Below are 72089 nucleotides of genomic sequence, written 5' to 3' on the forward strand. Positions count from 1 at the left end.
GACAATTCAAATCCATAGATGTTTATGCCAAAGAGAAACATACAGGTTTCAAAGTGGTGTGCCTGAGAACAGGTGCTGGCAATTAGGGAAAGTCATAAGGCTAGGTGGAAGATGTATTTAAAAAGAATAAGATTGGAGTCAGTATACTGCTATATCAGTTCATGTTATCGGTGTGGGCTTGAAATATACCAGTGTAAGTGAAAAAAAAGGCTGATTTGAAAATTTGTATGTTAAATACAGAGAACTGATTAACTGATTAGTATGAGGGGAGTACACCAAGGAGGTGTGTCTCACCATTTTTGAACTTGTATCATGTTTCTGGTGATGGTACCAACAGATGGAATATAAAGGAACTCTTAGCAAAGTAGGAATAAAGGGGCATTTCCTCAACTTGTAAAAGAATATCTACAAAAACCTACAGCTAAGATTGAATTTAATGGTGATGAAATAGAAGCTTTCCACTAAGATAGGAATCAGGCAAGGATGTCCCCCTTCACCATATCTCTTCAGCATTTGTTTGGAAGTCTTAAGTGATGCAATAGACAAAAAAGGAAATAAAAGTATTATGGGCTGAATTATGTCTTCCCAGCTCATATGTTGAAGCCCTAACCCCTAGTATCTCGGTATGTGACTATAGTTGGAGATAGAGCCTTCAAAACAAGGCTGCTACAGTGGATTTTAATGCAGTCTGGCCAGTGTCTTTATAAGAAGAGATTGGGACACAGAAAGACACTGGAGGTGCATGTGCTCTGAGGGACGACCATGTGAAGAGGAAACCAGAGGCAGACATCTGTAAGCCAAGGAGAGAATCCTCACACCTTGATCATGGACCTCTAGTCTCTGGAACTGGGAGAAAAAAATTGGTGGTTAATGAACCCAGTCTGTGGTATTTTGCTGTGGCAGCTGTAGCCAATTACTATAAAAGATTATACAGAATGAAAAGGAAGAATAACTTTACCTTTGTTCACAGGTGAAATCGTTGTCTTTGTAGAAAATCTGAAAGAATTGGCAAAAACACCTTCCTGAAACTAATAGGAAATATAGGAGGATTACAGGAGACGTGGTTAATATACAAAAGTTAATTGGTTTCCATATATCATGAATGAGCAAGTAGAATTTAAAATTAAAACACAATACCATTTATATTATCACTTCCCCCAATAAAACACTTAGGAATGAATTTCACAAAAATGTACAAGATCCCTAGGAGGAAAAGTATAAAATTCTAATGGAAGAAATCAAAGAAGACCTAAATAAATATAGAACCATTGAAGGTTCATGGAGAGGAAGACTAATATTGTCAAGATGTCATTTCTTCCCAACTTGAGATATACATCCAATGCAATCTTGATTCCAGCCAGTTATTTTTTTGGTTATTGATAAACTTCAGATATTAAAGTGAAGTTTATATGAAAAGGCAAAAGACCAGAAATGCCAACAGTATATGGAAGGAAAAGAACAGAACTGGAGGACTGACACTACAGAACTTCAACTATACACAACCGTACCGCTACGTTAATCAAGACAATTGATATTGTGAAAAAATAAACTAATAGAATAATGGAACAGAATTTAGAAGGTAGAAATAGAGTCACATCGATAGAATCAACTGATCTTTGACAAAGGAGCAAAGATAATACAGTGGAGAAAAAGTAGGCTGTTCAATAAAGAGTGCTGGAATAATTGGACATCCACATGCAAAAATGAGAGCATAGACATAAACTACACCATTCACAAAAAATTAACTCAAACGGTAAAACACAAAATTATAAAATTCCTAGGATATAACATAGAAGAAATCCAGATGATTTTGGGTTTAGCAATGCCTTTTTAGATGCAACACCAGGGCATGATCAATGAAAAGTATAACTGATAAGTTGAACTTCACTAAAACTAAGAACTTCTGCTCTGTGTAAGATATCATCAGTGATTGAGAAGGAAAGACAGCAGCTATGGGAAAGTATATAGAAAATATATCTGATGAAGTATATCCAAAATATGCAAAGAATACTTAGTACTCAACTATAAGAAAACAAACAACCCTATTAAAAAAATGGAACAAAGCCCTTAATAAATACCTTACTAAACATGAAATACAGATGGCAAATAAACACATGAAAAGGTGCTTCACATCATATATAATCAGGGAATATAATATAAAACAATGAGGGGCTATCACTATGCACCTACCAGAATAACCCAAATGCAGAATACTGACATTAAATAATTGCATGTGGAGCAACAGGAACTTTTATGTATTGCTAGTGGGTGTTACAAAATTGTACAGCTATGTTGGAAGACAATTTGGCAGTTCCCTTAGAAAACGAAATAACTCTTACTGATTTATCATGTAGGAGTTATGCTGCTTGGTATTTACCCAAAGGAGCTGAAAACTTATGTCCATACCAAAACCAGCACATGGAATTTTATGGCAGCTTTATTCATAATTGCCAAAATTTGGAAGCAACCAGGTTTCTTTCAGTAAGTGAATGGATAAATAAACCATGATATATCCAGGGAATACAATACTATTTCATGCTAAAAATTAAACTATCTAGCTGTGAAAAGACAAGGAGGAATCTTAATTACATACTACTGAGTGAAAGAAGCCAATCTGAAAAGAGTACCTATTGTATGATTACAACTTTTTTTTATTATGTTATGTTAGTCACTATACAGTACTTCATTAGTTTTTGATGTAGTGTTCCATGATTCATTGTTTGCATATAACAACTTTATGACATTCCGTAAAATGCAAAACTATAGTGTGAGGAAAAAGATCAGTGGTTGATAGGGGCTGTGGGTGGAGGAAGAGATGAACAGCAAAGGAGAAAAGATTTTTAGGACATTGAAAACACTTTCTATGATATTATCATTATGGATACATCATTTATATTTGTTCAAATTCTAAAATATACAATAACAAAGGTGAACTCTTGAGTAAACTGTGGATTTCAATGGGTGTCACTGTAGGTTCATCAATTGTAATAAACATACCAATCTGGTGGGGGATGTTGACATTGGACAAAGGTATGTGTGTGGGGGGGCAAGGGTATATGGTAAATCTCTATGCCTTAAACTTCTATAAAAATTAACGTTTCAATTAAAAAACAAACAAAAAACAGTGTACTACTATACACCTATTAGAATGGCCAAAATCAAAACCACTGACTACACCAAATGCTGTCAAGGATGTGGAGGGACAACAATCCTCACTCATTGCTGTTGTGAATGCAAAGTGGTACAGCCATTTTGGAAGACAGTTTTTCAGTTTCATATAAAACTAAACATAAACATATATAATCCAGCAATTGTGCTCCTTGATATTTACCCAAACAAGTTGAAAACTCATGTCCACACAAGAACCTGCACATGAATGGTGAGTGAATAATAAACTGTGGTACATCCAGACAGTGGAATAATATTCAGCACTAAAAAGAAATGAGCAAAATCTTTCAAGCTGTGAAAGGACATGAGGGAACTGTAAATGCACATTACAAAGTGAAAGAAGCCAACCTGAAAAAGGTACATACTGCATGATTCCCACTATATAACATTTTTCAGTTATTGTATCTTTAAACTCCAGAATACTTTTTAAAAAAATTTTTTTATTGTTACATTAATCCCCATACATTACATCATTAGTTTTAGACGTAGTGTTCCATGATTCATTGTTTGTGCATAACACCCAGTGCTCCATGCAGAACGTGCCCTCTTTAATACCCATCACCAGGCTAACCCATCCTCCCACCCCCCTCCCCTCTAGAACCCTCAGTTTGTTTTTCAGAGTCCATCGTCTCTCATGGTTCGTCTACCCCTCCGATTTCCCCCCCTTCATTCTTCCCCTCCTGCTATCTTCTTCTTCTTTTTTTTTCTTAACATATATTGCATTATTTGTTTCAGAGGTACAGATCTGAGATTCAACAGTCTTGCACAATTCCTCAGAGGCATAACCTTAGGCTTGTGCATACTCTTGGATGTCAGCGGTTTTATTGGGCTAGCTTTGGCCATGTCCTCGCTTGATCATTTTGTTGAGTGATGTGTCTCTGTATGTTTTCCACCAGTAGAGAGATTCCACTAATTCTTCTTGTTCCATTGTTTTGAAAACATTGCGGGACATATATTTCTTTGCTATCTGATCCAATTGTTTTGGTCCCCTCTGCAAGGATAGTCTTTAAGTTCAGTCTTTGAGGTTTGCTCCAACCCTAGGAGGGCCTTCTTTGCTGTCTCCTTCCCTGGTTCTCTCTGGTAGACTTCTAGTTGGTTCTCAGTTAGCTTTTTGCTCTCATGGAGCTACCAACCTCTTCTTAATTGCTTATTACCAAATGTGTATTATGTTTGAGAGTCACTTATGCTTAAACTTTTCCATACTTTGTTCCAAATAAAGTCAGTTCACTTGAGGAGAGCCTTGGAGCCCTCTGTTATTATGGCCTGCTTCTCATTCTAGGTAAAACCTGTGTTCAACTGTTCTGGAACTGGAACAGGAGCAGTGACCCAGTTCTCTCAGAGTGACACTCTGGCTTTATGAGCAGGTTTCTGGGTGGGATCAGTAGCCTATGGTCTTCTAAGCTTAATCTCTCTTGGCAAAAAATCTCTATCCTTTGAACTGGAACAATGGGAATTGGAGGCCTATAATTCTTGGTCTATTATCCCTGGGGTAGAGCTTCTATTCTGTGAATGGGCCCTGGGTAAAGGAAGAGACTTCTAGACATTTTAGCTACTCTTGCCTTGAATAGAGCTTCTGCAATATGGAGCTGGAAGAAATAAGAAATGTTTTCAGCCTGCTACTCTCAAAGTGATATGGTAGCCCATGAGTGGGCTCTAGGGTAGGAGGAGCCCCTGTGTTCTTGTGTATACTTGCCTATGTACCACAGTTTATTATTCACATACCATACCAGAAAGGTATACTTTCTATCACACTAGGCTGAAAAGGGGAGGAAGGGGGTGGGAGTGGGCTCTGGCTCCAATACAGATGTTTGCATGTTCCTATTGGCTTTATTTACAATATCTAAAAAGTGAAAACACCTCAACTGCCCATCAATTTAAGTATGCATAAACAAAATTTGGTGTATGTGTACAATGGGAAATGGAATACTAATGAGCAATAAGAAGAATGAATTACTTACACACATGAAAAAGTGAATAAATTTCAAATGCATTTTACTCAGTTAAAGATAAGCCTGCCAGAAAAGAGTGCATATCATATGCAGGTTCAATAGATAGGTAGATAGATGATAGATGGATATGCAAAAAAAAAAAAAAAAAAATCAGATCACTGGTTATTTGGGAATGGGGTTCGAAGGAGACATGATCTAAATAGGGGCATGATAAATCTTTTAGAGGTGATGGAAAAGTTCTATATCGTGGGGCACCTGGCTGCCTCAGTCAGAAGAGGGGGCAACTCTAGATTTCAGGGTCATGAGGTCAAGCACCATGCTGTGTGTAGAGATTACTTAAATGAATAAAAAAAAGTAACTAAAAAAGTCTGTATCTTATTGTGGTGAGGGTTTCATTGATGTATAAAACTACCAAAACTCAGATTTGTATCCTCTGAATGAATATAGTTTATTTTACACCAGCTATTTCTCAATAGAGTGGTTGAGACAAGAATTGGGCAGATCTTGTCTTTTAGATCCAAGGTCTTGCATTTAAAAGCAATCACTCAGAAATGTCGTTTTTTGGGGGAGGGGAGGATTCAAGATTTAATTTTGGCCTAAAAACAGGAAACTACTGAAGGCATAGAAGATATTTATCACATAAAAAAATCTCAATTATAAAAGTAGGCTATAACTTTTAAGTATAATTGTTGTTAGTGTAGCGGTAGTTGAGTGAGGATTCACCACCATTAACACGATCATTTATTTTTTTGTTTTTTTAACACTATCATTTAAATTAAGAAAACTTTACTAGTTATCAACACAAAATTCAGCTATAGTTATAAATTCAATGGAAAGTCATTAGATGAGCTTGAAGAAGTTTCTTATGTGCATGATGTTTTAGACAAGGGTGGTTTTAAATCGCATAATTACAAAATCAAAATATTAACTATATATTATTAATATGATTTTGTACATGACTTGTACTACAACTTTGATTAGTTTATAAGCAGTCTTATAATGCATATATCAAATTCAGAGAATTATATATACATATATGTATTTATACATTTCTGTATGTATTTTGATTAATTTATATTAACATGCTAGATATCCTTCTTCAATATATCCCTGTTTTCAGAACTTACACTGTACAACACATGCATCCACCTTGAATCAAAAGTAAAATGAGAAGAGTAATTTCCTAACATGAGTGAGAACCGAATATACCTGAATGCAATTCCTGTAGCAATACAGAAATTTCTTGACACCGGGAAAAGAAAGAAAAAAGTCAGCATTGAAAAATTACTGTGCTAGAGGGGAGGGGGGTGGGGGGATGGGTTAGCCTGGTGATGGGTATTAAACAGGGCACGTTCTGCATGGAGCACTGGGTGTTATACGCAAACAATGAATCATGGAACACTACATCAATAACTAATGATGTAATGTATGGTGATTAATATAACATAATAAAATTTTAAAAAATGAAAATAAATAAATAAAGGTGGCGTATCCACTAAAAAAAAAAAAAAATTACTGCGCTTATCTTCTCATGGTAAGGTCTGTTAGCTTCTAGCTTAGCCTGAGGATTCTTTTCTGAGTCAGTTGGATGACACCGGACATACATTGTTCTAGGGAATGCTATATCCAGTGATCTTTCTTAGTGTTCCTCTCAAATATATCCTGGTGTGTGTGTGTGTGTGAGAGAGAGAGAGGGAGAGGAGTGTGCTAATGTTTGATTTTATGTGTATGTGTGTGTCCGATGGTGGTTGCGGGGACTACAGCACATGGTGCATATGGAGGAACATTGTTCTTCCTTGACAGTCAACACTACTGTTAGGGTCTTTTTACTCAGTTTGATAAAGGATTACTAATATACAGTGGACAAAGATTTAAAGAGTTAGGAGCCTCTACCATTTCAGGATTATTCCATTATAGGACTCAGGTGCTGCCTGAGGGCATCTGCATTTTATTCCCAGGGGAGGGTTGGTAAAATATGCCTCTTTCAACCTACATGTGTTTCTGCTTCATCTCAGGAAAGAAATAAGGCACAACCTTAGCAAAGTGAGCACTTATTTGAAAATCTTCATGAAGTTTTTCTACTTAGTGAGTCCCGTTTTCCCCAGTGATCTGTATTTTTAAAAATGTGAATGAAAGAGATGACATTTGTTAAGTGTAAGAGAGGATTCTTAGAGAAAGATGTAGGTAGAGAGATGAATAGTTATCATATCTGATGATAAGATACTATTTTGTATTTAATTGGAGGCTCTGTTACCTTTCTGGCCATTTTGCAATTTTTTCCATTAGTTGTCGCCAGAGAGAAAGGTAAATATTGAAATGACAAAGTAGTAGGCAGTTTCTCAAGCTCTGTCTATGGAAATGAAAACAGATACATTTGGAGACTTGGGGATGCTTCATGGCAGAGAGGGAAGGGAAAGGGGCAGAGAAAGTTACTGTCTTCCCCTCTCAGACTTAACAACAATAGCGTAGAAAGCAGGAGGAATGGACAAATCTGACAGCTGTTAAATATGTGAATTTAACAAATTTATATGAAATTTATGTAATTTAATCCAAGTAACTCCAAGATGTAGATACTGTTATGCAACCCATTTTACAGGAGAAAATAACAATGCAGAGATAGTATGTAACCAAAGTTACATTGGCAAACACAGAATTTGAAAGCTCAGTCTGGCACCTGAGCCTATTTTCTTAACTCTTAAGCTAACCATGAACTATTATTATCCTTATATTTTCTTCCTCATTTATGAGGTAGCATTGAGTCAGAGATGCTCAAACATTAGAAGTAATTATTTTTCTACCTCATTAACTTTTTATCAGCCATGGGTCAATATTCAGCATACTTTACCTGCCATTCTAAAGAGTGTCTCTTCTTCACTGTCTCTAATAAGACTGCCTTTGGTAAAGTCATCATAACCTCTTACTTGGACGATCACACACTTTCTGGGATTACCATCTTCTCCTTGTGAACACTTACCTTCCACAAAGCTACCAGTATGATTTTTGTAAAATGCCAATTTGAACACAATACTATCTTCCTAAAAATCCCCAATGCCTACCCCCTGTCTACAGAATAAAGATCAGTTTCCTTGGCTTGACATAGAGGTCTGCATGATTTCCATAAATTTCCTTTTAAGGCTCATCCCTCACTCTTTGTCTTGTGCATTACAAATCATTTATAAACTTCATGAAGTTTGCCATATAGTTATTTTCTCCCTTTGCATAGAAACCTATTTATTTCATGTTGCTTACTGCTATTTATTTATTTTTTTTTTTAAGATTTCATTCATTTATTTGACAGAGAGAGAGATAGCGAGAGCAGGAACACAAGCAGGGGGAGCGGGAGAGGGAGAAGCAGGCTTCCTGCCGAGCAGGGAGCCCGATGTGGGACCCGATCCCAGGACCCTGGGATCATGACCTGAGCTGAAGGCAGATGCTTAACGACTGAGCCACCCAGGCGCCCTGCTATTTATTTTTAAAATGTGCTTAGGAAGTGTTCCCTGACCATTAGGACCACTCCCTTTAAGAGGTTGCACTCTTTTTGTGTTTTCTATAAATGTCTTTATCACTGGGTTTCCATATGGCATTTTGGTTCTCTGGTCAGTTATTTCCCCCTGATTTCATGGTGAGCTAAGTACCAAAATTTTTACGTAGAGAATTTCATAGGGCAAAAAGTGCATCAGAATTTCAATAATTAATTAATTCTCACTAAGCTATATATAACAAAAAATGAATTATCTTTATTTTTGGTTCATTTTCATTACAGTTTTCTTGTGAAGAGGGAGGATTTGCAAGAATAATTGATCTAAGGGCTCCTGGGTGGCTCAGTTGGTTAAGCGACTGCCTTTGGCTCAAGTCATGATCCTGGAGTTCCGGAATCAAGTCCTGCATTGGGCTCTCTGCTCAGCAGGGAGTCTGCTTCTCCCTCTGACCCTCCCGCCCCCATGCTCTCTCGCTCTCATTCTCTCTCTCAAATAAATAAATAAAATCCTTAAAAAAAGAATAATTGATCTAATCCAGAGAAACCATTAAATAAGTGTGTCAATCTTTCAGCCTCTGGATAACTGAGCAACTCACAGGTCACCCTTAAGACTCTGTATGCTCTAGAGTGTCTGTTTCTCTCATCCAAAACTCAAAAAGATTTCTTCAGTAAACCTGATATTTTGTTCTGTCTTATTATATCAGATTTTGTTACATCTACCAATTATATACATTATATAACATTTGTTACTGACTTAAGATAAACAATACATCCCAACATCATCCTTAGAGAGCCAGTAACAAACTTGGAATATATTTTTCCTAAAATCAAATTACATGGCAAACACGATATTTATCCAAATGAAGATGAAGTACAGAGAAAGCCATTCCACTACAAAATCAACAGTCAGAAAAAAATATCGTCTATACGTATTCGTCAACTGTAAGTACATGGGATTCAAATAAATAAACTTTCTAAAATTAAATATTTCAAAATCATTGGCTGCATTCTTTACATTGATGCCTTCCCAAATTGTCATAATATTCAGGCCTTTCAGTTATATCACTGTTAATATAGAATTAAATAAAAATATTTTCTTCCCCAGGATCTTTCTCAGAGCTTCTTTGACATCTTTGTTTCTCAGGGAGTAAATCAAAGGATTCAACATGGGAGTGACTAAGGCGTAACATAAAGAAGCCACTTTACTTGGCTCAGGAAATCTGTCAGGGATGAAATACATAAAAGTGATGGCACCATACAGTACACTCACGACTCCTAGGTGAGAGCTGCAAGTGGAGAAGGCTTTCTTACGTCCCTCAGTGGATCTTATCTTTAGAACCGTGGATACAATATACATATAGGACACAATAATGACAATTATGGTAGGCAAAATAATAATGCTGCATAAGAAAAAGGAAACCATCTTATGAAAGTAGAGATCAGAGCAAGAAATCCTTTGAAGTGGACGGTAATCACAGTAAAAGAGGTCGATGGCTCGGGAAGCACAAAAGGACAAAGTAAATGTCACGCTGGTCAAAACAATCAAGCTGACACAGCCACAAAAATAGGAACCAGCCACCAACTGAATGCAGAGACGAGCTGACATCTGGACAGAGTAGAGGAGTGGGTTGCAGATGGCAATGAAGCGGTCGTAAGCCATGGCTGCCAGGAGAAATCCCTCAGCCACAATGAACAAGGCAAAGAGAAAGAGCTGGGTCATACAGCCTGCAAAGGAGATGGACTTGCTCTCAGACCAGAAGTTGATCATAGCCTTGGGTGCAATAACAGAAGAATAGAAAAGGTCAATGAAGGAGAGGTTGCCTAGGAAGAAATACATTGGCGTGTTCAGCCGCAGATCAGTCATAATAATGGTCATCATCCCAACATTCCCTAGAAGGATCATGGCATACACAAGCAGAAAGAGCAGGAAGAGGAGAATGTGGAGTTCTGGGCGGACCCTGAAGCCTACAAGAATGAAGTCAGTCACTTCTGAGTGATTGTTTGTCCCCCTCTCACCCATGGCAGAAACCTGCTGAGAGACACAAAGAAAAATAAACAAATGAACTCTGGGCCTTGATCCTAGCTCCAAATAATCTTACAGTGTTAGGATTTATAAAGTTATTCTATAGTCATTAGTCATTAACCTTATAAATTATTGTGACTTAAATTTAAGCCAATTGCAACTGATGATGACTCGAAGATTAATTTTATGGCTGTGTTCCTACAAGCAGTGGAATTAGATCTTTTTCTTCTGAGTCTAATGCAATGCAGTTTCACTCAAATCCTTTCACATTTGCAAATGTCTCTTCTGTGTCTGTTTCTGACTCATGATTTATGCAATAAATTCAATGCCAGGAAAACAGTGTTTTCAAGAGAGCAGAAATAATTTAATAAATGACTTTTGGGAAGTAATTCTGGAGTCTGGGTTTGGAGATATTAGGGATCGCCTACTTTAGGAAAACTTAACTTTGAAGCTTTAGTTTAAATTACATACCAGCAGATATAAAGAAAGTCACTAAATTTAAAAACAACTTAAGAGGGGGGCGCCTTGGTGGCTCAGTTGGTTAAGCGTCTGACTCTTGGTTTCAGCTCAGGTCATGATCTCAGTGTCGTGAGATCGAGCCCCCTATTTGGGCTCTGCACTCAGCAGGGAGTCTGCCTGTGCCTCCCCCTCCCTCCACTTGCACATTCTCTCTCTCTCTCAAATAAATAGATAAATAAAATCTTAAAAAAAAACAACTTAAGAGATACAATTGTTTTTTGTGGGTAATGGAAACTTTGAATTCTGATGTAAGTTATTTACTCACTAAGATCAAGGTTGTCCACAACAAACACAAAAATTAGTTCTAGCAGTTTTGGGGTGGAGTCCTTTGGGTTTTCCACATAAAGTATCATATCATCTGCAAAGAGTGAGAGTTTGACTTATTCTTTGCCAATTCAGATGCCTTTTATTTCTTTTTGTTGTCTGATTGCTGTGGCTAGGACTTCTAATACTATGTTGAATAGCAGTGGTGATAGTGGACATCCCTGCTGTGTTCCTATCCTTAGGGGGAAAGCTCTCAGGTTTTCCCCATTGAGAATGATATTCACTGTGGGTTTTTCATAGATGGCTTTTATGATATTGAGGTATGTACCCTCTATCTCTATGCTCTGAAGAGTTCTGATCAAGAAACGATGCTGTACTTTGTCAAATGCTTTTTCTGCATCTATTGAGAGGATCATGATTCTTGTTCTTTCTTTTATTAATGTATTGTATAACATTGATTGATTTATGGATGTTGAACCAACCTTGCAGCCCAGTGATAAATCCCACTTGGTTGTGGTGAATAATCCTTTTAATGTACTGTTGGATATTATTGGCTAGTATTTTGGTGAGAACACTCCAAAACTGCTAGAACTCATACAGGAATTTGGTAAAGTGGCAGGATATAAAATCAATGCACAGAAATCAGTGGCATTCCTACACACCAACAACAAGACAGAAGAAAATTAAGGAGTTGATCCCATTTACAACTGCACCCAAAACCATAATATACCTAGGAATAAATCTAACCAAAGAGGCAAAGAATCTGTACTCAGAAAACTATAAAATACTCATGACAGAAATTGAGGGAGACACAAAGAAATGGAAAAACGTTCCATGCTCATGGATTGGAAGAACAAATATTGTGAAGATGTCAATGCTACCTAGAGCAATCTACACATTCAATGCAATCCCTATCAAAATACCATCCACTTTTTTCAAAGAAATGGGGAAAATAATCCTAAAATTTGTATGGAACCAGAAAAGACCCCGAATAGCCAGAGGAATGTTGAAAAAGAAAAGCAAAGCTGACGGCATCACAATTCCGGACTTCCAGCTCTATTACAAAGCTGTCATCATCAAGACAGTATGGTACTGGCACAAAAACAGACACATAGATCAATGGAACAGAATAGACAGCTCAGAAATGGACCCTCAACTCTATGGTCAACTCATCTTCGACAAAGCAGGAAAGAATGTCCAATGGAAAAAAGACAGTCTCTTCAACAAATGGTGTTGGGAAAATTGGACAGCCACAAGCAGAAGAATGAAATGGGACCATTTCCTTACACCACACACAAAAATAGACTCCAAATGGTTGAAAGACCTCAATGTGAGACAGGAGTCCATCAACATCCTAAAGGAGAACACAGGCAGCAACCTCTTCGACCTCAGCCACAGCAACTTCTTCCTAGAAACATCGCCAAAGGCAAAGGAAGCAAGGGCAAAAATGAACTATTGGGACTTCAGCAAGATAAAAAGTTTCAGCACAGCAAAGGAAACAGTCCACAAAACCAAAAGACAACCGACAGAATGGGAGAAGATATTTGCACATTACACATCAGATAAAGGGCTAGTATCCAAAATTATAAAGAACTCATCAAACTCAACACCCAAAGAACAACTAATCCAATCAAGAAATGGGCAGAAGACATGAACAGACATTTTTCCAAAGAAGACATCCAAGTGGCCAACAGACACATGAAAAAGTGCTCAACATCGCTCGGCATCAGGGAAATCCAAACCAAAACCTCAATGAGATACCACCTCATACCAGTCAGAATGGCTAAAATTAACAAGTCAGGAAATGACAGATGTTGGCGGGGATGCGGAGAAAGGGGAATCCTCCTACACTGTTGGTGGGAATGCAAGCTGGTGCAGCCACTCTGGAAAACAGTATGGAGGTTCCTCAAAAAGTTCAAAATAGAGCTACCATACGACCCAACAATTGCACTACTAGGTATTTACCCCAAAGATACAAATGTAGGGATCCGAAGGGGTACGTGCACCCTGATGTTTATAGCAGCAATGTCCACAATAGCCAAACTATGGAAAGAGCCAAGATGTCCATTGACAGATGAATGGATAAAGAAGAAGTAGTGTATATATATATATATATATATATATATATATATATATATATATGTATACACACACACACACACACACACACACACACACACACACACACAATGGAATACTATGCAGCCATCAAAAGGAATGAAATCTTGCCATTTGCAACGACGTGGATGGAACTGGAGGGTGTTATGCTGAGCAAAATAAGTCAATCAGAGAAAGACATGTATCATATGACCTCACTGATATGAGGAATCCTTAATCTCAGGAAACAAACTGAGGGTTGCTGGAGTGGTGGGGGGTGGGAGGAATGGGGTGGTGGGTGATAAACATTGGGGAGCGTATGTGCTATGGTGAGCACTGTGAATTGTGTAAGACTGCTGAATCACAGACCTGTACCTCTGAAATGAATAACACATTATATGTTAAAAAAAAGAAGAAGATAGTAGGAAGGGAGAAATGAAGGTGGGGAAATTGGAGGGGGAGACGAACCAGGAGAGACTATGGACTCTGAGAAACAAACTGAGGGTTCTAGAGGGGCGGGGGTGGGGGGGATGGGTTAGCCTGGTGATGGGTATTAAAGAGGGCACGTTCTGCATGGAGCACTGGGTGTTATGCACAAACAACGAATCATGGAACACTACATTAAAAACTAATGATGTAATGTATGGTGATATAACATAATAAAAAAAAAGAAGAAGATAGTAGGAAGGGAGAAATGAAGGGGGGAAATCAGAGGGGGAGACGAACCATGAGAGACTATGGACTCTGAGAAACAAACTGAGGGTTCTAGAGGGGCGGGGGGTGGGGGGATGGGTTAGCCTCGTGATGGGTATTAAAGAGGGCATGTATTGAATGGAACACTGGGTGTTATACGCAAACAATGAATCATGGAACACTACATCAAAAACTAATGATGTAATGTATGGTGATTAACATAACATAATAAAATTTAAAAAAGAGAGAAAAAAAAGAAACAAACAGAAGATCATAGGGGAAAAGAGGAAAAAAACAAAACAAGACAAAACTAGAAAAGGATATAAACCATAAGAGATTCTTAATCATAGGAAACAAACTGAGAGTTGCTGGAGAGGAGAGGGGTCAGGGGATGGGGTAACTGGGTGATGGACATTAAGGAGGGCATGTGATGTAATGAGCACTGGGTATTATATAAGACTGATGAATCACTGACCTCTACCTCTGAAACCAATAATACATTATATGTTAATTAATTGAATTTAAGTTAAAAAATATATTTTAAAAAAAGGATTCTGTTTGCTTTGAGAAGCCCTTCATGTCACTTCTCAGGGGTATAACCTTAGGCTTGTTCATACTCTTGGATGGCAGTGGTTTTATCATGCTAGCTGCTGTGTCTTCCCCTGATTATTTTATTGGATATGTCTCTGTAGGTTTCCTACCCAGCAGGGAGGTTCCATTAATTCTTCTTTTGTTCTATTGTTTTGAAAACATTGTGGGATATATATTTCTCTATTGTCTGATATAATTATTTTGGTCCCCTCTGCAAGGATAGTCTTTAAGCCCAGTCTTTGAGGTTTGTTCCAACCCTAAGGGGACCTTCTTTGCTGTCTCCTTCCCCGGTTCTTTCTGGTAGACTTCTAGTTGGTCTACAATTGGCTTTTTGCTCTCACGGAGCTACCAACCTCTCTTAATTGCTTATCACCAAATGTGTATTAGTTTGAGAGTCCCTTATGCTTATGCTTGAACTTTCCCACACTTTGTTCGAAATGATGTCAGTTCATGGCCTGCCTTTAATTCTAGGTAAAACTTGTGTTCAACTCTTCTGGAACTGGAACAGGAGCAGTGGCCCAGTTCTTTCAGAGTGACACTCTGGCTCTATGAACAAATTTCTGGATGAGGTCGGTAGCCTATGGTCTTCTAAGCTTATCTCTTGGCAAAAAATCTCTGTCCTTTGAACTGGAGCAACTGAAATTGAGGCCCCATTATTCCTGACCTATCATACCTAGGGTAGAGCTTCTACCCTATGAATAGGCCCTGCGTAAAGGAAGAGATTTCTAGATATTTTAGGCACTCTTGCCTTGAATAGAGCTTCTGAAACTTGGAGCTGGAAGAAATAAGAAATGTTTTCAGCCTGCCACTCTCAAGGTGATATGGTAGCCCATGACTGGAATCTAGGAGAAAAGGAGCCCCTATGTTCTTGTCTGCACTTGCCTATGTGCTTCTTATCATGCTGGGCTGGGAGAGGAGAGGGAAGGAGTAGGCTCTGGTTCAAAAACGTACATGTGAGTGTTCCTATAGGCTTTATTCACAATATTTAAAAGGTGGAAACACCTCAATTACCCGTCAATTTAAGAATGCATAAACAAAATTCGGCGATATGTATACAATGGGAAATGGAATACTACTGAGCAACAAAAAGAATGAATTACTTAAATAGATGACAAAATAAATAAATTTCAAATTCATTTTACTCAGTTCAGGAAGCCTACAAGAAAAGAGTACATACAGTATGCAGATTATATATAGACATATGCAAAACATATCAGAGTTGGACAGAGGCATGGACTAACAAGGGGCATGATAAATCTTTTAGAGGTGATGGAAAGTTCTATATCTTGTGGTGATGGTTTTATTGATGTATAAATTGTTCAAACTCACGGAATTGTACACTCTGAATAAACACAGTTCATTTCACACAATTATCCTTCAATAAAATATCTGAGAAAAAGTAATGGGCTGAGGTGTTTTGTTTTGTTTTTTTTTTTTTTTGATCCTAAGACTTCATTTTAGAGTAATGACTCAGAAATGTCTTTTCTTTTTTTTCTTTCTTACTTTCTTTCTTTTTTGGGGGGGGACTGAAGATTTAATTTGGGCCTAAAACACAGGAATCTACTGAAGGTAATAGAAGATATTTATATAAAAAATCTCAATGCAAAAAGTAAGCTAAAACCTTTTAGTATAATTGTTGTTAGTGTAGCAGCAGTTAAGTGAGGGTTTACCACCATTAACATTATTATTTAAATTAAGAAAACTTTACTAGTGGGTGCCTGGGTGGCTCAGTTGGTTAAACGTCTGCCTTAGGCTCAGGTAATGATCTCAGGGTCCTCGTATCAAGCCCTGAGTTGGGCTCCCTGCTCAGTGGGGAGTCTGCTTGTCCCGCTCCCTCTACCCCACCCCCTGCTCATGCCCTCTCTCTGTCTCTCTCTCTTAAATAAATAAAATCTCAAAAAAAAAAAAGAGAAAATTTCACTAGTTATTGACACTACAGTCAGCTATAATTATACATTTAGTGGGAAGTCATTAGATGAGTTTGACGAAGTTCCTTACATGAATAATATTTTAGATAAGGGTGTTATTTAAGTACTAGCCATGATGTTTTTAACAAACCTAGTAATTCCCAAATCAAAATATTAGCTATATAGTATTAAAATGACTTTTTACATGACTTACACTACAACTTTGATTCTTATGAGCAGCCTTATAATGCATACATCATATTTAAAGAATTACATGTATATATACATTTATGTGTATGTATGCTTTTATGCATATATTTTTTATTAATCTATATTAACATGCTAGTTATTATTATTATTTTTCAATCTCATCCCTGCTTTCAGGACTACTCTGTATAGCACATGAATGTTACTGGAATTGAAAAATAAAATGAGAAGAGCAAGTTCTAAACAAGAAGAGAATATACTTGAATGTAATTCCTGTAGCAATGACAGAAATTAATTGACATCATGAAAAGAAAGGAAAAAGTCAGCGTTGAAAAATTACCGTATATATCTTCTTGTGGTGAAGTCTGTTGGCTTCTAGCTTAGCCTGAGGATTCTTTTCTGAGTCAGCTGGATGACACTGAACATATATTGCTCTGGGAGTGGTATAAGCAGTGATTGTTCTTGGTGTTCTTCTCAAAGGTATCCTGGGGTGTGTGTATGTGTGTGTGTGTGTGTGTGAGAGAGAGAGAGAGAGAGACAGAGACATAGACAGAGACAAAAAGACAGAAACAGAGGGACAGAGACCATGATTATGTTTGTATTGAAGTGTATGTGTGTGTCAGATGGTAGTTGCGGGGGCTGCAGCACACGGTGCATAGAGAGGAACATTGTTCTCCTAACAGTCAACACTATTGTTAGGGTCTTTTTCCTCAGTTTGATAAAGGATTACTAATATCCAATGGATGATGATTTAAAGGATGAAGAGCTTCTTTCATTGCTGGCTCATTCCATTATAGGACTCAGAGTATTGACATGAAGGATTCTGCATTTTACTCATGGGGTAGGGTTTGTAAAATACGCCTCTTTCAACCTAAAATCTTTCTGCTTCATCTCAGAAGAGACAAGATACAACCGTAGCACTTACCTTAAAATCCTCATGAAGTTTTTCTACTTAGTGAGTCCTTTGTTTTCCCCAGTAATCTGTATTTTAAAAAAATGTGGGTGAAAGAGGTGACATTTATTGAAATATTAGAGAGGATTCTTAGAGAAAGACATGAGTAGAGAGATGAATAGATATCGCATTTGATGATAAGATACTGTTTTGCATTTAATTGGGGGCTCTGTTCTTTTTGTTTGTTTTGAATATTTTCTATTAGTTCTCAGCAAAAAGAAAAATAAAGACTGAAAGAACAAGGTAAGATAACTCAAGCTCTGTCTATGGAAATGAAAACATAGGTACTCCTGGGGACTTGGGAATGCCTCATGGCAGAGGAGGGAAAGGGGCAGAGAAAGTTACTGTTTTCCTCTCTCAGACTTAACATTGATAGTATTAAAGACATGAAGAAAGAACAAATCTGGCACCAGTAAATATAAAGATTTAATAAATTTGTATGAAATTTATGTAATTTAATCATTCAAGTAACTCTGAGATGTAGATACTGTTATACACCCCATTTTACAAGAGGAAATTACAATATGAAGATACTATGTAACTTGCCCAAAGCTCCATTGACAAACACGGAATTTGAAAGCTCAGTTTGACACACCTGAGCTTATTTTTTTAACTCTTAAGTTAACAATGAACTATTATTACTCAGATTTTCTTCCTCGTTTTATGAGGTAGCATTTCTCCAGCAGAGATGCTCAAACATTAAAAGTCATTACTCACTTTTACATCATTCTCATTTTATCAATCATCAGTCAATATTCAACTTACTTTACCTGCCATTCTAGTCTCTCCTTCACTGTCCCTAAGAAGACTGCCTTTAGTAAAGCTATCATAACCTCTTAATTGGACTATCACACACTTTCTAAGACTACTGTCTTCTCCTTGTGAATCTTTATCTTCCATAAAGCTATCAGTATGATTTTTGTGAAGAGCCAAGTTGAACAAAATACTGTCTTTCTTCAAAACATCAAAAACTTATGATGTACTATATGGCGACTAACATAACATAATAAAATAAAACTAAAAAAAAAAAAAGAAAAGAAGTAGAAAAATAAAAATAAAAATAAAAAATAAATTTAAAAAAATCCTCAATGCTTACCCCCTGTCTACAGAATAAAGGTCATCTTCCTTGGCTTGACATAGAGGTCTGCATGATTTCCATGAATTTCCTTTAAAGGCTCATCCCTTACTCTCTGTCTTATGCATTACAAATGACTTCTCAAACTTCATGCAGTTCACCATATAGTTATTTAATTCTCTTTGCACAGAAACCCATCTATTTCATCTTGCTCAATTCTATTTTTAAAAATGTATCGAGGAAGATTTCACTGACCATCAAGACCTTTCACATCTAAAGGCTGCACTCTTTTTGTATATTCTATAAATGTCTTTTTCACTGGGTTTCCATGTGGCATTTTAGTTCTCTAGCCAGCTATTTTCTCCTCACCTGATTGTGAGCTGAAGGACAGAAATTATTTATACCTAGAGATTTTCATACACCAAAATGTATATCAAAATTCAATAAATATCAATTTGGTGTATTAATTCTAAGGCATATAGAACAAAAAATGAATCATCTTTATTTTTGTTTCATTTTCATTACAGTTTTCTTGTCAAAAACGAGGATTTTCAAGAATAATTTGTGCCACAGAAAACTGTGAAATACGTGTGTCACTCATTGAGCCTCTGAACAATTAAGAGTGACTCACACGTCACCCTTAGGACTGTGTGTACTGCAGAGTATCTGATTCTCTCACGCACTCAAAAAGATTTCTTCAGTAAATCTGATATTTTGTTCTGTCTTCTTATCAGATTTTGTTACTTCCACCAATTATATACATATTACATAACACTTGTTACGGATTCAAGATAAACAATACATCCCAACATCATCCTCAGAGTTCCAGCAGCAAACTTAGAATACATTTTCCCTAAAATAGAAATACACAGCAATCATTATCTTTACCCAAATGAAGATGAAGTACGGAGAAAGCCATTCCACTCCAAAATCAACAGTCAGGAAAAATATCGTCCAAATGTATTTGTTAGCTGTAAGTACATGGGATTCAAATAAACTTTCTAAAATTAAATATTTCAAAATCATTGGCTGCATTCTTTGCATTGATGCCTTCCCAAATTGTCATAATATCCAAGCCTTTCAGTTATATCACTGTTAAGATAGAATTAAATAAAAATATTTTTTTCCCCAGGATCTTTCTCAGAGCTCCTTTGACGTCTTTGTTTCTCAGGGAGTAAATCAAGGGATTCAACATGGGAGTGACTAAGGTGTAACATAAGGAAGCCACTTTACTCAGCTCAGGAAATCTGTCAGGGATGAAATACATAAAAATGATGGCACCATACAGTACACTCACGACTCCTAGGTGAGAGCTGCAAGTGGAGAAGGCTTTCTTACGTCCCTCAGTGGATCTTATCTTTAGAACCGTGGACACAATATACATATAGGACACAATAATGACAATTATGGTAGGCAAAATAATAATGCTGCATAAGAAAAAGGAAACCATCTTATGAAAGTAGAGATCAGAGCAAGAAATCCTTTGAAGTGGACGGTAATCACAGTAAAAGTGGTCGATGGCTCGGGAAGCACAAAAGGACAAAGTAAATGTCACGCTGGTCAGAACAATCGAGCTGACATAGCCACAAAAATAGGAACCAGCCACCAACTGAATGCAGAGACGAGTTGACATCTGGACAGAGTAGAGGAGTGGGTTGCAGACGGCAATGAAGCGGTCGTAAGCCATGGCTGCCAAGAGAAATCCCTCAGCCACAATGAACAAGGCAAAGAGAAAGAGCTGGGTCACACAGCCTGCAAAGGAGATGGACTTGCTCTCAGACCAGAAGTTGATCATAGCCTTGGGTGCAATAACAGAAGAATAGAAGAGGTCAATGAAGGACAGGTTGCCTAGGAAGAAATACATTGGTGTGTTCAGCCGCGGATCAGTCATAATAATGGTCATCATCCCAACATTCCCTAGAAGGATCATGGCATACACAAGCAGAAAGAGCAGGAAGAGGAGAATGTGGAGTTCTGGGCGGACCCTGAAGCCTACAAGAATGAAGTCAGTCACTTCTGAGTGATTGCTTGTCCCCCTCTCACCCATGGCAGAAACCTGCTGAGAGGCACAAGGAAAAATAAACAAATGCAATCCAGGCTTTGTTCCTAGTGACATAAATAGTTTCTTAAATGTAGAATAAATTATTTGCATCTTAATTAAATATTGCATATAAAATAATTCTAATGTCATGAAGAATCAAGAATTTGCATAGATAATACTAGACTTACGAAACTGATATTCAGTTATTAATCAGTCAAAGAAATTCCTGGGTTATTGTATTTAAATCATAATTTTGTTGAGAGTTCAGCCAGTAAGTAGCATTTAATATTGTCTAATTTTAATCACATTTGAAATTTCTATTTTTAACATTTTTGTAGTTAAGGAATTTTCATGATCTAAAATAGGAGTGTTACGAAAATCTAAAATAATAGAGATGTTACATGTAATCTCTATGACATTGTTTGTAGCCTATGATAGTCCAGTGTTAGAATCATTACATGACAATAATAAATATATTTTAAAATGTTGTTACCTTATTTACTTCAGTTTCTTTAGTTTTCATTATTACTGTATCCATCTTTGAAAATAGAGTAAAAATAAATGTTATTTGTATGTTAAAATTAATAAAATTTAAAAACCACTTATATTATGTTACATAAAATGCTCTAAAGCTCTTTCTAAATAAATGGTCATTTCCTCAGATCAAGCCCATTCCCCCAAATAAGGCATTTTTTTTTGCCTCATTATAAATATTTTACTTCCACTAGTAATTGTTTAATTAAAATATTCCGTAATCAGTTAGCTCTTTTTCTGAAGCAGGGGGAAGCTGATGAACATTCTAGTTCTTACACTGCAATAATGACTTTCTAGCAAAGTTGCATCAATTCATGGGATCTTGCTCTTTAGTCAGGGCAAGTATATTTAAGGAATATATATAAAGGAAAGTTCCTTTTGTAAATTCTAGTAGGCTTTATATGTCTTAAAATAAGGCTAATGAGATAACCATGGGTATTAAGGGACCTTAGTAACTCTGTCATCTAGGGTCCATCATCATTTGTTTGAATATCAACAGTGGTTGTTTATGATGGTCTTACTTATTTTTAGTCCTGTGAAATCTTTCTTCCGGATATTTCAACATTAAGGTTTTGCTCATCATCTGATTGATTCCATTGGGAGAGGAGTAATCTTAAAATCAATTATGGAGACATAAGTACAGGCTCGAGGGCTGTTGTCCATGAGGACTGTAGTAACCTCAGATACAAACAAATAATCTAATAATAGTCCAAGTACAAGGAACTTTTCCTTTTAATTGTATGTATCCTTTGGGAAATTTCTTCGGACTTAATTTTTTTCATCGACAAAGAAAAACTTTCTGGTAATTGTCATAGCATATATATTAGTAGGCACAGAGAAACAGATTTAAAAGTTTGTACTATATGAGAAAAGTGCTGGATAAGTGAATATTTTTAATTATGTAGTAAATTACATTTATTATAATTCAAAAAAGACAAAAATTAACTCCAACTTATGGTTTACCTGTATTTCTTGATGTAGACATATTTCATGATATGATGAATATCCTGTAAATCACAATCTCAAAGTCAGATAATGTTTTGTGATTTCTCTGCTTTCCTATATTCAAATACTAAACAATTAGAAAATAAAAGAAATAATAGCATTCAATAAAATTATTTTAAAATTCCTTAGTGAAATATTTTAAAATACATTAACTATTTTGTGATGAAAAGACTACATTAAAACCATAGACATAATACTCTACTTAATGAGCCTAATATTTTGAGGATGCCGAATTTTTGTGCTAAATATTTCCATAAATTAATTGTAATCCTACTTTTTAAATCCTCTTTTAATTAAAAGTTATTTCTAGAATTTATCTAGAATTTTTCAGTGTATGGAATACAAAATGATATAGGGCAAGACCTCATTATAATACAGTATCAGTAAAAGTTTGGTCATTGTAGGAAGAACAAACAGGTTAGTTACTTGAAACAGGAAAATATTAATTAAGATGAATTGAGGCCTATCAATTTGGAAGGGCTGGAGGAATTTCTGAGTGACACTCTTTTTCTTAAGATTTATTTATTTTAGAGAGAGAGAAAGAGTGCACGTGCACACGTATGCGCGAGCAGGGGGAGGGGCAGAGGGAGAGGGAGAGAACCTCAAGCAGATACTCCCTGCTGAGTCCTGGCATAGCTTGATCTCAGGATCCAAGATCAAGACCTGAGCCAAAATCAGGAGTCGGTTGCTTAACTGACAGAGCCACCCAGGTGCTCCTGGGTGACTCTCTTAAAATGACCCTTAGGGCAATTTAGGATTACCTCACAGAGAGAGGTTCCCATTGGAGATACAATTTAAAAATACAGCACCTTAACTATGATGCAGGGGTCAGATACAAGGAAGCAAAAAGATGTCACTACTTCCTCATCCATCAAAATTGCTTCTCTAGGAAGTTGGGGATTCAACAATGCTGCAGAGTAAAGCCCATATGTTTCCACAACTTGTCTACCGGTAGAAAAAAAGTCAAAATGAACAGAAAGTCGATCCCCAAGTCATTGTTCCATTCTAAATTCAGAGTTTGTGTAGATCTAACTGGTAAGACAAAATCTGGGTCAAGAACCCTTGTGGCAGGATACATTTGGTGAACTTTCCAACTTCTCCATCTAGAAAGCACATGACATAGAGCTTGAATATCTAATCTGTAAAATATATGAGAATCTAATATACTATTTTTATCCTTAAGCTACCCACAATAGCATTAGTAATAATGACATGCTATTTTTTACAACTACATAAGAGCCACTTACTGTCATTCACAATAGATGGAACATAAACCCTCAACAAATTCACTGATCGAAATCATTCGGTGTATGCTCTTAATCATAGTCAACCTAATGTAGAAATCAAATGGATTTTTAGTAAGTGTTTGTTTCTAATGTCCATGCCCATAAACTTTTCTAGTTATCTACCAAATTAAATTTTGATTTAGTTTGAACTAAATTATAATGAATTATGATATATCTAACTTTTGTAAGAAAAAGTAGTACTTGGAGGGATATACAAAGCCTTACTTGTAAATATGAAGAAAGGCAGGGACATCTACATCTTAATAATAATAATCTTCTTAATAATGTGAAATAGAAAACAAGTCAAAACAAAACAAAAAAAGAAAATAAATAATATAGATAAAATTACTTAGAAAAAATATGCATGATATAGGCTAGTCACATGACTTTAACATAGATTCTTTGAAAAATTAATAGTGTGTATAAAATCCTAGCCAATTTAATAAGGGAAAAGAGCAACATTAAATCACAAGGATCGAGGCACCTGAGTGGCTCAGTCCGTTAAGCGTGTGCCTTTGGCTCAGGTCATGATCCCAGGGTCCTGGGATTGAGCCCCACGTCAGGCTCCCTGCTCAGTGGAGAGCCTGCTTCTCCCTCTTCCTCTGCCTATGGCTCTGCCTACTTGTGCTTTCTCTCTGTCTGTCAAATAAATAAATAAAATCTTTTTTTTTTTTTAAAGATTTTATTTATTTATTTGAGAGAGAATGAGAGACAGAGAGCATGAGAGGGAGGAGGGTCAGAGGGAGAAGCAGACTCCCTGCCGAGCAGGGAGCCCGATGCGGGACTCGATCCCGGGACTCCAGGATCATGACCTGAGCCGAAGGCAGTCGCTTAACCAACTGAGCCACCCAGGCGCCCAATAAATAAAATCTTTAAAAAAAAAATCACAAGGATCAGGAATGAAAAGGGGATGACGCTACAGATTCTTCTGATATTAAAAAAACATTTTTAGCAAAAATTGATGATTTTTAAATAAAAATACTTTAAATAGAATAAAATTATGTGTAAAAGATAAATATGAATTTTAAAATATCTATTAAAGAAACTGAATCTTTATTAATGATATTCCTATGAAGAATAAATGACTTCACCAGTGTTTACCTGCAAACATTTAAGAAAGAAGTAAGATCATTTTTACATAAACTCTGTCAGAAATAGTCATAAAGGAAATATTCTCCTACTATATTTATGAGTCTCTCGTAAGTGTCATATGGACATTAAACTAAAAAATTATAGACAAATCTTACTCATAAAATTAACTTCAAAAGTTCTAAACAGAATATTAATAAATAAAATGCTTCAATAAAAAAAGAGAAGTGTATGTTTATACTGCAAATGCTAAGGTAATTCAATAAATTTTAAAAAATGGATTTAAGATATTTTCCACACCTAATTGTGAAAGAATGGCTACCATAGATTTGTCTTCCATCACAAAACAATTAAACTCTGGAGCAAATATATGAACCAAATATTTTTAGAGATTGTGTAAGTGGTGAATGACTGTAATTCCTGAGAAAAGGAAACAAATCAGGAGGAAAAGATTTTAAACATGAATACATAGCAATAGAAAAAATCAAACCTAAGATTGAGTTAAAAAGGAAAAATAATGAACAGGTATTCAGTGACAACTGAGAAAATATTACCCATGTAACTGGACGAAGAGGGGCCAGAAAAATATTGTAAACTATAATGGGCAAATTTTTTTTTTCATATTCGATGACAAATCTAACCACACAGATGCGAGAAAATGGGCAAAATCCCAAGCAGGATAGACAGAGAAAAACCAAATGAAGCACATAATAGATGAGAGAAAAAGGGACATTGTCAAAGTAGCAAGAGGGGGAAAGAGACATTACACACAAGTGAATCAAAGTTAAAGCATACACTTGTCAGAAACAATTCAAACCAGAGACAATGGAACGTCTTTAAAGTGCCTAAAGATGGGAGGAGGGGAGACCAAACCAACATTCATGGGCAGGAAACAGGCTTCAGAATTGAAGGCAAAATAAGGAACTTTTCAGATAAAGGAAAACTAAGAGAATGCCTTATACCAAATTTGTGCCATAAGAAATACCAAAGAAAGTTGTCCTAGCTAAAGGGAAATATCATCAGGAAAACTAGGAAGGATCTCTAGGATCCTGGAGATGCTGTTTTCCCACTAATAGCAGTACTAGGATGTGTGAGGAGAGGGAATTTCTTTCTCTTTCAGTATGCTCCTTGGGGGTTTCTCTTTTTGATTCTAGCACAGGTGGCCAAACCCCGCCATGGTTCTCACTCTTGAAGCAATTCCTGGGCTTTTGGGATCTTTTACATCACCTCTTCTCATGCTTTGAAGTCAGAGATGGAGGTAAGGCTGCCTGCTCTGGCCAGTCTCTGTGTTATTTCAAAATCCACCCTTTTCCCCCAACTCTTCAACTGACTGTTTAGATTATTCTCTGTATAAAATTTTCTTCTAATACAAGCATGATGTGTTAACAGTACAGATAAGAAATGAGTTTCTAAAAGTAAGGGTTGTTACCCACTCAGATGAAAAATAGTGAATTTCCCTCTGTGTAGATCATGAAGTTAAAAAAAAAAAAACGAGTCAAATACTTCTTATCCAAATGTGTTTAATTATTATTATTTTGTTCAGTAAGTAGAAGGATAGTTCTCATGTCCTCTAGAGAGCCTTTCTACTCCCCAAAGGTCTGGTGAGTTTCTAACGAATAATTTCTTCTCCCACTTTTCTTTTGCATTCTGATACAAAGTATATTACTGGTGAGAAAGACTCTGGTGCCTTGTTAATATCTTGCAGAGGGAATGCACACCACTCTGGTTTTCCTCCTCATGAGAGAATTTCTTTCAGGACCGGTCCCACGTCTGGTTGTTGATGACAATGAAAAAATACAATAAACTAAGAGAGAGAGAGAAACAAACTACAATTGTTGCTAGTACTTGTTCATCGTAGCAGTTGGAGTCTGATCTGACCAGGGAAGAAAGGCAATCTGTGTTGCAGGAAGACTTCCTGTTAAACAAAGGTGCTCTTCTTTTCGTACTCTTTTTCTTCATGATTTCACATATAGTAGAGGGTTTACAAGATAAGAATTGGGTTCATTCTTAAGAATATCTTTTATATCTAATTTATTCTCAACACATTCTTTTCCAAATCGCTTTAGTTACATCTTTCTTTTTTTTTTTTTCAATTTTTTTTCTGTTGAAACCAGAAACTTTTTAATGTAAAATATGAATTTAAGGAAACCATGCATTTTTTTTTAGTTGATAGGCCCTACCAGAAGCTATTCTGATGATTCTTCTGACTTCTAAAATTAATCAATATTTCTGTTAACTTTTAATTTTTTGAAGAAAGTAGGTATCATAGATACTGGACCAAATTGACTCTAATGTACTTGCATAGTCCCTACCTGTCTTCAAAGAATGTCATAATTAGTGAAACCATAGCAGTGACAACAATAAAGATGACAAGAGATATTATGAGACATTGTGTAATTTATATCATGTATAATTTTATTTATTACAATTATACAATTTACATAATAATTTTATATATTTATACAATTATAATTATAAAATTATAAAAGACATTTCCATACTATGTGAATCTTTGAATTGTTTGCAAGTTTTTATTGACATTTTATGACAGATTATTGAATAATAAACCACTCTGCTGCTCAATCTCATGCCTCTAAAGAAGCTTTTGAAATCTGTTTTTGTCTTAATTTCTCCATACATAAAGTAAAATAAAAAATTACTTCCTTTCTCTACCACCATGTTTTAAGGACACTTAAAGCTGTAATAGCATATGCCTAAATAAATACAATGTGAGCTTGTTTAAATACATATTTCTTCCTTTTTTCCCATTTATACTTGTTTTTAAATTGTCCTGTGTGCCTTCTCTCCTCCATATGCACAGATCTTTGTATTTTTTTTTATTAGATTTGTCTGTTTCTGAAAGGACAGAAAAATCTCTACCCAAGATCTTAGAATTCCCCACCTGCATTCCAACCTGCAAATTCCAAAGGGAATAAGAGAGGGAAAGAAGGAAAGAAGGAAGGAAAGAAGGAGGGAGGGAGGGAAGGAGGGAAAGAAAGAAAAAAAGGAGAAAGAAAAAATAAAAGTCTAATGAAATTATGTTTAGAAAATATATGCAAGAATGACTTCTGTTTTTAGTAGATGAATTGTACCACTAAGAGTGCACGTCACCATAGGGACAAAAATAATGGAAGAAATAAGAATATGAGGTTAATTTGTAAAAGGATGATCCTTTTGTCAGAATTTGAAGTTTTTCTCTTCATAATATAAGAAAGATGGATATAATATTTGTTATTTTTCTGCAGTAGATAAGGAAACTAAATGATTTTTTAAAAAATAAAAATAGGCCATAAATTTAATGGATTTTCACTCCAAATGAACTTTTAAGTGGATTATAATGTCTGTGAGAAATATCTTTCAGTAGAGGAGGTAACTTTCAATGGCAGTAACTGATAACTCAAGAAGGGAAAAACAAACAACAAGCTCTTGTTTCTAGACACTTTCCTAGAATCTCCCATTTCTCCAAAGGACGCTTAGAGGACAAATCTGCATTATTTGCAAAATAAGTATATCTCAAAGGATGACCAATTAGATTAAATTCTTTACTCTTTAAAAATAGTAATCTGTTCTGTAATGGTGTTTTGTAATTTCCTGGGAACAAGATGATGAAATTTTTTCTATGCTGGTTTTTAGTTATTTTTACTAAAACAAGTTATTCTGATCACTCATTTCTTTTCGTTTTTACCATCTCTCTGGTTCCACCTACATCTCAGCCATGAAGAGCAAGCTTAATAGGAATTACTCAGAAGTGACTGAGTTCATTCTGCTAGGCTTCAGAACCTCTCCAAAACTACAAATCCTCTTATTCCTAGTGTTCTTGCTGATCTACGTGATCAATGTGGTGGCAAATATTAGCATGATAACCGTCATTAAGATGGACTCCAGACTTCAAATGCCTATGTATTTCTTCCTTAGAAACTAGTCCTATTTAGATCTCTGCTACTCCACAGTCATTGCTCCCCAAACTTTAGCCAGCTTCCTGTCTAATGAAAAGAAGATTTCTTACAATGGCTGTGCAGCCCAATTTTTCTTCTTTGCTCTATTTGTCACAACTGAAGGCTTTCTTTTGGCTGTCATGGCATTCGATCGATTCTCGGCCATTTGCTCCCCTCTCCTTTACCCTGTGCACATGTCCCAGAAAGTCTGTGCTCAGTTAGTGACTGGATCCTACATCTGTGGAGGCATCAGCTCCATAGTCCAAACAGCTTTCACCTTCAGTTTGCATTTCTGTGGAGAAAACAGACTGGACCACTTTTTCTGTGATGTCCCAGCCCTGATCAAGATCTCTTGTGATGACACTTTTGTGAACGAGATTGTGCTGTTCATTCTCTGTGCCCTCATCATCATCAGCACCACAACTGTCATTCTGGCTTCCTATGCTTACATCCTCTCCACTGCCCTGAAGATCCCCTCCACCCATGGCAGGGGTAAGACCTTCTCCACCTGCAGCTCTCATATAGCTGTGGTGAGTTTGTTCTATGGGACCGTGTTCTTCATGTACGCCCAGCCCGGGGCCATCTCCTCCCCAGGGCAAAACAAGATCGTAGCTGTGCTCTACACACTAATAATACCGATGCTAAACCCTCTAATATACAGTCTGAGAAACAGAGATGTGAAAGATGCTGTGAAAAGAGTATTACACAGGAAATGATTCCTTCCGTGATGTTTGTAAAACCATGAGGCAGTGGGCACAGTCTGTTTTCTAAGGGTCCCAGTTATCCTTATTCTTGGAAAATTAGTATATCAAAGATATTTTTATATATGGCAATAAATGTTTTTCTAAGAATTACAAAATGGTATTTCTGTGCCTAAAATATATGAAAACATTGTTTTCCAATTTCGGATGTGATAATAATATCTTCATTTCAATTTTACTTTAAGAAGTAAATAGTAAGAGCTGTTACTATATAATAATTAAAATATTACATCTGTGTGAACTATTCTTTAACTTTTCTATCCTACCAAGCAAGTACACTGATACTCGTTTGGAAAAGGGAGCAGCTGCACTATGTATGTGGCAAAACAGAATGGTAATGGTTACATAGAACACTTTTGAGTAAAGGCCCCTTCTTTCCCAAAGATCCAGGTTTATATTTTGAAGAGTATCATCCTTAGAATAACTACCGCTATAAAAAGAGGACCCACAGTATATTATTTGAGAAGCAATTATTCACATGGAAAATATATGGCAATAACATTCTATTAATTTTTATTTCTTCATTTTTTTCTAAATATAAAATGATATATTTTATAATAAAATCTGATACATAAAGAACACATAACATTATTATCACTGTTTTTCAAATGAGGAAATTGAGGCAGCCGGAGACTAAGTAACTTGATGTAGTCAAAACTCAACACTAGTATGGCTCCAGAATTTTTATCATTCAATATCATATATTGCTTTGCAATATATATTTGTGAATGTAATCTCACAACCTAGAAACAGCTATTTCTGAAGCGAGGTATAGATATGGGGCCAGTCCTGTCATTGACACATTATCCTGTCATTATTTTACTTTATTTTATTTTATTTTTTTCTCACACAAGCGAGAATGTGGGGGTGCAAAGGGAGAGGAAGAGAGAGAATCTTAAGCAGTCTCCATGCCCACACGGGGCACGATCCCATGACCCTGAGCTCATGACCTGAGCTGAGTCAGACGCTTAACCAACTGAGCCACCCAGATGCCCCATATCCTGTCATTATTTGTGCAAATATTATTCTGTTTATTTTCTTTTGAAATTTTAATCAATTTTGCATGAAGTAGTATAACATTTGTATATAATTTTGTTTTTTTCTCTTTTATTACATATACTTACCCATTCAAAATCCGATATTTTCATATATTAATGTTTTTATATATTATATTTGAATTTTAGTTACTATAAAAGTATTTTTTTCTATATTGTGTGGACTGAGGTCCTTACTCAAGTGTTTTTCCATCAGTTAGGAATATTTTTAACATTTAAAAAAATGTAGAAAGGAAATAAAAATTTTGGCCAGGTTTGTCATAATGTACGGTGCTTTTTATATACTACTGAATACAATTTTCTAATGCTTTAAAATCTTGCTTTAACATGATAGGGGTGGTTCCATAATATTCTTTTCTAAAGTAAGTGCCTAATTATTGTGAAGTAAATGATATGATCCAGGCAAGGATCCAGAACAGTTCAGGATTTCTGGAGGGTTCTGGCTCCAGGAGCAAACCCTGGACACAGCTGCAGTTGCTGCCATCTGGTGGCTGTCGTCCACGCCAACTAAAACTGAAGTGAAGATTCTGGATACTGTGATAGAATGGAACTTCCAAAACAGTGGTCAAGAATTCAAAGTACTTCCTAGTTACTTAGTTTCCATCTCCACCATATTGTTCTGAGCAAGGGAGATTGGTTGACTACAAGTACATATGTGCAAAGTTAGCCTATACGTCTCTCCCTCCTGAGGTAAAGTTGTCTGGCATTACCAGCCCTGCTTTCCCTCCCATCCTTTTGTGCTTTTCCCTCACCAAAAAGAAGTCCTGTAGAATCCCATCTCTTGTTTCAGAAAGGGCTGTGTAGAAAATGGAAATATTTGCCAATTATATTATTTCTGAAATTGTCTTATCTTGAGATACATTTTCATGGGATTTTACTGAATTTTATCAGAATTGTTGTGTAATATGTTTATCATCAAGACAGAGCATTATTTGTTTTCCTCATACTAATTATGGCACATTTTGGACTCAAGCTTGTCTTAACATCATTAAAAGATGGCGACTTTTTCCTCTTCTTCTATTCTGAACAAGAGATCATATAACATTGAAATTATTTCTTCTTTGAAGATTTTGAAAAACTGACAGGTGATGCCATCTGGACAAAGAGTTTTTATTATGGAAGAGTTTGACTAATGATTGAGTTGCTTTAGTGGTTACCAAAAGTGGTGATATTCAAAATATTTAACAACTTGTTCAGTAATGTTTATATACCAATGTTTAATATATCAATCAATACAAAATAGTCCCTTTAATCTTCTTATTAAACTGCTTGACTAGTAGTAGTTTTTAACACAAATCATTCTAAAGTTTTCCATATCAATTCCTTCCTTCTTTTTTTTCTTTTCTTTCCTTTTCTTTTCTTTTTTTTCAAATTGTTGGGAGAAATCTTTGGTTTGACATACTATCACTAAATATGATTTGATGCAAGGGGACTAGACTAGACCAAGCCATTACAATAGTTGTTCCATTAAATTGAAAGTCATTAGATGATGTGGTGTTCGAAAAAGTAAAATTTTGTTTCAAGAAAATTGTTCATAATTTTGAATCCTCTGAAGCTTCTGCTAAACTAATATCAATTACATTAAAAATTTTCTAACTCCTCTTGTTCCTGGTATTAGAAGTCACTTGGTCCTTCATCATTCTGGGCGATATTACATATGGGTTTTGCATAGTGCTCTTTATTAAGCTGGGAAATTGCTGAGAGTTGTTATCAGACATGAATGTCTGGTTTTGTCAAATGCTTTTTCCATGTTGATTGAGATGATTGTTCCTTATGATTTTCTTAGTAACACTATCTTTTCTCTAGCTTTCTTATTGTAAGAATACAGTATATAATACATATAACATACAAAATATGTGTTAGTCATATGTGTTTATGTTATCAGTAAGGCTTTGGTCAACAGTAGACTATTAGTAAAGTTTTTGGGGAGTCAGAAGTTATATGTGGATTTTTGACTATGTGTGTGGGTTGGTCAGCACCCCTAACTCCCATGTTGTTCAAGAGTAAACCACACATACACATGCACATAAACACACACACACATACATATATATGATATGTATTTTTATGTATCACATGTTTATATATAATATATAACATATATATGAATTTATATATAAATATATTTTTTCATATATAACATATATTTAGTTTATTAAGTATAATTGAAATCTATTTTAGTTTATTAATATAGTAAGTTAAATTAATTTATTTTTTAATGTTAGGCCAGCTTTGTATTCCTAGAATCACTTCTACCTGGTCATAGTATATTACAGTTTTGCTCTTTTTCTAGATTGAATTTACTAAAATTTTGTTTAGAAATTTTGCATTTATGTTCATAACAGATATTGGCTAGTAGTTATCTTGTCCTTTTTCTATCTGGTTAACACTAACATTACACTAGTTTCATAGGCTAAATTAGGATGTATTTTCTCATTTTAAATTCCTTGGAAAAGTTTGTGTAGAATTGTTACTAAGTTTTTACTCAAATGTTTGGTAGAATTCACCAGTGAACCAAACCAGAGTTTTTCTTTGTGGGATTATTTTTAACTATAATTTCAATTTTTTGAAGTGCTCTCACTGAAATAAAGTGGGGTAGTCACTGGGCTTACCACATTTCTTTCCCACCTTTCAGGAATCACTTTCTTCATTGCCTCCAATGTCTTGAATGTATATGTAAATATATTTGTATGTGTGTGTGTGTCTGTCTCTGTGTGTGTAATATATGTATTTATATAAATGTGTGTGTTTTACATATATATATATATATATAGAGAGAGAGAGAGAGAGAGAGAGTGGTGAGAGCCTGAGAGAGAGAGAGATGTTCTCTTGTTGATTTAGGCAAGAGAGTGAATCTGGCTCCTATGACTTCATCTTGACCAGAATCAGAAGACTAGACATATCTCTTTTATTTCCCAAGTCAAATTAAACTTCTTTGTCAATTTGCCTGAGTAGCAGGAATACACTTATTCTAATTAGGATTTTTTTTTAAATTATCAGTTTAACTAGGGACTTCCGTAGGTATGGTCAATGTGCCCATTGCTTCTTATTGAACATTGAATAGTCCTGTGGATTAAAATTAAATTTCCTGTGGATAAAACTGTTCTACTGTTGATGAAGCTGCCTGCACAGGCAGCGTGATGTTCAAGGAAGAAAATTATGTATTTCTGTTCCCTTTTTTGAAGAATATCTCACTTTCTTTCTTTTTTTTTATTATGTTATGTTAATCACCATACATTACATCATTAGTTTTTGATGTAGTGTTCCATGATTCATTGTTTGCGTGTAACACCCAGTGCTCCATGCAGAACATGCCCTCTTTAATACCCATCACCACGCTAACCCATCCCCTCACCCCCCTCCCCTCTAGAACCCTCAGTTTGTTTCTCAGAGTCCATAGTCTCTCATGGTTCGTCTCACATTCTGAAGGACAAATTCTTTTGGGGATGACACTTTGATTCTTAAGACCACTTCTTTTAGTTCTTAGCATTTTGTATTCCAACATTCAGAATTCTCTTTGATTCTATGTCACAAATGATTTGGGTGCCCATCATTCATAGACCAGGAATGATTCCTTGTTTCCTTTCAAAGAATCACTGCAGCAGGAGTCAGGCATGTGCCTTTTATTTTTGAAAATGTACATCTCCACGTTGTTGTTCACAGATTGAACCTCTTTACCCCATCGGTGCTGTTAATCCTCTTTTCTGGACAGTAAAACTACACTTATATCCCACTCAAGAGTGGCAACTCTTGACCTTTGGGAATACAGACATCTTCATGCCTCAATAACAATTTACTTTCTTCAAACCAACGGAGTTTCTTTTAAAATTTGTTTTGCTGCAAAGGGTTACAACTTTCTTCTTTCGTGGGCAGTCTCTTTTATCTTTTTTTATTTTTTCTTGTTATTGAGTATTCTTAGTGTAATATCATTGCTGCTGTTGTTGTTGAAATGTAGCTTAATGTTTCATAGTGTATGTGAGATATAATAATAATGATACCTTGCATATATATATAGGGCTGTGTTTTACATATTTTGACTTAGTCCATACAGCTACTCTATGAGAAGATACTATTGTTATCTCCAGTTTCCAAATGAAGAACATATGTGATTGGAAAATGAAAAAAAAAGTGGAGACTGTGAAAAGCATATGCAAAAATAAGAAATTTAAATATGTTTGATACCCGGTATTGAGGAGAGATTATGAGTGCTGGTAGGGTTGAGTGAATAAGCACTCAAAGATTCATAGATTTAAGTAAAAAGTCAAAATGAGTTTGAGACAATACATTATGTAAGAATACTCGAGTAATTACATCAGTATAGAAGGAGTGTTACAGAATTTTAAAATAGTCGGTAGCCATTATAAGGTATTTTATAAAATATGATTTTATATACACAACAAATGTATAAAAAGGAAAAATAAAATAAATTTAATATTACTTCTGTACCATGTATTGTTTTGATATTAATTGACTGAATGATGCATATTAAAAATCATTTGCAACTATGAATGCTAAAAAAATCACATATGTTCTTTGCTTTAATTGTCCGATTATTCTTGACTTATAGGTGTGTCACTTGTAACTTTTATTACTAATAATTTTAGGTTAGGAGTTGTTTTTAGAATTTGATATAAGTCGTAATACCTGTCATTTAAATGCACAAAATTTTATTTAAAACTATTGGGGTTTCATAACATCTCAGAAGCTTCTTCAAATATTCCAGACCAAGACATTTGACTATATATAAAATATACTCTACTTTTATGTCATTCTTTAAAAGGTCTTTTAGAGCCCAAGATAAAAGTAGAATAGAGTGGAAATGTAAAGAAAATAAAGGAATGCCTTGGAAGTGGGGGTGAACCTGGTTTATATAAACCTGTAGTGATCTACTTTAAACATCCATTGCATCCAAAAAGCAAGAAATGGGTTGTATTTATTACACATTTGTGTTGGATAAAGATAGAAATTCCTGGAGGTAGTATTTGTAAAACAATGCCATGAAGGGTTATGAGTGTCCTTTTAGAAGAAACTTTATAATTAATGATGATTTTGATTGACTTTGAGCGAGATAATCACTATCTTCCAAGAAGCAAGGAGAAGACCAAATTCACTGATTCTTAAACTTCTACATAGGGACTGATTTCTTTAGTCAGTTGGAAATCTTAAAATATAAACGAATGCTTCTCCACATTTATCTCACTAATAGATAATTTTCAATATTCAGATTAATTAAAAAAGAGGTGTGATCTAGGAATCAGTATTAAAAGCAGAGTAAAACAAAGCCTCCCCCGCTGATTCTAAGGTATGGGGAAGTTTGGCAAACACTGACTTAATTGACCTCCAGGGCCTTCTTACTTTTCATGAACATCATACATTTATACATATATTTCTAATCTCCCTTCTGGGTTTTAAGAATAACTATGTGGCTAGATCAAACTTACAGCAGATAACATAGGAATTTTCAGTCCTGTCTTTGCAGAATATAAAGAGTAAGATATTTCTTGTGGTTCAAACTGAAGACCCAAACTAAGATTCTCTTTTAGTTCAAATAAGTAAAAATGAGGTACATGAGACTTAGAAATAAAAACAAAGTCTACTGATCGAGTGTACTCAGATAGTAGAAAAAGTCTAACATATACTGTGAAGCACTTTCGTAATTAACTACAGTTTTCTCAAAGCTTCCTTTAAAGGAATGATCAGCTGTTAAAATTCTTCAATGATGCTTGTTTGGAATCTGCTGGATCTCAAGTAAGGTACATGGTTTTTGAAAAATTTTTCTGAAGCTAGTTTTCTTAATTTAACAAACATTTTTTTTTTCTGTTCAGTCTTTCATAGATCCATTATTTGAGCACCTTTTTCTTCTCAGATGCTACATATTTCATTTAATTTATACACATCATTTAATTTAATCCTTATAACAGTAATCCTATGGGGTAAATGTTCTAAAATACAGTTCGCTGATGAGAAAACTGAGGCTTTATGGAATTTGAACAATTTGCCCAAGATTAGTTAGCCAGTGAGTGGCGGGACATGGATTAAAACTCAGATTTATATGAATTAAAAGCCACACTTTTAACTAATAAAACATTTTGACTTCAGATACACAAAAATAGCAACAGAAGCTAAATCAGTTTCACTTCTCACTCTACTGTACTTTTAATTTTATGTAAATTTCTAAATAAAAATGTGATTTCAAATATGATGCTAAGTTCTTTGAAGGGAAAAAAAATGTCAGTTCAGAAATTAAAGTAATGGAACCACAGAATTATAACATAAAATCTATTTTATTCCACTTGGATTTAATTTTTCTGATATTTAAAAATTATTAATATTTTATCCATGTGCCCCTTTGTCTCTTTAGTGTTTGATACTAAGATGGATAGTTACTTAAGAAAGCAAAAAACAAAACCTATGTAATATTGATATTTTTTGCTCTATTTATTTGCATTAATGTTTAATTAACAACATAGATAAGGAAAAAAATACTTCTTGTTAGGGAAGTTAATCTTGTACTTCAACCATAAGACTTCTATGTAAACAGAATAATTTCCATAACTAAGATGTTAGCATTTGACAGGGAAGGGAAGCAGACATGCTGGAGTTTGGCTGCCAACAAGAGAGTGGAAATACCAGAATCAGAGATTAGAGATTCAGAGTAAATGATATAGGAAGTAGAGGTTGAACAGAGCATTTGTGTAGGAGTTTGATCCATCATGTCACATGACTTTCTTTGAGACTGATGCTTCATTCTCCCTCATGAAACAGTAATCCCATGTTTCCTAATGTTGTTTAAATAGCAGAATGTTTTGAGAACCAAATTAACTACATCTTGTGGTGGGAAAGGTTTTCACCCAGTTTTCCATTCCTAATGCAAAAATAACTTTGTAGGTGCTTGTTTGCTGGTTTATTTATTTGGCTAATATTTACTATGCTTTTAAGATGTTATAGTAACTGTAAATGTTTCTTTTCACACTCAATCTCCTGTTATCCTCACTGTAGTCCTATAATATAGGTATTATTGGTATCTTCCATCTGACAGAAGATTTCAAGGCATTGGAAATGCAGGTAGTTATCTAGGATTCTCAATCTGATTCCATAGCTTCATAGCAAATGGCATAGAATGACTGATGTCATCACTGTCCCAGACATTCTTTGTCCATCCACATTTCTCATATTATAAGGACACTAAATATATTAGAAAAAATAAGGCTATTCTGTCAGATGTGTTGCCAAGGACACCTCTCAACACTTTTTCTCTCACTGAGAACTTCAGGAACCAAAAGTTAACAAGGCATTCCACAGGCTTCATGATCATCCACTCATTTTCTCAGATAGGTCTCAGCTATGGAGGAAGAGCTGAATAGGAATTACTCAGAAGTGACTGAGTTCATTCTGCTGGGATTCAGAACAGCTCCAGACATACAGATTCTCTTATTCTTATTCTTCTTGCTGATCTACATGGTCATTGTGGTGGGAAATAGCAGCATGATAATTGTCATTAAAATAGACTCCAGACTTCATACACCTATGTATTTCTTTCTCAGAAATTTGTCCTATTTAGATCTCTGCTACTCCACAGTCATTGCTCCCAAAACTCTGGCTACTTTTTTGTCCAAAGACAAGAAAATTTCCTACAATGGCTGTGCAACACAGTTCTTTTTCTTTGCTCTCTGTGTTGGGACTGAAGGCTTTCTTCTGGCCGTGATGGCATATGATCGCTTCTCAGCCATTTGCTCGCCCTTCCTCTATCCTGTACGTATGTCTCAACAGGCTTGTGTTCGTTTGGTGATTGGCTCCTATATCTGTGGAGGCATTAACTCCATGATACAAACAGGTTTCACCTTCAGTTTGCGTTTCTGTGGAGAAATCAGATTGGACCACTTTTTCTGTGATGTCCCAGCCTTAATCAAGATCTCATGCATTGACACATCTGTGAACAAGATTGTGCTGTTCATTCTCTCTGCCCTCATCATCATCAGCACCACAACTGTCATTCTGGTTTCCTATGCTTACATCCTCTCCACTGTCTTGAAGATCCCCTCAACCCATGGCAGGAGTAAGACTTTCTCCACTTGCAGCTCTCACATCACTGTGGTGAGTTTATTCTATGGGACTGTGTTCTTCATGTATGCCCAGCCTGGGGCCATCTCCTCACCAGAGAAAAGCAAAATTATAGCTGTGTTCTATACTCTTATCATCCCTATGTTAAATCCACTGATTTATAGTCTAAGGAACAGGGAGGTGAAAAATGCTGTGAAAAGGGTACTGTTGAGAAAATTATCTTTTCATTGACACCCATCCATCTATAAAACTGTAGATAGACTAAAAGCAATATTTTCAATAATTTGTTATAGAATAGTTTCAACTGAAGCCATCCAAAAGTTTTGAAGATCAAAGTTTATTTTATTTTTATAACATCAGTAGATTCTTTAGGAATGACTTTAAAAATCAATATAGATTTTCATAATCCTACATAATTATTTCACGGTGTGATGTCTAGTTATTATGTAGGTTTGTTGTTCATGTTTTATTTACTTAGATGTATGCAAATTTGCAACTTACAAATATAGTATACTAAATTAATACACACATTCAATTTATTAATATAATATCTACAAACATATATGAATATGTGTAAATATTTACATATCCATCTATATATCAGGAGAGGGAGAAAGATGAGAGAGACACTACTGAATGTTCTATGCTCTTTGTTTTCTCCAAATCATAACCAAGCTTGCCACTGTTCAATCTTTGCAAATGAGAATTCAAGGTGCTATGATAATGTAAATTATCGGCTTTGTCTAAATTATACAAAGGAGTGGTACAAAGTATTACACCGATAGTGTCCTTAATAATATCCTTCCATCATCCAAAAATTAATGATTCCAGCAAGAAGCAAAAAATAAAAATAAATAAATAAATGTGATGTGGTTGCTGTAAAACTATCTTGTCATGGGGTCTTAATAATAAATGTTTGATAATCTTATGAGTATTACTCAGGCTTATTGGGCTCATTACTGTCTATTTATAGTCTGGGATCATTTTCACAACTTGTATATTAATTTAAAATCCTTATTTTTCTCTAGATTTGAAAAAATTATTGCTATGGAGTGACACAAAATCACATCTTAATATAATTTAATTATTGATGTCTGTGGTTATCTATACTTTGTATTATTAATCCTTAGAACTTTATCCTATTAAGTTCTTTTTAAAAATATTTTATTTATTTATTTGAGAGAGAGAACATGGGAGAGAGAGAGAGCGAGTGAGCCCAAGTGGAGGGGAAGGGCAGAAGGAGAGGGAGAAGCAGACTCCCCACTGAGCAGGAAAGGGAGCCCCATGTGCAGCTCCATCCCAGGACCCTGGGACCGTGACCTGAGTGGAAGGCAGACACTTAACCAACTGAGCCACTCAGGTGCCCCCTCTTTATGTTCTTTAATTAAATTTGCCATAGTTTTGACTTCATACCGTGAGAATTTTGAGTTTCTGGTCATTATTTTTAAAATAGTTTATAATGTGATATCTAGCTGTTACACTTATTGTTGTTAGGTTTATTGTTCTTGGGTTTTTTTGCTTAGATGTATTCAAAATTACAACTCATAAATTTAATACAGACACATATTAGAGTAATTAATGTAATATCTGCATATACATTTGCATATCTACATAATTATTTTAATCCATTTAATTAAGATCTTCTGGTTTTATTAAATTTTTGTTTCTGAATTCATATGTTGAATGCTTGGTTACTTTATTTTCTGTTTTTATTTTAATGACATATTTAAAACTTTTACATAGCTTTCCATGTAATTTGCTTTTGTTTTCATCATTATATAAATAATTTTTCTGTTTAATTTTAATGTTAAGGATTCTTTAGATGACATTTCTTATTCCAATGTACTTGACTCATTTAGATGATAACTTTTTATTGTTGATTAAATGTAAAACACAATATCTCATAGATGAAAGAGTATTTGATAAATTTTTACTCCATTTTATGATTTTAAAAACAGTGAAATCAGAAAAATAACTAAACTTCAGGGCACCTGGGTGGCTCAGTCGGTTAAGCGTCTGCCTTCAGCTCAGGTCATAATCTCAGGGTCCTGCGATCAAGCCCTGTGTTGGGCTCCCTACTCAGTGGGGAGTCTGCTTCTCCCTCTTTCTCTGCCTCTTCCCTGTTCATGTTCTCTCTCTCAATACATAAATAAAATCTTTTTTTAAAGAAAAATAACTAAACTTCATTAATCTATCAAATTGCATTTATACAAACTGAATGAATACACGTTCTAAAGGGGAAGATGTTAGACATATTTTCTTTAAAATTAGGAAAGAGACAAAATGCCCATTATCCCCAATGCATTTTAGCATTTTATTATATCTAGTAAGAGCAGTGTGATGATAAATAGAAATCTAAATTATAAGGGATTAAGTATAAGATCAAACTGTTCATTTACATGATTATCTACAAAGAAAATATGAATGTAGATGTCTGGATTAACATAAAAAATCAATTTCATGTGGTGCCTGGGTGGCTCAGATGGTTAAGCATCTGCCTTTGGCTCATGTCATGATCTTCCAGTCCTGGGATGAGCCCCACATTGGGCTCCGGCTCAGTGGGGAGTCTGCTTCTCCCTCTCCCTCCGACTCTACACCCCACTCCTGCTCTCTCTCTCTCAAATAAATAAAATCTTTTAAAAAATCAATTTCATGTCTATAGAACAATAGTGAACAACTAAAATATTTAATTAAAAGGCTACTCCATTTATATGTGTATCAGAGATTGTCAAGGATTTAGCATAATTCAGCAAAAAATGTATAAGACCTCAATGTGGAAAATTATAAAATTCTTTGGATTATGCAGTAGAAAAATATTCAAAAATTACAAAGAAGAAGGGAAGAGTGATGTCAACAAGATGATGGAATAAGCCATCCTCTTCTCATATTCCTGAACAATAATTTGGCATCCATCCAGGGACAAAAGTGCCTCTGTGGGAGGTTTGGGATCCAGGCAGGAGACTGTGCAACACTAGTGCAGTCCAAGACCATAGAGAACAGTTTTGAGATCACTGGCCCACACCCAAGCAGCTTGACTCATCAGCGTGGTCCCAGCTACAGTCCTGGAAATAGCTGTATACCCCTGAGGACTCAAATACAGCCCCTTTTGACTTGATCCTGTGACCAGTCCCATATGGTAAGGCACTCAAAGGGAATCATGTCCATCCCTGGGTTCGATAAAAGGCATAAAGACCTCTATGTTCGCTGTGGACCTGAAGTAGCTTGCAAACCAGCTCTAGCCCCTCTCAGCCAGAGTCTGGGAGCCCCCGGAGATAAGCCCACCAAACTGGGTCAGACTGTAGATTCTGAGTGGTCCTGTAATGGGGTTCCAGGCTGTCCCAGCAGCAGTTCATCAGTTGTCCTGTCGACACAGGGACTAATCAGGAAACACTCCTGTCTGCACCCACAAAGATCCTGAAAGGGCCATATACTTGACTCCAGGCCCCTACAGCCACAGTGGCCAGCAGTTCTACGGGTCCAGGGATGCAGCAGGAGACACTCCTGTCTGTGTACCTGGCAATAGATTGCTGATTGAGGACCTGACTATGGACCCTGAAGAAGATCCTTGTCCTAGTGCCACCCTCCTGAACAAGCTACTGGAGGCAGTCCCATCTACCCAGCGGCCAGACCAAATCAGTGCCCACCAAAGCCCCTGGGAATAAGCATGCCAACTACAGACCCCACTACAGACCCAGTGACAGTCTCAAATTGGCTCCAAGCCAGGACTACTGCAATTCTGGAGGTTATTCCATCAGCTCAGGGAACCAACAGAAGGACTTTACCTGCCAAACCAGTCCATAAATCCTGGAAGAGGTCTTTGCTCCTTCAAACACGTAGACACCAAAGCAAAGCTACATGGATCATGAAGAATCAGGCAAGCATGATGACATCAACAAATGAAATTAATAAAGCTCTTGTAACTGACCCCAAAGAAATGGGGATCTACAATTTGCCTGAGAAGAATTCAAAATAATCATGATAAAGGAAACTCAATGAAATGCAGGAGAACACAGACAACTAAACAGAATCAGGAAAACAATGCATGAGCATGCTCTTTTGTAGAAAACAAGTTTTCTTCATAATTTTAATGTAAACTTATCAGCCAATCTAATAAACTTTTCTGAAAGTTTCAGCACAAAGAAAAAAATTCAAGGAAAAAAGAAATTTCCAGGGAATAAATATAGCATTGATCAATTGTGCCTTGGGAATATGAGTTGTTTCTCATCCATAGAAAAAAATGAAATAGAGAAAAAAATTTTAAAGATTACAAAGGGCTTCAATCATGTAAGAAAAGATAAGTATGTGTAAGAGTAGTTTTGCCCATTGAAGGGCACTTTATAAAAAGTAAAGTCATAAAATGCAAGCTTAAAGAATATGTTCACAGTACATGCAACCAATAAGATTATATACTGAGCTCTAGACATCTGTAAGAAAGGTACAATTAACCAGTATGGAATGGGTAAAATATTAGCACACATTTCACAGAAGAGCAAACAATATTGAAAATTTATTGGTATGTTTTATACCAATAGTGATTAGAGAAGTGGAAATCAAGATTATAATAAAATTCCATTTTACACCCATTTAATTGGAAAGAAATGAAAAAGTTCCACCATGCCAGTGCTAGAGAGCACATGGTCCACAGCATGCATTCTCAACAGGAGGATGTTTTCTGTAAGGGAGAAAACATTGTTTCTTATTTTTTTAATGAACAATTTTTTGGTATCATATCCTTTTTATTTACACATGAAATAAAAATCTAGTTTCTGTATATATACCCACAGTATACAAACACTAATACAGTATGTTTGTAGTATTAACATTTCATGGTGGGGATTATAAAAATGTACAGAATAGGCTCTTGGGGATGACAACGAAAAAATAAGATTGAATCTATAAATGGCCTACAGGCTCTATTCTACATTACATTTGGTAGTGTAAACAAGTAAAGATAATTTGGGAAGTTTGTCATTATCTCTTATAGTGCATTATTTATGCATCTTATGACACACAAACTCTATTCCTGAACAGATACCCAAGAGAAGATCTTACACATGTAGTGGAGAAGATATGTGTAAGAATATTGATGACAGGATAGCTAACAAGATAAAAATTCCAGAAATAAAATAAAATGCTTGTCAATAGGATTTTTGATCAATGAAAATTGGTGGGTTTTTTTTTTTAAAGATTTTATTTATTTGATTGAGAGAGACACAGCGAGAGAGGGAACACAAGCAGGGGGAGCGGGAGAGGGAGAAGCAGGCTTCCCGTGGAGCAGGGAGCCGGATGCGGGGCTCGATCCCAGGACCCTGGTATCATGACCTGAGCCGAAGGCAGACACTTAATGACTGAGTCATTCAGGCGCCTCGACAACTGGTGTTTTTACACAACAGAATATTATGCAACAAAGAAATTATAGCTATATGCACAATGAGAGTGAATCTGAGCAATAATATATTAAGGAGGAAAAGTCAGTCCCAAAACATTACATACAGAATTTGCTTTTTTAAAAAACTAAAGTCCATACTTTATTCAGATTTCATTAGTGTTTTTCTTAATATTCTTTTTTCTTTTCCAGGAACTCTCTCAGTTTACCATATTACATTTTATTCTCATGCATCTTTAGCCTACTCTAAACTGTGACAATTTTTCAGACCTTCCTTATTTTTGATAATCCTGATAGTTTTGAGGAGTACTGATCAGTTATTTTGTAGAATGCCTCTCAGTTGGGGTTGTCTGAAATTTTTTCTTATGGCCTGACTGGGGTTGTGGGTTTTTGGAAGGAAGACCATACAGGTGAAGTGTCATTCTCAACACATCATATCAAGGTTACATAGGGCACGTACCATTAACATTACTTAATCCCTGACAATGTTAACCTTTATCACCTGGCTAAGACAGTGCTTATCAAGTTTTTCCTCTGTAGAGTTACTTTTTCTCTTCATCCTGTTCTCTTTCAAAACAAATCACTCAGTGTAGCTTCCTCTTAAGGAGTGGGGAGTTAAGCTTTACTCCTTGAGGGGTGTGTATACATAAATTACATGGAATTCTGTATGTGGTACTGTTTAATAAAGGCAACTGAAATAAAAATAATTAGGAAGACATATGTATTTACTCAAATTATATTAAATGTTAGCAACTGAATGATTAACAAGGGAGTCAGAATATTACCTTGGGATGGGAGGACGCAGGTATGAAAGGAAAGGAAAAAGCGTGGTTACTGTCCACATGTTGTCTGAAGTTGATAGTGTAGCATGAAACAAGGATTACCATAAATCCCTTTCCGTACACTTGAAGTTCAAATGTATTAAAATTATAATGTAGTATTATTCCGTGTGTGCTTAATAACTTTCCCCAGAATCCCACCTGAGACATTATTAATATTTTTGTTTCTTCCTTTTAGTTTGCAGTTTGTTTTTTCTTTAACCTTTGCAACCCTCTCTACTTGCAGTGTTCAGTTCTCTTTCTTCCCAGTTTTTTTTTAATAAGTTTTATAAGTCAAAAACATTTTCTCCTAGGTTTCCCAAGCATTTTATATTTTGGGTTTTGCATCTATTTCTATGATGCATTTTGAGTTAATTTTTTATGTGGTGAGAGGTATAAATAAATTTCATTTTTTGCATATGGATATCCAATTGTTCCAGCACTTTGTTGAAAAGATTATCTTTTTCCACTGAATTGCTTTTGTGTCTTTGCTGAAAAATCAAATGACCATATAGCAGTAGATCAATTTTTGGACTCTCTTGCTTTGGTCTATTTGGATATCTTGATGTAAATTCCAAATGGTTTTGATTTGTAATGTCTTAGAGTTGTAACACTAGTATTAAAATTATTTAAGACTCCAACTTGTTCTTTTTCAAGTTGTTTTGGCAATCCTAGTTCCTTTGAATTTCTATGTAAAACTTTAGAATAAACTTACCAATATCTACACAAAACTTGGGATTTTGATTCAAATTGATTTGAATTCATAGATCAATTTAAGTGTAACAAATCTCTTAGTATCATTGAGTCTTCCAATGAATGACTATGGCACATTTTTCCACTTATTTAGGTCTTCTGTAATTTCTCTTCGCAATGTTTTCTAGTTTTTAGTGAACCGGGCTTACACATTTGTTAGATTTATCACTAAATATTTAATATTGTTAGTCTATCAAAAATTGTATTTTTTTTGTAGAATATAGTTCTGCTCAAACTCCCCTAGAAAATAAAGTAGAAATAATATACCCCAACTCATTATGAGGCCAACATTTCTTTGATAACATATCCATCTCTCATGAATATATATGCAAAAATTCTTGATAAAATTTTAGAAAAATCAAATCCATAATATATAAAAAGGATACTGCATCATGACCAGTAAAGTTTATCCCAGGAGAGTAAGGTTGGTTGGACACTTACTAGTTCTGGTAGTTTTTCTGTAGATTCTATTGAATTTAATGCATAGATTATCATGTCATCTGCTAATAAATGAGGTTTTACCCTTCTTCCTTTTAATTTGGATGCCTTTAATACCTTTTTCTTACTGTGTTGCACTTTCTTGAACCCCAATTCAATGGTGAAGAGAGGTGGTGAGCCAGATATTCTTGTCTTTTTCCTGGTGTTAGCAGAAAATTCTTTCACTATTAGGTATGATGTTAATTGTTGTTTCATTTTAGATGCTTTTGGTGAGGTGTGGAGCTTCCTTTATATTATAATTTTATTATAGCTTGCATCAGAAATGGAGGTTGAATTTTTCCTTATCAATAAATATTATTGTGGGTTTTCATTTTTAGTCTGTTAGTAGGCTGAATAACATCCACTAGTTTTCTCATCAGGTTGTATGTTTATGATCTCACCAAAAAGATGTTAAGTGGCAGTGTCATTTGGAAATTTAAGTATCCTTAAAAGAAATTTGTACATCTTTTTTTTCCTTCTTAATTCATCAGGGCTATAATGTGTTATTTTTTTTAATTAAGAATTTCTCTCTTTGGCTAGAGCTCAAGCAGTGGTGTGTATCAAAACTTAGTGGCTTAGGAGAAAGGGGAACCCTCCTACACTGTTGGTGGGAATGCAAGCTGGTGCAGCCACTCTGGAAAACAGTATGGAGGTTCCTCAAAAAGTTGAAAATAGAGCTACCATATGATCCAGCAATTGCACTACTGGGTATTTACCCCAAAGATACAAAAGTAGGGACCCGAAAGGCTACGTGCACCCCGATGTTTATAGCAGCAATGTCCACAATAGCCAAACTGTGGAAAGAGCCAAGATGTCCATCAACAGATGAATGGATAAAGAAGATGTGGTATATATATACAATGGAATATTATGCAGCCATCAAAAGGAATAAGATCTTGCCATTTGCAACGACGTGGATGGAACTGGAGGGTATTATGCTGAGCGAAATAAGTCAAACAGAGAAAGACATGTATCATATGACCTCACTGATATGAGGAATTCTTAATCTCAGGAAACAAACTGAGGGTTGCTGGAGTGGGGGGTGGGGTGGGAGGGATGGGGTGACTGGGTGATGGACACTGGGGAGGGTATGTGTTCTGGTAAGCGCTGTGAATTGTGCAAGACTGTTGAATCTCAGATCTGTACCTCTGAAACAAATAATGCAATATATGTTAAGAAAAAAAAAAAGAAGAAGAAGAATGTAGCAGGAGGGGAAGAAGGAAGGGGGGGAAGTCGGAGGGGGAGAAGAACCATAAGAGACGATGGACTCTGAAAAACAAACTGAGGGTTCTAGAGGGGAGGGGGGTGGGAGGATGGGTTAGCCTGGTGATGGGTATTGAGGAGGGCACGTTCTGCATGGAGCACTGGGTGATATGCACAAACAATGAATCATGGAACACTATATCTAAAACTAATGATGTAATGTATGGGGATTAACATAACAATAAAAAAAAATTTTAAAGTTAAAATAAAAAAAAAAAAAACTTAGTGGCTTAAAACAACAAACATTAAAAAGCTATCATTCAATGTTTTTAGTCAAATGGTGTTTCATGGCTTCACTTACATATCTGCCTGTTTGCTGATGGGTGGCTGACTGTGTTTGAGGGCTATAGGCCACGTGTCTCATTATCTAGAATATTAATCCCATCTCCTTAACATGATGATGGGCACAGAGTTCACAAATATAGCAAGAGGGGAATTTGCAAATCCTCATAAAGGTTAAAAATTCCCACAACATCAATGGCACCACATTATATAAGTTGATGTAATTCACAAGGCCATCCTAGATTCAAAATAGAGAGAAGTAAACTTCACCTCTTTGTAAGAAGGAGCTGGAAAATATCAGAGTGATATTTGTCATTAACTACAAAGTGGTATCCACCCGTTGAAGGGCGTAGAGTAACAAGTTAGAAAGAGCAAGTGTCCCTGGTGAATGGACAACTACTCCACAATTCTTGCATTGTTTATCTCGGGAAATCAGGTTTTTGAAAGGGAAATAAATGTACAGTTTATGTAAGCCACATTGATTTTGTGATTAATGAACCAACAACTTTCAAGAATCATGCTTGCAAATATGCAATTTCAACCTGGTTTCCTCTGTAGGGGAGTCAAAGCTTTACTTCTGCCCATCTCTGCTCTTCATCTGGGACTCAAATGAAAAGACAGATCAACAAGAGAAAAAAAACAGTTTATTACTGAGTGCAGTGCACATCACATGGGAGAAACCTAAAATAAAAGTAAGTTAAAATGGTGATTTAGAATTCCGGTTTATATAGCATCCTCAACAAACAACAGTAAATTTACAGAGAAATGACTGGACAAGGGAAAGCAGTTTGAGGCTTCCACAGTGGCAAACTGAGAGAAGGGAAATATATGTCAGAAAACACTAATGGAGTAAGTTTTATTTGCAGATTTCTGGTGCCATCTCTGGGCTGGTAAGAGTTTGTCTTCAGTAAAAGAAGAATTTATTTCTTTAGGCAAAAGGGAGAGCTTTTTCTGGATTGTTTCTTAATTGCCTTTAACTCAAAATACTTTTTATGTCATGGAGGCATATTTTGGGATGACATTTTGATTTCCTTCATTCCCCCAGATAGAGATGCTGGGTGATTGCTTTTCCCACACCACAGATTTGAGGTTTATATCCCAGGAAGTGTAAAACAAAAGATTTATAGATTTGGAGACAGCACAGAACATGAGTGGGCTTCATACCAAAAGATCAAGCAATTAAAACTATAAACAAATGTGAGATGCTTTGGGATTCCTCCCACACTTGAATACCAGAATACTGGCTATCAGACTGCTATCCAAAATCCAGTAATTCACACTTCCCAAAGGAGAGACTCAAATATACCAAAATTGAGAATTTACCAATAAATCAGTCAGATTACAGTAAATTCTCAAAGCAATAAAAAATCATGTTCTGTAAATAATGAAAATGTGCATTTTAGACATTTTGTCTTTATCAAGAGCCTTCAATAAGCAATGTGCCAAATAAATGTGGAAAGATTAAAGGCACAAACAAACAAAAGCATTAAATAAAAATATATGGAAGAAATGTACAGTGTAGCAGAGTCTCTTTTGCAACTTCTGAACTCAGTCGTAGCAAGAAAACAACCATAGATAATCATGAATTAATGAGCATGGCAGAGTTCCCACCAAACTTTGTTGACACTGAAATGTGGAACACATATCATTTTCTTGTGTCATAAAATATTCTTCTTTTTATTTTTTCCAATCATTTAAAATTATATATTTAAAAGTGAAAAATATATTTAACTCACAGTCATATAAAAACTTGTGGCTGGTCAGATTTGACCCAAGGGCTATATAGTTTGCTGACTCCTGACTTAAACAGTTATCTTTCAGAGAAATTATAAATGAGAAAATAAGGTTTTATTTTACCATCATTTATTCCATTTTGAAACTTTCAATTTCTGTAGATTCAAGTGTCTGGCCTGTATTATATTACTTCCATATGAAATATTTCCGTACACATTTTTTTTTAGTGGGGAATAAATTCTTTGTTTTAATCTTAGTCTTTCTTCTTTATATCTGAAGGATATTTTCATTGGATATAGATTCTAGGTCTGTAGCTTCAATTTTTTCTTTTTCCAGCAGTTTAAAAATGTTACTCTATTGTTTCCTTGTTTGCATGGTTTCCTATGAGAACTTTTCTGTTTTCCTATTCTTATCCTTATTTCTTTTCTGGCCGCCTTCATGATTTTCTCTCTGTCTTTGGTTTTAAGTAGTTTGGATATGATATGTCTATGTGCAGTATTTATCCTGGTTGATGTTCTCTGAACTTCACGAATCTCTGGTTTTGTGTCTGTCACTTATTTTGGAAAATGTTTAGCCACCCAGGCACTTTATTTATCAAACTTACCTGCAAACTTATCTTCAAAGTTTTCTGTAACTTATTTGAGATTTCAATTACACATGTGTCACACTGTTTCATATTGTCCCACAGTTAGTGGGTGTTCTGCTTTCTCTTTTAAAAATGTCTTAGCTCTTTGCACTTCATTTTAAATAACTTATATTGATTTATCTTCATGTTCATTAATTCTAATAATTTTGGGGAGATGTGTGAAGTATACCAATGAGAATATCAAAGGCATTTTTCATCTAGGTTACTGTATTGATTTCTAGCATTTTCATTTTTTTCTTTATAGCTCCCATCTTTCCCCTAAAATTAAATTTATGATCTTTCATGTTGTCATTATTTCCATCACAGCCATTGACTTATTAATCAAAGTTACTTTAAATTCTCTGCCAGAGGGGCGCCTGGGTGGTGCAGTCAGTTAAGCCTCTGACTCTTGGTTTCCCCTCAGGTCCTGATTTCAGGGTTGGGAGATGGAGCCCTGCATCAGGCTCAGGGCCTGCTTAAGATTCTTTCTCCCTCTCCTTCTGCCCCTCCCCCACTCTCCCTCTCTAAAATAAATAAAATCTTTTAAATAAATAAATGAATGAATGAATGAAGAAATAAATTCTCTGCCAGAGAGTTACAGATAAGTTGAAAAACTAGTAAAAAAGAGTTTCCTTAAAAATCCCTGCTTCCCATAATGTTAATGTTTTGCATAATCATGGCGTAATTATCAAGAATAGAAAACTAAACAGTATATTGCCTAAACCTTATGGCTAAAGACAAAAGGTCATACCCAACTGCTGAAATCTAGTAGGGAAAACTGTTTTTCACGGTTTTGTTTTTAATTCAAAAATATTTGATTCATCCTTTTTTCATTATTGTGGAGATCTAAACATGTTTAATAGTTTGGGACCAGTGGTTTACTTGGTAACAGATTATAGATTTTACAAATATGAGGGAACTGTTGTCATGGCTCAGAAGCTCAAGGGGACCCTAGAGCCAAGAATGATGAAGGGTGGACCCATGAGAAGCTGGACTTCAAGCTGCACCTCAGACTTGGTCGCAACGCCCTGCTGCGGTAAGACCTTTGCCCAGTTGCGGGAGTCTGGGGACCTGAGTGAGCATGGCAATAGTATGTCCTTCCAAAAATCTGTTTTCAGCACCATTTTTTTGCCTCCATGTACAGCTGCTCCCTCCAGGGCCACCATGCCCCGCCTCCTGGTGAAGAAGGGAAGTCCCTATCAGTCAATGGGAATGCAGCGACCCGACACTGCTGGGCACCTTGCTGGAGGGGAGGAAAGCGAGGCTGGCCGAGAGCTGAGCCCGGCCTACGACCCCGCCGGGACAGGGCACTCGGCCTGGGTCCACCGTGGCCGCCATTCAGGTGGCAAAGTGATACGTTTCGTTGGTTTATCTTGTCATTTTTACTTTGACTCTTCGCACTGTCTTTGGGAAGAAGCCCTGACGCAGCCCGCAACCGGCAGGGGCTCTGGTAGCTAGGCTGGCTGCCTGAGCTGCAAGCATAACCGCTGTCCAGGCTGAGGCACTCAGTGGATGGCACGGGGTGGCGTGTCCTGCTTCTGTGAGGCCATCCGACTCCCCAAAGTCCCCCAGATACCCTTCCCGGGGACACCTGTTCACCGCAGAGACTCTCCCCTTCACCCTACAGCCTCATGGGTCAGGCCGAGGGGTAGTGAAGGCCTCTGTTGTGTTCTCTGCGTCCCACCCGTCTGTTCATGTGCTGGGCGGGGGACTGCCACCCGGGGTGGGGGTCTAGTCGGCATCCCTGATGGAGCAGGACCTGGACCTTGTTGGTTTACATTTGTTTTCCTATTCAGTGAAATGTGTCTTGGTTGGCATTGTTTGGTAAGTGGTGGGACTGATTGGGATTCCAGGTCCCTCCTGTCGCTGAAGGCTCCACAAGGTTTATCCCACATTATGCTCACAGCTGCCGGGAAGGCCCAGCTCTGGGATAGCCCCCGCCCCTGGAATGTACCTCACGGGCTGGGCAAGGGGACTCCGGACCACCCCCCATAAGATGCACTTCCTCAGGGATGATGGTCCTCAATGATGTGACTTCTTTTTGAAGAACACGGTCACTTTAGCATGTAATCTATTACAGAATCCTGTGCAGTGGTTCTAGAACCTCAAAATTGTGTGATGTGTTATATAAGAATTGATTTGATATTGACACGGATAAAGGAGAGAGAGACATATCACCCTGCTATAATGATTTTGTGTCAAGATAATCCGATAAACTTGTAAAACAGAAACAAATATGAGGGAATTGTTAATGGGCTTTTCTGGTTTTTGACCTTTTATTTATTTTCAGAGAATGTTATCTGCATATATATTTCTAATTGCGATGAATATGACTTGATTGCCTAATACATGATTTTTTTTTTTTTTTTTTTTTTTTGGTAACTGTCCCTTATATGCTGAAGAAGAAACTGGTTTTTTTGTTTTGTTTTGTTTTGGGGACACACACACATAATATGTGTGCTATTTATATATGTTCCTGCATGTCTATTGTATTAATCTTGTTACTTGTACTTCTCTACATTTTTCTGATTTCTTGTCTGCTTTATTTTTTAATATTTAGTGAGATATGTGATGCTCTCCTACTACGATGGTGAACTTGGCAATTTGTTTCTGTAATATGCTTTCTATATAGAAGCTATTTTATTAATTACAATTCGAGAATAGTTTTATTTTGTTCTAAATTTCATTTTTATCAATATAAGAATATTTCTATTTTAATAATATCCTTATTACATTGGTGTCTTTAATTTATCTACGCACTTTTTTTTTTTAGATTTTTAAAAAATTTATTTGAGAGAGAGAGAGTGCACAAGCAGGGGGAGGTGGTGGGGGAGAGGTAGAGGGAGAAGCAGACTCCCCACCCCCGAGCAGGGATCCCGATATGGGCTCGATCCCAGGACCCCAAGATCATGACCCAAGCTGAAGGCAGATGCTTAACCGACTGGGGCCACCCAGGTGCCCCATTATCTATGCATTTTAACTAAATCAGAAGTTGACAAAATGTTTTATACAACCCCCAGAAAGGTAGAGAGTTCCAGTAGCTCTTCATCTTTGCCAATGCTTATCTGTCTTCTTGCTATTAGCCAGTCTACTTTGTGGAAAGTGGTATTACACAGTGATTTTAACTTTAATTTCCATACTAATAATGCCAAATTAGTATGTTTCCATGAACTCATTGGCCATTAGTGGTCAAATAAATGAATGTTCTTTTGCTCATTTTCATGGTGATATGTTTGCCTTTTAATTTTTGAGTTATAGGTGTTCTTATATATTCAAGATAAAAGATCTTGGGGTTGTGAGTTCAAGCCCCATGTTGGGCACAGAGCTTACTTAAAAATAAAATAAAATAAAATCTTGATATAGGATATTTCCATATTCCAAAAAAGATTTTCATACACCTTTACAGTCAACCCCCTTACTCCATCCTTAGCCTCTAAGAATCACTGATCAGCTCTGTCACTATATTTAATTTTCTAGAATTGCATACAAATTGAATCACACAGTATTTATTTACTTTTTTGTAATAACATCTTTTTCTTAGCATAATGCTTTAGAGATTTATTTATGTTAATAAATATGCTAATATCAGCAGCTTGCTCTTTTCATTGCTAAGTAGCATTTTATTATATAGATGTACTGTAATTTGTTTATCTATCAACCTATTGAAACTGAATTTGGTTTACTTTCTTTTTTTTAACATTTATGGAAAAAGTTGCCGCGAACAATTGTATACATAACTTCATGATGACATATATTTTAAGTTCCCTTAATAAAATATTTGGGATGAGATTACTGGTTTAGATAAGTGTGTATTTAACTTTAATGATACTCCAAACTGGTTTACAAAGTGGCTATGCATTTTCCATTACCACCAGCAATGTATGAAAGTTCAAGTTGCTCCAAATCCTTATCAGTACTTGGTATTCTCAGTGTTTTTAACTTTAGTCATTCTAGTGGATATGTATTGACTTAACATTATCCTGATGACTAGTGATGTTAGGGATCTTTTCATTTGATTGTTTAACATTCATATATCATGCCTGGTAATGTTTCTGTTAAAGATTTTGTCTATCGTTTTTTTTTTTTTTTTTTTTGCCTTTAATTTTTGAGTTGTAGAAGTTTTTTATATGTTGTACATAACTTATAATAGATAAATGTTTTTTCAAATATTTTCTCCCAATCCATAGCTGGCCTTCTTCTACCTCTCAGCTTTTGGTAACCACCATTCTCCTTTCTATCTCTATGATTTTGACCACTTTAACTATTTCATATGAGTGGAATCATATAGGATTTGTCTTTTTGTCTGGTGACTGGCTTATATCACTTAGCAAAATGCCTTCAAAGTTAATGTATGTTGTAGCATATGTCAGAATTTCCTTCCTTTTTAAGGCTGAATAATATTCTATTGTATGTATATATCATATTTTGCTTATCCATTCATCCATTGATAGGCACTTGGCTCCATTGATAGGCTTCCATGTTTTAGCTATTGTGAATTATACTGCTAGAAACATGGGTGTACAAATATCCCTTTGAGACCCTGCTTTTAATTCTTTTGAACATATACCTAGAAGTGGAATTGCTGGATCATATGGTAGTTCTATTTTTAATTTTTTGAAGAACCCACTATGCAGATCTTGCTCACCTTATATTGGGGTTACATTCGGATAAACCCATCATAAATTGAAAATAACAGAAGTTGAAAATGCATTTAATATACCTAATCTATTGAACATCATAGCTTAGCCCAGCCTACCTTAAATGTGCTCAAAACATTTACGTTAGCCTATGGTTGGGCATACTCATATAACACAAAGTCTATTTTATAATAAAGGGTTGAATATCTCATGTAATTTATTGAATATTGTCCTGAAAGTGAAAAACAGAATGGTTGTATAGATACAGAATTGATGTAATGGTATTGATAGTTTACCTTCATGACTGTGTGGTTGACTGGGAGCAGTAGCTCACTGCTGAGGCCCAGCATCATGAGAGTATCATACCACATCTCTCTTACCTGGCAAAAGATCAAAATTCAAAGTAGAGTTTCTACTGAATGCATATTACTTTTGCACGATTATAAGTCAAAAAATAGTAAGTTGAACCATCATAAATTGGGGACCATCTGTATTGTTTTCCAAAGCTGTACAACCTTACATTTCCACCAAAAGTGTCCATGGTTCCAATTTCTCCTCATCCTCACGAATACTTTCTTTCTTTCTTTCTTTTTTTTTTTAATAGTAGCCATCCTAATGGGTATGATGTGATAGCTCATTGTAGGTTTGATATGCATCTCCCTAATGATTAGTGCTATTGAGCATCTTTTCATGTGATTATTTGTCATTTGTATATTGTCATTGGTATATGTCTATCAATTTCTTTGTCCATTTTTGAGTTATGTTTTTTGTTTTTGTTGTTAAATTTTAGGAGTTCTCTATTCTGAGTACTAGTCACTTATCAGATACGTGATTTGAAAATATATTCACCCATTTGGGGAACTGTATCTTTATTCTGTTGATAACGTCTTTTGAAGCAAAAGATTTTTAAATTTTCATAAAGACTATTTTGCCTATATTTTCTTTTGTTCTCTATGCTTTTGTATCGTATCAATAAATATCAATAAATCATTGACAGATTCATTATGGCTTTAGCTTTATCTCAGTTATCTTAAAATTATTTTTCTCAGTATCATTTAATGTAAAACCATTTGGTTAAAATTTTTTTCTTTTTTTTTTTTTAATTCTCACTTTGGTTCATGGATTTTTAGACGTTATTTAACTCCAGCTATTTGGAGATTTTCTAGATGTATTATTATTATTGTTATAAATTTCTTTTTATTTTTATGTTATGTTAATCACCATACATTACATCATTAGTTTTTGATGTAGTGTAATTATTGTTATAGATTTCTAATTAAATTACCATTTTCCTATTGTGAATTGAACCAAGAAATAGTGTGAAGAAGTAAACCATGGCAATTTTTGAAGACTCATTTAATAATAATAATGATAACTTGTGTTGGCGAGTAGGATTGTGAAATTAAAATGAATAATTTAAAATAATTAACAAATCTCTTGTTTTAGATGTTTGTTTTTATTTCCTCTAAAATATGATAGGTACCTGGTGTTTTGAGTTGAATGTGGTTCAGCCTGGGAACAGGAAATGGTGGATGCATTAGTTTGCCTGGAGTTTTTAAATCAGTATGTAAAAGAGTTTGTGACATAAGGCTGGAATTCTAATGGATTTTAAATGAGAAATACCTGCAATGTAAAATGATGAGCCCACGTGCACACTTCTTTTTGGTCCCAATCACTACAAGAATCCAGCTCTTCTTATTCCAAGTTCCTATTTTTTTCCACAATACTTTACCTACATTTAGATTAGGGATTAGATAGGAGAAAAATAATTTTATTTATTTATTTATTTATCTATTTATTTATTTGACAGAGAGAGACACAGCGAGAGAGGGAACACAAGCAGGGGGAGTGGGAGAGGGAGAAGCAGGTTTCCCGCAGAGCAGGGAGCCCGATGCGGGGCTCGATCCCAGGACCCTGGGACCATGACCTGAGCCGAAGGCAGACGCTTAATGACTGAGCCACCCAGGCGCCCCAGGAGAAAATTAATTCTTGATAACTAGGTTTCTCCCCCAATCCTAAGAATTTGTATAATTGAAGGAGAAATATTCTTATTATTTATTTATTTATTTTTTTTTTTGAGGGGTGTCTCATCTTAATTATGCGAAAGGACAAAATCCCTTTAAGATACCCTTTTCACCTAAAGTCTTTAATGCACTTTCTGGGGTTTACAGTCAAAAGAAATTTACATCTTCAATTCAGCAAACCCCGGAGACCAATCAGAAACTCACACAACACTCCTCTATTGTTGCCATTAATCATCTTTATCCTTGGAGAATATTTATATAAATATTTTTAATTCAAGATGAAGTCATCCTCAGGGTAGCATGCTTGAAGCCAGTTTACTCTGATGGTTTCCAAATAGTGTGATTCCCACTGGATGTCTAAAATAATACTCCATTTTCACAGTTAAGTGTACCAGTTAGAGGGATACCTACAAGAGAAAGAATCATGCCTTTAAGAAGGTTAATGAGAAGATGGGATCCCACTGGTCTCAAGATACAATTGGGGTGTAGGGTAGATAATTCCTCAAACTTTTTCAGACAGATTGATCTTGTTTTGGCATAATTAACTATAGGTTACATCAGGGCAACCAGATGATTCCCACTGGTGGAATGAAACTTTTATATCCTGCTATGAATTATCTTAAATATAGTCCATGTAAAATAACTCTTGATTTTAATCAGTCTCATTGGGCCTTATTAAAAAGTGAATTTAGTCAAAGAACTAAATTAGAAAGAACCTTAGGAAATCCCTGAATAGGTGATTACAGAGTAACTCAAGCTTGAAATAGTTTTAAGCAATACATTAAATGTTAAAAAATATAGTCAGAGACAAGTGTTTCCTTAAATTTTCATACTTGTCATACACACACAGATAGACACAACACACACATGCACTCACAAGTTCTCATGGGAAGATGCTAATATTAGAGTAGTTGCCAAAGAGTCCACATGTTAAAAGTAACTTTAATATATATGCAAACACTAATTTCTGACTCTTTCCATGAAAAATTACATCTGCCCTTGACCACATATCTCATTAAAAAAATTTATTTGAAGGAGCAATTTATAGCTTCCAGTTTAAACTCATTTTACATTCCTTAATCCCTGGAAGTTAGTTTAGAATTTATTTATATTTATTATTCCTTCAGTGGAAATAGTGATCTTATATTATTCATCATGTTTAATAAACATAACTTAGAATAAGTGTGAAAAAATAAAACTATTTTTCTGAAACTGTTTCCTTTACATATATACAAATTTGAACTACAGTTTCTCTTACTTCTAGAACACACGTAAAATGATATTTTACCCAATTTCCTGAATGTTAAAATATATTTTTTTCTTTTAAAATCAGTTTGAATGACAAGATACAATTAAACAATTTCTCTTGAGATGCTGCAAAAATTTTATGGGAGAGTTCAAAGAAGATATTTCCATTAGTCAATCAGACAAACATGTTACAATCTTTACTTCCCTCAATTGATATACTACTATTATTTGCAATCCCTTCAAGCTTTTAAATACATATATTATGTATATATTTATATACATATATTATATATAAAAACCTTTATATATAACCATTATATAATGTATATATTCTTTATGTATATATATATACATATTATATATATTATATATATATATATAAAAACACTCAGGGCTATTGTTTGATTGATTAGACTGAGTAGTTGTTTTGAACTACATTAGAAACTATGTTGAGTATGATGCACTATTTTCACCTAGCCCCTTTAATAAGAGTAGCCACAAAACAGAAGAATGAATTAATTTCAACATTAAGGTTCCTAAGACTTGTGATCAATTAAATAACAAAATCACATCACAAACAACCTGTAATAACAATTAAGCATGCACAGCATTTGAGGAATGGCTATCAAAAACATCCTTATTCAAGTCTTCTCAAAGACATCTATTATGCTCAGTCATCTTAAAAGAGTTCTTAGCATCTCCCCCACCACGAGTTAGTGATAACACTAGAAGATAGTTATAGGGAGGAATTCCAGGACTGTAATGACTAAAGTTGGTAAATATGAAAGAAGAGAGGGAAATTATGAGAATAATGAGTCTGTAATTTACCTAAAATAATGCAAAACTCACTGCCTTCAAAAATATGAAATTCTCATTTGATGAAACTAGTCAAGTATAGCCTAACTGGTTATTGATTTAGGAAGTAACAACACACTATGTTAACTGGTGGTCAAAAATGAGATATTTTATACCTTCTGGTTGAGGCTAATCCCAGACACTAAATAATTAAGCTATAATTTACATGTTTCTTTTACATTTCCCAGAATCTTCTATCACTTAGAGATGGGGGATTTCTTATTCTAAGTAAGAGATGTAGTGTTCTAAAGTTTTAAAAATTTTGAAGATTTTGGGGCACCTGGGTGGCACAGTCAAGTTAAAGCGTGGGACTCTTGGTTTTAGCTCAGGTCATGATCTCAGGGTCATTATTTCAGGGTCCTGAGATTGAGCCCTGCATCAGGCTTATGCTCAGCAGGAGTCTGCTTAAGACTCTCTCTTCCGAGGAGGAGCAAGATGGCGGAGGAGTAGGAGACCTAAATTTCGTCTGGTCCCAGGAATTCAGCTAGATAGGGATCAAACCATTCTGAACACCTAAGAATTCAACAGGAGATTGAAGAAAAGAATAACAGCAACTCTCTGAACAGAAAAGTGACCACTTTCTGGAAGGTAGGACCTGCGGAGAAGTGAATCCAAGGCGATATTTGGGAAAGTAGACCGCGGGGGAGGGGGTCGCCGTCAGCCGCTACCAGGAAGTAATAGAGCAGCGGAGCACAAAATCAGAACTTTTAGAAGTCTGTTCCACTGAGGGATGTCACTCCAGTGGCTAAGCAGGGGGTGGAACCCTCGCTGGGACAGTGTGGTCTCAGGACCCTCGGGGTCACAGAAAGACCGGGGGTGCCTGAGTGCGACAGAGCTCCCAGGGATCACAGCTGGGAAGCCGGCTTCAGAGACAGACCTGAGGCATTGGCTCTCAGCTCGGGGTTGCCATAAACTGTAATCCGCGGCACAATCGGGCCACTGCTCCTCCAGCAGGGACCCAACAAGAGGCAGATCCAGGGAGACCCCCCCTTCTTCCCCCAGGAGGAGTGGCACGGGAGTGCACTGCAGGGATCTGCTGGGTTTGGAGACTCCACACCGAGTCGGGTGCCAGAGATAGAAACGCTCGGTCACAGGCCGGGTGAGCACGGAGTGCGGCCAGAGACCGGGGACACGGGAGTGACTGACGGCTTTTCTCTGGGGGCGCACTGAGGAGCAGGGCCCTGAGTTCTCGGCTGCTCCGGGGTGGAGATTGGGAGGCCACCATTTTCACTCTCATCCTAAAGCTATACAGAAAGCTTGCAGGAAACAAAAGCTCCCGAGAACAAACCCGAGCAGATTACTTAGCCCACCCCCGGCAAGGGCGGGGCAATTCCACCTCGGGCAAAGACATTTGGGAACCACGGCAACAGGCTCCTCCCCCAGAAGACCAGCAAGAACAGCCAGCCAAGACCAAGTTTACCGATCAAGGAGGACGGCAGAACGCCAGCACTAGGGGAATACTGCACATAGAATTCATGGCTTTTTGGGTGCCTGGGTGGCTCAGTTGGTTAAGTGACTGCCTTCAGCTCAGGTCATGATTCTGGAGTCCCGGGATCGAGTCCTGCATTGGGCTCCTTGCTCAGCGGGGAGTCTGCTTCTCCCTCTGACCCTCCCCCCTCTCATGTGCTCTCTCTCTCTCTCCTTCTCTCTCTCAAATAAATAAAGTCTTTAAAAAAAAAAGATTCTCTCTCTCCTTCTCCCTCTACCCCTCCCCCACTCGTGCTTTCTCTCTCTCTCAAATAAATAAATAAATCTTTAAAAAAAAAAAGAATTCATGGCTTTTTACCATGATTCTTTAGTCCTTCAAAGTTAATTTTTTAAATTTTCTTTTTCTCTTTTTCTTTTTTTTCTTTTGAATTTTTCTTTTTCCCTTTTTCAACCAACATCTTATCTATCCCTTTTTTAAAAAATATTTTTTATTTTTCATTTTTAGAGTCATATCTTATCCCTTCATAGTAGTTAACCTTAATTTTGGTACATGTATATAAGTTGTTCTCTCTTTAAAATTATGGGATACAGTTTCTTCTAACAGACCAAAATATACCCGATCTCTAGTGTATGGCTTTGTTCTAGTCTCCTGCTTAATCACACTCTCTCCCTTTTTTTTTTAAATCTTCTTCTTTCTTTTTTCAACCAACTTCTGATCTTATCAATTCCTTTTATAAAATCTTTTATAATTTTAATCTTTACAGCCATATTCCATCCCTTCATCGTATTTACCGTTATTTTTCTACATATATAAGTTTTTCTTTCTGTAAAATTTTGGGAGGCACTGTCATCTAACACACCAAAATACACCCAAAATCTAGTGTGTGGCTCTGATCTATGCACCAGCATGATCATATTTGATCATATTCTGTCTTTTTTTTGTTTGTTTCTTTTTTTATCTTTATCTTTTTTTTTTCTTTCTTTCCTTTTCTTTTCCCCCAGTTTCAGGTTTCTTCTGATTTGTTTATTGTGTATTTTTCTGGGGTTGTTGTTACCCTGTTAGCATTTTGTTCTCCCATTCATCTATTCTCCTCTGGACAGAATGACAAGATGGAAAAAATCACCTCAAAACAAGAACAGGAGGCAGTACCGACTGCCAGGGACCTAATCAATACGGACATTAGTAAGATGTTGGAACTAGAGTTCAGAATGATGATTTTAAAGATACTAGCTGGGCTTGAAAAAAGCATGGAAGATATCAGAGAAGCCCTCTCTGGAGAAATAAAAGAACTAAAATCTAACCAAGTCGAAATCAAAAAGGCTATTAATGAGGTGCAATAAAAAATGGAGGCTCTAACTGCTAAGATAAATGAGGCAGAAGAGAGAATTAGTAATATAGAACACCAAATGATGGAAAATAAAGAAGCTGAGAAAAAGAGAGATAAACAACTACTGGATCACGAGGGCAGAATTCCAGAGATAGTGATACCATAAGACAAAACAACATTAGAATAATTGGGATCCCAGAAGAAGAAGAAAGAGAGAGAGGGGCAAAAGGTACATTGGAACAAATTATAGCAGAGAACTTCCCTAATTTGGGGAAGGAAACAGGCATCAAAATCAAGGAGGCACAGAGAACCCCCCTCAAAATCAATAAAAATAGGTCAACACCTTGACATCTAATAGTAAAACTTATGAGTCTCAGAGACAAAGAGAAAATCCTGAAAGCAGCTAGGGAGAAGAGATCTGTAACCTACAATGGTAGGAACATTAGATTAGCAACAGACCTATCTACAGAGACCCGGCAGGCCAGAAAGGACTGGCATGATCTATTCAGAGCACTAAAAGAGAAAAATATGCAGCCAAGAATACTATATCCAGCTAGGCTGTCATTGAAAATGGAGAGATAAAAAGTGTCTAGGACAAACAAAAACTAAAGGAATTTGCAAACATGAAACTAGCCCTACAAGAAATATTGAAAGGGGTCCTCTAAGCAAAGAGAGAGCTTAAAAGTAACATAGACCAGAAAGGAACACAGACAATATACAGTAAGAGTTACCTTACAGGCAATACAATGGCACTAAATTCATATCTTTCAATAGTTACCCTGAATGTAAATGGGCTAAATGCCCCAATCAAAAGACACAGGCTGTCAGATTGGATTAAAAAACAAGACCCATCAATATGCTATCTGCAAGAGATTCATTTTAGACCCAAAGACACCCCAGATTGAAAGTGAGGGGGTGGAAAACCACATACGATGCTAATGGACACCAAAAGAAAGCTGGGGTGGCAATCCTTATATCAGACAAATTAGATTTTAAACCAAAGACTGTAATAAGAGATGAGGAAGGACACTATATCCTACTTAAAGGGTCTATCCACCAAGGAGATCTAACAATTGTAAATATCTATGCCCCTCACATGGGAGCAGCCAATTATATAAGCCAATTAATAACAAAAGCAAAGAAACACATCAACAACAATACAATAATAGTGGGGGACTTTAAGACCCCCTCACTGAAATGGACAGATCATCTAAGCAAAAGATCAACAAGGAAATAAAGACTTTAAATGACACACTGCACCAAATGGACTTCACAGATATATTCAGAACATTCCATCCCAAAGCAACAGAATACACATTCTTCTCTAGTGCCCATGGAACATTCTCCAGAATAGATCACATCCTAGGTCACAAATCAGGTCTCAACTGGTACCAAAAGACTGGGATCATTCCCTGCCTATTTTCAGACGCAGTGCTTTGAAGTTAGAACTCAATCACAAGAGGAAAGTCAGAAAGAACTCAAATACATGGAGGCTAAAGAGCATCCTACTAAAGAATGAATGGGTCAACCAGGAAATTAAAGAAGAATTAAAAAAATTCATGGAAACGAAAGAAAATGAAAACACAACTGTTCAAAATCTTTGGGATGCAACAAAGGCAGTCCTAAGAGGAAAGTATATAGCAATACAAGCCTTTCTCAAGAAACAAGAAAGGTCTCAAGTACACAACCTAACCCTACACCTAAAGGAGCTGGAGAGAGAATAGCAAATAAAGCCTAAACCCAGCAGGAGAAAAGAAATAATAAAGATCAGAGCAGAAATCAATGAAATAGAAACCAAAAGAACAGTAGAACAGATCAACGAAACTAGGAGCTGGTTCTTTGAAAGAATTAACAAGATTGATAAACCCCTGGCCAGACTTATCAAAAAGAAAAGAGAAAGAACCCAAATAAATAAAATCATGAATGAAAGAGTAGAGATCACAACCAACACTAAAAAAATACAATTATAAAAATATATTATGAGCAACTCTATGCCAGCAAATTAGATAATCTGGAAGAAATGGATGCATTCCTAGAGATGTATCCACTACCAAAACTGAACCAGGAAGAAATAGAAAACCTGAACAGACCTATAACCACTAAGGAAATTGAAGCAGTCATCAAAAATCTCCCAACAAACAAAAGCCCAGGGCCAGATGGCTTCCCAGGGGAATTCTACCAAACATTTAAAGAAGAATTAATACCTGTTCTTCTGAAACTGTTCCAAAAAATAGAAGTGGAAGGAAACTTCCAAACTCATTTTTGAGGCCACCATTACCTTGATCCCAAAACCAGACAAAGACCCCATCAAAAACGAGAATTACAGACCAGTATCTTTGATGAACATGGATGCAAAAAATCGCACCAAAATACTAGCCAATAGGATCCAACAGTACTTTAAAAGGATTATTCACCACGACCAAGTGGGATTTATCCCTGGGCTGCAAGGTTGGTTCAACATCCACAAATCAATCAACGTGATACAATACATTAATAAAAGAAAGAACAAGAACCATATGATCCTCTCAATAGATGCAGAAAAAGCATTTGACAAAGTACAGCATCCCTTCTTGATCAAAACTCTTCAGAGTATAGGGATAGAGGGTACATACCTCAATATCATAAAAGCCATCTATGAAAAACCCACAGCAAATATCATTGTCAATGGGGAAAAACTGAGAGTTTTCCCCCTAAGGTCCGGAACATGGCAGGGATGTCCACTATTACCACTGCTTTTCAACATAGTACTAGAAGTCCTAGCCACAGCAATCAGACAACAAAAAGAAATAAAAGGCATCCGAATTGGCAAAGAAGAAGTCAAACTCTCACTGTTTGCAGATTATATGATACTTTATGTGGAAAACCCAAAAGACTCTACCCCAAAACTGCCAGAACTCATACAGGAATTCAGTAAAGTGACAGAATATAAAATCAATGCACAGAAATCAGTGGCATTCCTATACACCAACAACAAGACAGAAGAAAGAGAAATTAAGGAGTTGATCCCATTTACAACTGCATCCAAATTCATAAGATACCTAGAAATAAATCTAATCAAAGAGGCAAAGAATCTGTACTCAGAAAACTATAAAATACTCATGAAAGAAATTGAGGAAGACACAAAGAAATGGAAAAACGTTCCATGCTCATGGATTGGAAGAACAAATATTGTGAAGACGTCAATGCCACCTAGAGCAATCTACACATTCAAAGCAATCCCCATCAAAATACCATTCACTTTTCTCAAAGAAATGGAGCAAATAATCCTAAAATTTGTATGGAACCAGAAAAGACCCCGAATAGCCAGAGAAATGTTGAAAAAGAAAACCAAAGCTGATGGCATCACAATTCCAGACTTCAAAGTCTCTTACAAAGCTGTCATCATCAAGACAGTATGGTACTGGCACAAAAACAGACACATAGATCAATGGAACAGAATAGAGAGCCCAGAAATGGACCCTCAACTCTATGGTCAACTCATCTTCAACAAAGCAGGAAAGAATGTCCAATGGAAAAAAGACAGTCTCTTCAACAAATGATGTTGGGAAAATTGGGCAGCCACATGCAGATGAATGAAACTGGACCATTTGCTTACACCACACACAGAAATAGACTCAAAATGGTTGAAAGACCTCAATGTGAGACAGGAGTCCATCAAAATCCTAAAGGAGAACACAGGCAGCAACCTCTTCGACCTCAGCCACAGCAACTTCTTCCTAGAAACATCCCCAAAGGCAAGGGAAGCAAGGGCAAAAATGAAGTATTTGGACTTCATCAAGATAAAAAGCTTTTGCACAACAAAAGAAACAGTCCACAAAACCAAAAGACAACCGACAGAATGGAAGAAGATATTTGCAAATGACATATCAGATAAAGGGCTAGTATCCAAAATCTATAAAGAACTTCTTAAACTCAACACCCAAAGAACAAATGATCCAATCAACAAATGGGCAGAAGACATGAACAGACATTTTTCCAAAGAAGACATCCAAATGGCCAACAGACACATGAAAAAGTGCTCAACATCGCTCGGCATCAGGGAAATCCAAATCAAAACCTCAATGAGAGACCACCTCACACCAGTCAGAATGGCTAAAATTAACAAGTCAGGAAACGACAGATGTTGGTGGGGATGCGGAGACAGGGAAACCCTCCTACACTGTTGGTGGGAAGCTGGTGCAGCCACTCTGGAAAACTGTACGGAGGGTCCTCAAAAAGTTGAAAATAGAGCTACCATGCAATCCAGCAATTGCACTACTGGGTATTTACCCCAAAGATACAAAGGTAGGGATCCAAAGGGGTACATGCACCCGATGTTTATAGCAGCAATGTCCACAATAGCCAAACTATGGAAAGAGCCCAGATGTCCATCGACAGGTGAATGGATAAAGAAGAAGTGGTATATATACACAATGGAATACTATGTAGCCATCAAACGGAATGAAATCTTGCCATTTGCAACGACATGGATGGAAAGGAGGGTATTATGCTGAGCGAAATAAGTCAATCAGAGAAAGACATGTACCATATGATCTCACTGATATGAGGAATTCTTAATCTCAGGAAACAAACTGAGGGTTGTTGGAGTGGTGGGGGGTGGGAGGGATGGGGTGGCTGGGTGATAGACATTGGGAAGGGTATGTGCTATGGTGAGCTCTGTGAATTGTGTAAGACTCTTGAATCACAGACCTGTACCTCTGAAACAAATAATACATTATATGTTTAAAAAAAAAAAGAACAGTCCCTGGGTGACTCAGTCATTAAGTGTCTGCCTTCAGCTCAGGTCATGATCCCAGGGTCCTGGGATCGAGTTCCACATCGGGCTCCCTGCTCGGCAGGATGCTTCTCCCTCTCCCGCTCCCCCTGCTTGTGTTCCTGCTCTCGCTATCTCTCTCTCTGTCAAATAAATAAATAAAATCTTTAAAAAAAAAAAAAAGAAGAAGAAGATAGCAGAAGGGAAGAATGAAGGGGGGGAAATTGGAGGGCAAGACGAACCATGAGAGACTGTGGACTCTGAGAAACAAACTGAGGGTTCTAGAGGGGTGGGGGGTGGGGGAATGGGTTAGCCTGGTGATGGGTATTAAAGAGGGTCCGTACTGAAGGGAGCACTGGGTGTTATACGCAAACAATGAATCATGGAACACCACATCAAAAACTAATGATGTAATGTATGGTGATTAACATAACATAAAAAATAAAGACTCTCTCTCCCTTGGGGCACCTGGGTTGCTCAGTTGGTTAAGCATCTGCCTTCGGCTGGCTTGATCCTGAGGTCCTGGGATCAAACCCCACATCGGGCTCCCTGCTGAGCAGGGAGTCTGCTTCTCTCTCTCCCCCTCCCCCTGTCATGCTCTCTCTAGCTCTCTCTCAAATAAATAAATAAATTCTTTGAAAAAAAACACACTCTCTCTCCCTCTCCTCTGCCCCTCCCCCTGCTCTCTCTCTCTCTTTCTCTCTAAAATAATAAATCTTTAAAAAAATTTTAAAACTTTTCCCTGAAGTGGATAGAATGCTTGTTATTGTTTTTAGTTAAATAAGAATTTAATGATAGGTTACCAGATGATTATGGAACAGAAATTATTCTTAAAGAAATATTTTAGTTGTCTATCTTACAGCATTCATGCATATAAAGAATTCTCTAAAAGATTGGAATCCATAATCTACCTAAAGATAGAGGATGGGGGTCAGGGAAGAGGAAGACAATGGAGATTTTAAATTTTAGGCACCCTCTTTTAGTGTTTAATACTTTCAAATGCAAAATGTGTTGTGTTTTCTTATGTCATAGAAGTGCCTTAAATAATTTAATCTAATAAAATTCAAAATGAATCCTTTCTTTCTATATGCTTCCTAAACCAATAACCAATTAAGATACACTTCAATATATTTGTCAACTGAGAATTTCATATTTTTGAAGGCAGTCGATTTCATTTTCAAAAACCTCTGCTTCTTGGAAAGATTTTCTTTATACTGAGCAGAAAGGTGCTGTCCTGTGACTTCCTCCCATTGTTTTAAATTCTATGCTTTCCATCTTTGAAAATAAATCAAGCCTTTTGTAAAAGTCCTTTAAATGTGTAACGATAATGACTTTGTCTTCTTGTAAAATATTCATCTTCCTTAATGACTTGAGTCCAGCCTTGTCATGGCTAAACATAGCAATTCTGTCCACCCCAAGAACTTGCTCTATTACTTCATCTGAGTCTGGCAAATATGGCAACACTTAGAATTGGACAAAATACTCAATCATTTATTTATTTAAAATATTAGTTAGTGCTTTGTAGGTCCTCTATGAAGGATGGAAATATAATCTTTGAATTTGTAGGATTGAAAATTATGAAAATCATTGATGGGCATGACAGTAGCCATCTCTCCTCTCAAGCAGCTTCTAAGTTATTATGGAGAGAGATGGCAGGGAGTTATGTTTGCTTTAGAGAATAATAGAGTTAGGTGACAAAAAATGAGTCATATGTGATATGTTCTTCTTATATGCATAAAACAGAGTGAAGGAGCAAAAGAGGGAATGATCATATTTCTTTGGGTAAATTTTAAATAATTGTAACCAATGTAATAATTTTAATAAAATTGCATATGTCTTGAGAGCTAATATGTCACAAAGTATCAGATTTTAAGTGTAAAAATGTCCAGGTGTGACATACATTCAGACACAATCACTACAAATTATGGCCATCAGATGGCACTCCTTGGGAGCTTTTCAAATGGCAAGTCACCATCCTAATCCTGCACAGTAAAATAAACTGCCTCTCAATGAATTTCTTTAAGAGTATGAATATGGTTATGTGTCATTTCCTTTTTTATAAGGCATTTATTCAGTAGTTGGTAACTTGAACTGGCATATTGTTTATACTGAAGATGTATAACTTGATGAAAATTTGTAAGCTTACAAAATCTTATTCTGGGGTATTATCCTTGTTATCAGATTAATCAATGTTGTCAGATCAATCAATAATTACTAACAAATATTTGGCATCTGCTTTTTCCTCGTGGCAACTGTATACAGAAGTTGAGAAGACATTTTTGTCTTACTTAAGCATTATTTTAAAAAATTCAGAAATTAAAACATGACAGTGTATGTATTTCTATCTTTGGAAAGAGCCTGGACACTAACCATATACTTTGGTTCCTGTATCTGAGAAATTTCTCGAGTCAGTCGATCTGGTCACAAAGATTACTTTTGCATTGTATAATTTGTTCAACCCTTTCCTTCTGAGGAAAATAGAAAAACCTCATCAAATTAAAATCCTGCCAAACAAACGGATGACTCTGAACTGTTTATTCTACAATATTTGAATGATATTTATTGAATAAATTTTGCATCATTCTGGATTACTCTTAAAGGATATGTGCATGCTAGGTTTGTTTGAATAAATAATGGAATTATTAAAATGTATTTCAGTTCATGAAATTTGTAGGGAAAACCATTGAACATTTTAACCATATAAAGATATGTCAAACTAGAATGGATAGCAATAACTAATCTTTTCTAGAAGAGTAAAAAGATGGACTAAAAAACATAGCCATGGGGCGCCTGGGTGGCTCAGTCGTTAAGCGTCTGCCTTCGGCTCAGGTCATGATCCCAGGGTCCTGGGATCGAGTCCCACATCGGGCTCCCTGCTCGGCAGGAAGCCTGCTTCTCCCTCTCCCACTCCCCCTGCTTGTGTTCCTGCTCTCGCTGTCCCTCTCTCTGTCAAATAAATAAATAAAATCTTTAAAAAAATAAAAAAAAAAAAAATAGCCATGTTTAAGTTTCTAGAACATGACTTAAAAAGACTTGAATTATTGAGGATTTTTCAGTTACTGGTAAGGAATACCTCATCTCGGGATAATGCAAGAATGATTAAAAAAAGGGGGGGAGGGCATTATTATCTCATGCAATAGAACATTGCAGTGCGTTATTAAGGGTAGCCTGTAAGTGGTCCTCACTCAAGATTTGTGCAGCTCTAGGCAGTGTTTTCCTCTCATTGACATTACAACCAAATTATGCTCTTTCCTTGTGCTATAGTCCTCAGAAGCTCCAGAGGTATATATTTCCAAGTTCAAGTCCAATGGAAAAAATATCACTTTCTTGTTTGCTTAAGTAAAACCTCTAAAGTTAGTTGGATGGGACCTTACTGAGTAATCGGACTTTGAGCCACTGTCTTCTATGAGGCTTTGGTCACATGCCCAGCTGTGTTCTGTGGAGCTAACATGTAGTTTGAGAGTTGGGAAGATGTGTTTCTGCAATGGGAAATAAGGGAAAGGGAAATGGTTGCTAAGGAGATTAAAAATTCAAAAAATGCCTCCTACACATTAGGATTAATAAAGAATGTAAGAACAAAAGCATAATGAAATGTATTTAGAATAGATTTCTTTCCTCCAACCACATTTTTACAGTTTCAAGTATGCCCAATGCCTGTTTTCGTCTGTTTTCCATTGCTCTGAAAGGGCAGAATCTTCTAACAGAGATGTTTCCTGGTGTGTGCTCTCAGAATGACCGGCGTCTCCTTCTACAAAGTAAAGTTTGTTTAATATTTCTCGTATGCATTTGAGACTTTCTTACTAAAACTGTAAAAGAGTACTGAAAGAGGAAGAACTCTGAAAATAAAGTGAATAAGTTCTTTTTTAAGATCTTATTTATTTATTTGACAGAGAGGGACACAGCGAGAGCAGGAACACAAGCAGGGGGAGTGGGAGACGGAGAAGCAGGCTTCCTGCCGAGCAGGGAGCCCGATGCGGGGCTCGATCCCAGGACCCTGGGATCATGACCTGAGCCCAAGGCAGACACACAATGATTGAGCCACCCAGGCGCCCCAAGATTTTGATTCATTTAAGAGAGAGCATGAGCAGAGGGGAGAGGCTGAGGGAGAGGGAGAAGCAGACTCCCCACTGAGCATGGGGCCTAATCCCAGGACCCTGGGATCATGACCTGAGCCCAAGGCAGACGCTTAAGGACTGAGCCACCCAGGCACCCTAAAGTGAATAAGTTCTATGAACATTTTATTTTATTACTTTACAGATCAGCATATTACTTATAAAGGAGATTACCAATTTAACATTAATAAGGTGTTCATTGTTTTTGGTAAATTCTTCTACTTGGGAAATAATATGAGGATAGATGATTCTAGTCATTCTGATCCACTTAAGCCAGAATACGACACACATACTATGTGTAACTGATTTTCATGTAATGATATAAAACATTTATAATAGAATCCTCAAGTCTTTAGGGACACAACTATGAAATAGTTGTAACTTTTTCCAATCACTGTTTAACCTTGCTGTTTTTATTTCCCCTTTTATATTCCTGAACTATCTCTGTCAGTTTCTATAACTTTCAGATATCTTTTAGTTATTAACGTTTAGTTAATTGGAATTCTAAATCTTTATCTCCTTTAATTCAAAACCCAGCCAATGCCTAATAGCTTATAGACCCGGGGTTGACAAGTCAGGGATGAGAGAGAGGAAAAGGGCAAATGTCTTCACTGGATGAGGCCCAGGCAGTGATAGGATGTAGTTAACAATATAGTTCTGTTGCTGATATATACAAGGCAATTATGTTTCCATTTTTTAGTTCTTCTTTGATTTCTTCCATCAGAGTTTTGTACTTTTCCTCACATAGATCTTACACATATTTTGTTAGATTGGTACCTACGCTGTTTGGTTTTTTCAAGTACTCTCTACTTCATTCCTGTCAAACTCTGCCTTTAAATATTCCTACAGTGAACCTCCAAATTACACTATTAATTGGACGAGAAATTGTTCTCACCTTTATGTTCACACAATCCCCCAAACTCCAGCAAAGAACAAAACCTATCTTCAACATTTTGTCATTTGAGGCTTCACTCAGCTGCACAGGTGCCCCCTCTCAGCAAGCATCCAAATGAAAAACTATGGTCCAGTTTCACCTTTTAAGAGGTACGCTGTTTCCTACAAATGATTCTCTCCGAGGCACCCTAAATATAATTTGGTGTACTTGCAACTCCTCGCTTCCCATGTAGTGTGAGAAGTAGAAGAAAAATCTCATGAATGTGACAGTTTTACAAGTGCAACAGTTCTAATTGCCTCATATTCCCCTCTGCCTTCCTTCTATATAGGGAGGTGGCTGGGGTGACTTTCTACCTTTTTAATAAAGCCAATTATTATTGGCTCATTTATAGTCTTCTTTAGAATTTAAAGTTCCTCTTGCCTTCAGCTTTGTCCTCATCTGAAATTGCTAAACAAATGGAAAAAACTCCACTCCATGTCAATCACATATTTAAAACAATAGGTTCCAGTGAATATAATATGAACTTTATTACATGATTTTAAGTATGCTTTAATATCTTAAAAACATAGGATGATAATTATAATATCAGGTTTTATCATTTTGGAGATCTGTAAAGGTACTGGCTAAAGATTTTTGGTACTTAAAAATCAGTTTTGGCGGGGCACCTGTGTGGCTCAGTCGGTTAAGTGTCTGCCTTTGGCTCAGGTCATAATCCCGAGGTCCTGGGTTTGAGCCCCACATAGGGCTCCCCGCTCAGTGGGGAGTCTGCTTCTCCCTCTTC

At 36.2% G+C, this 72089-nt stretch overlaps 4 protein-coding genes across 4 annotated transcripts; 2 read left to right on the forward strand and 2 right to left on the reverse strand.

The window, feature by feature from the left end:
• Positions 1–9652: 9652 nt before the first annotated feature.
• LOC118523336 (olfactory receptor 9K2-like) lies at positions 9653–10615 on the reverse strand. Its single transcript, XM_036072839.2, has one exon. It carries the CDS (start codon positions 10613–10615, stop codon positions 9653–9655), a length of 963 nt encoding a protein of 320 aa, XP_035928732.1.
• A 9392-nt stretch (positions 10616–20007) lies between these two features.
• On the reverse strand, positions 20008–20970 carry LOC118523327 (olfactory receptor 9K2-like). Its single transcript, XM_036072832.2, has one exon. It carries the CDS (start codon positions 20968–20970, stop codon positions 20008–20010), a length of 963 nt encoding a protein of 320 aa, XP_035928725.1.
• A 7623-nt stretch (positions 20971–28593) lies between these two features.
• LOC118518895 (olfactory receptor 9S13-like) lies at positions 28594–29529 on the forward strand. The gene is given in 1 exon segment (XM_036065920.2): positions 28594–29529. A coding segment is annotated over 1 exon segment (936 nt).
• Positions 29530–37973: 8444 nt separating this feature from the next.
• On the forward strand, positions 37974–38921 carry LOC118518896 (olfactory receptor OR9H1-like). Its single transcript, XM_036065922.2, has one exon. It carries the CDS (start codon positions 37974–37976, stop codon positions 38919–38921), a length of 948 nt encoding a protein of 315 aa, XP_035921815.1.
• Positions 38922–72089: the final 33168 nt, after the last annotated feature.

The sequence above is a fragment of the Halichoerus grypus genome, chromosome 6, assembly GCF_964656455.1.
Source record: "Halichoerus grypus chromosome 6, mHalGry1.hap1.1, whole genome shotgun sequence".
Taxonomy (NCBI): Eukaryota; Metazoa; Chordata; class Mammalia; order Carnivora; family Phocidae; genus Halichoerus; species Halichoerus grypus.

Excerpts from the sequence above, each read along its gene's own strand:
- LOC118523327 (XM_036072832.2), bottom strand. The coding sequence starts at position 20,970 with ATGGGTGAGAGGGGGACAAGCAATCACTCAGAAGTGACTGACTTCATT.
- LOC118518896 (XM_036065922.2), top strand. The coding sequence starts at position 37,974 with ATGGAGGAAGAGCTGAATAGGAATTACTCAGAAGTGACTGAGTTCATT.
- LOC118523336 (XM_036072839.2), bottom strand. The coding sequence starts at position 10,615 with ATGGGTGAGAGGGGGACAAACAATCACTCAGAAGTGACTGACTTCATT.